This window comes from Microcaecilia unicolor, unplaced genomic scaffold (genome assembly GCF_901765095.1).
Source record: "Microcaecilia unicolor unplaced genomic scaffold, aMicUni1.1, whole genome shotgun sequence".
NCBI classification, from domain to species: domain Eukaryota; kingdom Metazoa; phylum Chordata; class Amphibia; order Gymnophiona; family Siphonopidae; genus Microcaecilia; species Microcaecilia unicolor.
The window spans coordinates 1-65,494 of NW_021963664.1; the positions used below are offsets into that span (position 1 = coordinate 1).

The 65,494-nt window shown below is 42.6% G+C and overlaps 2 protein-coding genes across 2 annotated transcripts; one reads left to right on the forward strand and one right to left on the reverse strand.

Moving 5' to 3' along the window:
* Positions 1 to 17,875: 17,875 nt before the first annotated feature.
* LOC115459547 (vacuolar protein sorting-associated protein 28 homolog) lies at positions 17,876 to 29,907 on the reverse strand. The gene is made up of 5 exons (XM_030189361.1): positions 29,646 to 29,907; positions 26,907 to 27,008; positions 25,507 to 25,560; positions 20,713 to 20,804; positions 17,876 to 18,029 (listed from the first exon to the last, which is right to left on the reverse strand). The coding sequence occupies exons 2-5, from the start codon at positions 26,988 to 26,990 to the stop codon at positions 17,876 to 17,878; spliced, it is 384 nt and encodes a 127-aa protein (XP_030045221.1). The 5' UTR covers positions 26,991 to 27,008; positions 29,646 to 29,907.
* A 1,861-nt stretch (positions 29,908 to 31,768) lies between these two features.
* LOC115459548 (vacuolar protein sorting-associated protein 28 homolog) lies at positions 31,769 to 48,554 on the forward strand. The gene is made up of 8 exons (XM_030189362.1): positions 31,769 to 31,849; positions 32,163 to 32,200; positions 35,664 to 35,753; positions 36,259 to 36,364; positions 38,483 to 38,584; positions 39,934 to 39,987; positions 44,695 to 44,786; positions 47,468 to 48,554. The coding sequence occupies exons 1-8, from the start codon at positions 31,769 to 31,771 to the stop codon at positions 47,583 to 47,585; spliced, it is 681 nt and encodes a 226-aa protein (XP_030045222.1). The 3' UTR covers positions 47,586 to 48,554.
* The last annotated feature ends 16,940 nt before the right edge of the window (positions 48,555 to 65,494 follow it).

Consider the following 65,494-nt stretch of genomic DNA (forward strand, 5'->3'; position numbering starts at 1 on the left):
ATTGAATACGATAATCAATTATTTTGCATCCCTCTCCTAATAATTCTTAGCATCCTGTTTGCTTTTTTGGCCGCTGCCCACAGAAGATTTCAGCGTATTGTCTACAATGACACCTAGGTCTTTTTCTTGATTGCTGACTCCTAAAGTGGATCCTAGCATTAGATAACTATGATTCAGATTATTCTTCCCAATGTTCATCACTTTGCATTTGTCTACATTAAATTTCATCTGCCATTTGGATGCCCAGTCTTCCAGTTTCCTAAGGTTTTCCTCCAATTCTTCACAATCTGCATGCGTTTTGGCAGCTTTGAATAGTTTTGTGTCGTCTGCAGATTTGTTGTCATTTGCAGATTTAATCACCTCACTTGTTCCGATTTCCATGTCATTTATAAATATGTTAAATAGCACCAGTCCCAGTACAGATGCCTGAGGCAATACTTTTCACCCTCCTCCACTGAGAAAATGGCCATTTAATCCTACCTTCTGTTTTCTGTTCAATAACCAATTCCTAATCCACAACAGAACATTGCCCCTATGCCATGACTCTTTAATTTCTTAGGAGTCTTTCATGAGGAACTTTGTCAAAAGCTTTTGAAAATCTAAATATGCTACATCAACTGGCTCACCTTTGTCCATGTTTATTCACGCCTTCAAAGAAATGAAGCAGATTGAGGCAAGACCTCCAATAGCAGGATCCATGTTGACTCTGTCCCATTAAACCATGTTTTTCTATGTGTTCTATAATTTTATTCTTCATAATAATTTCCACTATTTTGCCTGGCACTGAAGTCAGGCTTACTGGTCTGTAATTACTCGGATCACCACTGGAACCCTTTTAAAAAAAATTGGCGTCACATTGGCCACCCTCCAGTCCTCATACAAATAGTATATTCAAAATTCCACCCCCACCGCCATCCCCCCATCTCTCCTCCCCAGTCACACAACATATTCCAGTTCCAGGCCAATAAAGACCAAGGAACAACAGAATGCAGTGGAGGTCCTGACTCCCCATGCTGAAAACACCCCCCCCTCCTCATGCATACATTGCTGATGAAAACGAATAAAATATCCCTCTCCACTCAGATCACTAAATCTCAATCTCTTCTTTAAAGAGTAATAAAAAAACCTCAACAGCAACAGAGCAAACAGAAGTCAAACTGTCAGAGTCCTGGTACTCAGTTCAAGCCACCACATCCTGCTGGCTACTATGGAACTGCCGTTTATGTCCTCCGGGGACCTGCTGCCAACGTTGTAGTTTCACTTTAGTTGCAGGTACCACAGTACTTGGGGGCTGCAGTGTAGATGTCAAACCGGCCACATGCAATATGTTCCAGGTATCAACAAGAGTATGGGTATGATGTATTTTATCTGCAATCGCTAAATACAGTGAAAATGGGAATGCCCAATGGTAATTCATTTTAATCAGCAACTCCCGTGCCAGTTTCACTGTGCTGTTGCATCAGCATGTAACTGGATAAATCTTGGTACACTGCAATCTGGGCTGCTTATATTGTGTGCCTTAGTCAAGATGAGCTCTTTATCTGCAAACTTCACAGAATGAGCAGTGATATCCCTGGGCCTATTCTCTTGAGGCCTCCCAAGTGAATGATGTGCTCTTGCCAAACCTCTGGGACCACTCAGAAGCATAGATTCTTTCTGCAGCCTCTATTTTCAAGATCAAGTTTTATACAAGAGTTCTTCATAATGGATATCCAGTTGAGATGGTCGCATCTGAGAGGTGGCAAGATCATCTGCGTGTTCCTCCATCTTTGTCTCCAAATCTTCCACGCGGCCACCCAGCTCCCCGAGATTTGCACTAACATTGTCAATATGCTCAAATATCTATTCTCTGGAGCTCATCCCGGATATCCTGAAGACCTGTTTGAGATTGCAGGGAAGCCCCCTTTTACTTGCCAGCAAGAGAGAGAGTCTGAATCAGACACTGAGTCCTATGCAGAGGAGATGTGGCAATGCACGTTCTTAGTCACATGGTGGTTTGACTGCTGTTCTGCCTCCTTATGTGTAGAATTTAAAGATTTATTCATAGGGTGGGATACCGGTGTCGGAAATGGTATTTCAAGCGGATGAGTCGGAGAAACTTACCGACTTCACAGTAAACCTGGAGGACATAATGGGGCAGTTCAGCAAACTGAAGAGTATCAAATCTCCTGGACCGGATGGTATTCATCCTAGAGTACTGATAGAACTGAAAAATGAGCTTGCGGAGCTACTGTTAGTGATATGCAATTTATCCTTAAAATCCAGCGTGGTACCGGAAGATTGGAGGGTGGCCAATGTAACGCCGATTTTTAAAAAAAGGTTCCTGGGAGATCCGGGAAATTATAGACCGGTGAGTCTGATGTCGGTGCCGGGGAAAATGGTAGAGGCTATTAAAAACAAAATTACAGAGCACATCCAAGGACATGGATTACTGAGACCAAGGCCCAGATGCACTAAACCTTAACGACCCTCTAACAACCCTTTTAACGAAGAAATTCCTAACTGTTGCATGCATTAAAGGCCTTTTTCCGACGAAGCAAGCAGCTAACGAAAACGGAATACAAACGAGTAACTACCATTGTAATGTGGACAATTTGGGATGCACTAACAATACCGACAATTACACTGAGTCATTTACCGCAACAAATTTAATGTATGGTCAGAGCAGTCGTAAAGGCCAGAGCTGTCATCTCCCCGCTTCCCCCGCTCCATAAAAACGCAAGCTGGCATGTTTAAAAACAAAAGTGAGATAAAAAAAACAAACACACTTTCCCCTGCATAAAATCTAAACAAAATCAAAAAGGATCGGGAGGGGGCAAGGCACTCATCAGGAGCGTCCTGTATGGACGGCCTTGCCCCCCCCCCCCCCCCCCGAGGTCGCCGCTGTTCCCCGCTTCTCCCTGTATGAAAATAAAAATCAAACTTTTGCAGTGACGGGCCCCCCTCCCTTCCTGTCTCTCTCTTCTCCTCCCCCACTGCTTCGCCACCGCTCCCCCCCTCCACTGGACTCCCCCTCCGCCTTAATGGCCGGCGCAGCACCTCTCACCTGTGTGTGAAGGCGCTGCACGGGATGGAACAGCTGATCGGCGATCGCTTCTGCCTTCACCGACGTCTCTTTCCTTCTTCCTGTGCCCACCCTCCTCTGGAAGAGAGTGAGGGAATTGCAAGCTGTTTACTGGCTTGTATCTTATTCCGTTATGTTAATGCACTCTTCAATATCTGTTTTAGTCTCCTGTAATATTCTTTACTTTTCTCTCAGTGATTATGCTCGATTGTTATGCCTTCCTCTAATACATCATTCTGTTCAAGTTCCTTTATCTCACAATCATCAGTCAGTGATGTCTTCAGTTTTGTTCAATTTTCCTCAAAGGAAAGTTGCCTTAGCACGTTGTTCAGACCAAAGTCAGTGTAATCTAAAGTTTTTAAATACACTGAATTATTTTGCTAATCGTTGATCACTGGAACTATAGAGCTTCAGGTCCATCAACACACGGTAAGCAACTGCTCAAATTCATTGACCAAACTCATGCTGTACATTCCAATCAAATTGGCTTTTGGCCACATCTCACCACCTGCATTATCTGTCACCTAAGTCAAGCTAAATCTGTTAACCTCTTTTCTATTGACCGCTGTTTTCAACATGATTGACCATTCCCTTCTACTACACCATCTTCAGAGGGATGACACCTACATCCTTTTCCTGGGCGGCGACGCCTAATGTGAAACCTTTCATCACGTAACTATAGTTTGGGTTCCTTTTTCCCATTACATTAAGTCATTTGCCATTTGGATGCCCAGTCTCCAAGTCTTTTAAGGTCCTCTTGCAATTTTTCTCAATCCTCTTGTGATTTAACAACTTTGAATAACTTTGTGTCATCAGTAAATTTAATTATCTCACTAGTTATTCCCATCTGTAGATCATTTATAAATGTTAAAAAGCAGCGGTCCCAGCACAAACCCCTGGGGAACCCCACTATCTACCCTTTCCCAATGAGAATATGGACCATTTAATCCTACTCTGTTTTCTCTCTTTTAACCAGTTTTTAATCCACAATACCTCCCCATCCCATGATTTTCTAATTTCCTCAAAAATCTTTCATGAGGTACTTTGTCAAATGCCTTTTTAAAATCCAAATACACAATATTGACCGGCTCACCTTTATCCACATGCTTATTCACTTTAAAGAAATGTAGTAAATTGGTGAGGCAAGATTCCCCCTGACTAACTCTGTTAGCTTTGTCTCATTAATCCATGCTTATGTATATGCTCTGTAATTTTGTTCTTTATAATAGTTTCTAACATTTTCCCGACTCCGTCAGGCTCACTTGGGTTACCTCTGGAACCCTTTTTAAAAATTGGTATTACACTGGTCATCCTCTAGTCTTCCAGTACCATGCTTGATTTTGAAGATGAATTGCATCTTGCTAAGAATAGCTCTGCAAGTTCATTTTTCTATTCTATCAGTACTCTAGTATGTGTACCATCTGGTCCAGGCAATTTGCTACTCTTCAATTTGTGAAATTGCTCCATTACATCTTCCATGTTTACAGAGATTTGTTTCAGTTTCTCTGACTCATCAGCATTGAATACCATTTCTGGCACCAGTATCTGTCCCACATCTTCCTCGGTGAAGACTGAAGCAAAGAATTCATTAAATCTCTCCACTATGGCCTTGTCTTCCCTGATTGCCCCTTTTATCCTTCGGTCATCTAGTGGTCCAACTGATTCTTTTGCTGGTTTCATGCTTCTAATATACCTAAAAAAAATTATGTTTCTGTGTTTTTGGGCACCCTGACATAGTAGCCCTGACAAAACAGCCTTGTAACAAAACAGCCCTTGTCTAAACAGCCCCTAACAAAATAGCCCTAGACAAAATTGCCCCCTAAAAAAAAATAACACACCACAAAAAAAGATGATAAACTACAAGTGAAATCTTCACTGATAAAGGCTCCTACCAGCATTGCATTGTATAAAGCGCATATAAATAAACAAAATTCTATATTTACCAACTGGTATTCATGATCTGTTCTGTGTTTAAGGAAACTATTCTTCCATCAACATGCTAATTAAAGAAAACAACAAAACAATATTGTCATCATTTTCGTAGTCTTGCCAACCTTAACCAGTTTAGCAAGGTAAGATTATTAGGAAAAAAAATGCAGTGTTCCACAAGGTAAGTTCTCCCCCTGTCTGGTACTGTTCGGGTTACTTTGTCAGAGGCCATATTCTGGGCAGTCTGATCAGGCTGTTTTGTCGGGGGGGGGGGGGTAATTTGTCAGGGGCTATATTGTGGGCAGGCTGTTTTGACAGTGGCTGTTGGGAGCTTTTTTTGTCAGGGCTATTTTGACTGGGTACCAAATGCAGTCTTCTGAGAGGCGTACCGCTCTTGGCTGTTTCACTTCTTACCTCTCAGATCGTTCCTACACTGTTCATCTCCCTGATTCTGCCTCCATGCCGTTCTCTCTGGTTGCTGGTGTACCTCAAGGGTCAATTCTCTCTCCTGCTCTTTTTGATATCTTCTTGTCACCATTACTGACACTTCTTCAGTCCTTAGACTGTGTTTGTTTATACTGATGATATACAGGTTCTCAGTATTGTTGACCCTATTGATCATCCCTTGCAGATGAGTTCTCTTACTCAAAAACTTACTAAAGTTATATCTTGGCTCCAGATTCCCAAATCCCGATAAATCATGGGCAGTTCTGTTCACTACCTGTGCTAACAAAGTACTAGCTGCACCTGTTGTCTTAGGCTCCGTGCCTGTTCCACTAGTCAGTAACATCAGAATCCTGGGTGTCCTTATTTATAACTGTTTCATTTGCCTCCCTCCTCTCCTTGATATCCTCAGTGATACAGCGCTCATTTTACAAGCCTAGACTGATTCGTTCTATTCGCCCTTTTCTTTATTCTTCTGCATTGAACATTTTAGTTCACTCTTTAGTCATTTCCCAGCTTGACTACTGTAGTGCTCTGTACATGAGAATCAAAATGAAAGAGCTTAGACTTCTACAACTTATTCTAAACATAGTCATCAAGTTGTTTACTTGACATAAGAAATACGTTCATATTGCTCCTCTTCTGAAAGATGTCCACTGGCTGCCACTTTCTCATCGGCTCACTTATAAACTCCTAGTCTAGGTATACAAAGTCTGCTTTGCTGGTGAGTCCTCTCCTGCCTTCTGACTCCTTTTTGTTCCTCTAGGACCCTGCGTTCCTTGCATTACAATCGATTCGTTGCCCCCTCTTTTTGCGAGATCCATTATCCTTCCTCTTTGTAGATGCCTATGGCTGATCGCTGAGATGTCGTTAGTGCACCGCATACTGCGCTACCTATTGTGTTTTCCCTTCCCTACTTTTCTTGCTGATATTATAGATCCTCCTTTTCCATATTGTTGCGAGCCTGGTATATTCTTTTCCTACTTCCTATTCTCTCTTTCTAGATTGTAAGCCACTCAGATGCCTGTTTGATAGGCAGAATAGAATGCCCCTATATTAAACTTGAAACTTGTTGTAACGTGTGGATCATTACTATCTTTTTTTGTTTTGGTTTTTTTTTTGAGGAGCACATTGTCTAAAACAAGCTTGGAGACAAATTATCTGGAGACAGGGCCATATAACTGTCTCTCGTCATTTTCAGCCCTTAGTTCAGGGAAAGAAGGTCTCTATTCTATTGGGTACTGCTGTAGCTTATACAAACAGAGGCACTAGGATACCTCATCTGATGTAGGAGGCAGCTGTTCTCTTGGCTTGGGAAGATTGTATTGGGCATAGATTATGTCCAGGTAGAGTTCTTGAGCGGAAGTGCCCTAGACTGGGAAGAATGGAAGGTTTTTTAGATGAAGCATTTGCCAGGATAATGTGTAAATACGGCAAGTCCCAGGTGGATTTCACTGCCACCTTACTAAATTCCAAGATGTAGACCTCCAGCAAGAAGAAAGGAATTAGGAGCCAAGGGTATAGATATGTTAGTCAAGCCTTGGCCAGTTGACATCCTTCTTTGTATCTTTCCTCTATGGTGCCAGTGGGGGCAGAGTGTTAGCTGTGGATAAGTTGTGCCTGGTTCTTCTAATTTGCCCCGGCTGACTTGAAAAGCCTTGGTAAGTGGGAGATTCTCTCTCTGTCTCTCAGAGCAGAGGCCTTCTTCACTAGGTTCTAGTTCTCCTAGAGTAACTGGTTTTTGTTCTGTTGCAGTCCTGCTATTGAAAGGGTTAGACTGAAGAAGAGAGGATACTCTGCATTGATGATGGTATCCCATTTGAATGCCCAGAAACCATCTGTCTCATTTGTGCAAATTCTAACATACATTACCTTGAAAGCTTGATGTCTGCAGGAGTCTGTCCTCTGAAGACTCCTATGCCCTCTATCCTGCCCTTTCTTCAGGGATTTTGGACAGGGGATTAATCTATACTTGAATACAGCTAATTGTACTGATTTTTTTACAGGGGAGAAGTTCAAGGAAATGCTCTGGCATCTCACAGAGATGATACTGTTACTCAGAGGGGTCAAATATGCTGTCCCCTCATTTTCTACCAATAATCCTGCCATGGGATCTCAAGCTAGTTATTGGAGTTTTTCTCTCTTCCTCTTTTCAAGTACTCCAGTCAACCTCTGCTGAGGATTTGCTACTCAAAACCGTGTTCTTGACAGCTGTCTGCTCAACTTGGCAAATTTCTGAGGAGAAAGTAACCATCTGACCTACAGTAGTTTCTCATCTGAACCAGACCATTCTTTTTAGCCTTTGGAGGAAAATAATATGTGGTGGAACAACGAAGCCCTTGACTCTCATGTGCATAGCATACTTAAGGTCACTATCCCTTTCAAAAACGTAATGGATTTTGTTGCTGTTTACTAGCAAAGAAAAGGGGGGAAAGCAGCATCCACAGTCAGAATTCTAGATGGAAAGAAGTATTGCTTCAGCGTAGATTGAGGGCGTGGTGGCTCATTCATTTAGGGTTGAGGCCTTCTCTGGGGTGGGGTGTATTCATTTTCCGCAGGGGGCAGTGGTGTGATCTTCTCCTGCTTCTCCAAGCACCATAGATTGGATGCTCATGCCAGGGAAGACTGCCTTGGTATATGTGTTCTAGAGTCACCTTGACTTCCTGCCACTCAGTTCTGCTTCTGCTAGGTTGCTCTGGTAATGGCAGTGAGGAAGGAGAATTTTTAAACTTTAACTGTTATTTCCTTTCCTTGATTTACCAATTAGCCTAGAAACCCACCCAGGAAGGTCATGATTCTGTGCTCAGATCCTTCCAGTGAAAGGAAAACGCTTTGCTGTTTGTTTTTATTTGTACTTCTCTCAAGGTGTATTCAGTATTCGTGTCTCTGAAAGACCTAATGTGGTGATAGTCTGGGTTTGGACTTTGATATGAGTATACTGACGGAATTTCTAGCAGCTTCAGCTTTACAGGAGAATAATCAGCTTGAATTTTGTTCTGTTCCCCTCTGCTGGCAGAGGAACATAACATGCTACTACTACTACTACTATTAGGCATTTCTATAGTGCTACAAGGCATACGCAGCGCTGTACAAACATAGAAGAAAGACAGTCCCTGCTCAAAGAGCTTACAATCTAATAGACAAAAAATAAATAAGTAATCAAATCAATTATGTGAACGGGAAGGAAGAGAGGAGGGTAGGTGGAGGCGAGTGGTTACAAGTGTTCGAGTCAAAAGCAATGTTAAAGAGGTGGGTTTTCAGTCTAGATTTAAAGGTGGCCAAGGATGGGGCAAGACGTAGGGGCTCAGGAAGTTTATTCCAGGCGTAGGGTGCAGCGAGACAGAAGGCGCGAAGTCTGGAGTTGGCAGTAGTGGAGAAGGGAACAGATAAGAAGGATTTATCCATGGAGCGGAGTGCACGGGAAGGGGTGTAGGGAAGGACGAGTGTGGAGAGATACTGGGGAGCAGCAGAGTGAATACATTTATAGGTTAGTAGAAAGAGTTTGAACAGGATGCGAAAACGGATAGGGAGCCAGTGAAGGGTCTTGAGGAGAGGGTTAGTATGAGTAAAGCGACCCTGGCGGAAGATGAGACGGGCAGCAGAGTTTTGAACATGCTCATCTGGACTGATGTGGTAAGATCCAAGGGAAGGAAAACTAACACTTTTGGTTGTTGTAATGCTTGCAGGGTAGATGTTGCTCTCTTGCCCGCCATCTTAGAATTGTCTAGTGAAAAAAGAGTGGGACAGTCTGATCATTTAGTTCAGTTTAATTAAAAAAAAAGTTGACCTGGAAATGTCTTCCTTGTCCCCCACATCCTCCCCATACTCCATATTACCCTTCTTTGGCTCACTTGAATTTTTCCTCTGCAGGCCTTATCACAGAGAGACCCACCTCACAACCTCTTCTTCTTTGATGGAATTAAGGCAACGGGATTGTGGACTGCATGGGTCCCAAATGAGGGCAGTATTCCCGGTTCTGGTCAGAAGCCTGAAGACGGGAACCACAGGCCTGTGTAATTTTGCCCTCTCAGTGTACGAAGGAGTGGCTGCTCTGCTCATCAACACGCAGCTTAAAATTGCTACTAGTTTAATTTCAACTGTTTTTCTGTCTTCCAAATGTCACTGTAGAGTAGCAATGAAATGGAACACTGACGCTGAGTAGTAGAAATAGTGTAATGATTTTAAATGGAGCAGATGGGAGCTGAGTTGGAATTGCTGCAGGGCATTGCTCAGAAGCCTCTTGTATGAGAATAAGGTTTAGGTTTATTCACTATTAGTTGATGGCATGTTTAGCAGTGGTAAGATCCTGTGAAACCTGCTGGATCTCCTGCCTCTCATCTGTGCTTAAAAGGAAAATAGAATGTAGTGGTAATCTTGCCCGTGTCACAGCTTATGGCCTGTGGTTCCGGGTACCTGTCTGACAGGAAGCAGCTATCTAGTTGTGGGGATTATTATTTAACTGCAAACGGGGCATTACAATGGGTGGCTGTAATAAAACATTTTAGTGTAAGTTATGTATCACCAGCTCTATTGTGTTAAATGGGGTTGCAATTTATAATGTATAAGTGTGCTGACACAGTGGTGAGTTTTATTACATTGGCCATTAATGCAGCTCTTTACAGTTTACTGCTGAAGTTATAAACCTGCCTACTCCATGATCTCTCCTCTTTCCTCTGTCAGTCTTATTCTTGCTTCCCTCTTTTTTTGCCCAGACATTTTTGTATTTTTCAATTTTTTAAACAAGTGTAAAAAAAAGCTAAGTTTTTGGATTAAAAATGTTAAAAGTGGTGTATGTTGTATGTGTATCTGAGCAGTGTTGACCTCTGGAGTATTAATGGGGTGGCTGGTTCATGATTCACTGCTGTAGACATTTCACCGGGGAAGGAGTAAAAAGCAAGGATGATGCCTACAGCTTGATTTTTTTTTTTAGTAGTAAGCAGAATTTGACTGCTATAATTACACAAAAAGCATAAGGGAATACCTGCGTTAGCCACAGAAATGTTTTTTTTAATGAAATTGTTCCTGCACACCTGCTATGCAGGTAGATATTTGCTTATTTGAAGAGTTGTTCCCAGGGCTGGGGTATGGTTTATTGTAAGCATTTATATTTTATCCCTTCACTACAGTAACTTTCAGAGTGGATTTCAGTCAATGAAGTACACAGCAAGGAAAACACTAATTAAATATATATTGGTATTTCTTTTTTAATTGAAGTCTCAAAATTATATGCATGTTGTAAGCTAGAGAGAGCAAGACCTTCCCAGCCAGGTTTGTTTTCAGGGTATCCACAATAATAGGCATGAAAGATTGTGAATATACTGAAAACCTGAGTGGCTTGAAATACAGCTTGTTCTACTCCTTCCAGCCCCCCCCCCCCCCCCAACCTCCAAAAATAAAATGATCTATATATTGAAAAGCACCCTTCCAAAACTGACTCGGTCCATATTTTTCCCCTTTCAGTTTTGAGCTATACAGTTAACTCATGGACTGAGTGAGGTTTGGCACATCTGGGGACAAATGGCCTGGCCAACAATAGTAAGCTCAGAGCACAGTTCCAGAAGCTTGGGGAGAGACTAAGTCTTTGGTTCAAACTGCAGCTTTCTCTGAAGTAATTCCTACATGTGAGAAGGGAGAGGGAAAACTACATAAAACAGAGGAAGGTTTTAGTTACATAGGAGGATGGGGTAGTATGTGGCAAAATAACAGGCTGTACTTTGATAGGCTACATCTTTCTGTGACAGGAAAAGATCCTTGGGGACAAATTCAGACAGTGTGTTTCTAGACATTTAAACTAGAGGGCGGGAGTGACAAAAGGAGACAAGGAAACTCAAAGTCGTCCCCAGAAAAAAAACATGATGGCAGAGGCAAAGGTCATGTAAATATAGAAAACCCTCCAAACTCACATCGCACATGGAAGGCAATGAGCACACAGATGCTCCAATAGTCTAAGTAAAAAGCTTCAAGATTTGCCAGCGCTGCATGTTTGAGGAAGAACTTGGATATTGTTGCTATTACAGAGACTGGTTCCCATGATTCCCCATGACATGGGATGCAACCATACCATGCCTATAATCTTTTTAGGGAGGGCTGAAGAGGTGGGGGAATGTTGCTGTATGTGAAAAACAATATGAGAGCTGCTGAAATGTGTGGAGCCTAGGGAAAGGAAGCGGCTGTATGGATCATCCTGGAAAGAGAAGATGGAACCTGTATCCACACAGGTGTTATCTACAGACCTCTGGCACAAATGGAGAAGCTGGACAAGGATCTGATAGAAAATATTCATAAACTGGTATGAAGGGGGAGGAGGCACTATTGTTGGGAGATTTTAACTTGCCTGATGTGGATTGGAATGTCCCGTCAGCAGAATCAGAAAGAAGTAGAGAGATCATGGATGCCTATCAAGCACCTTACTCAGACAAATGGTGACGGAACCCATGAGGGAAGGATTGATCTAGTGCTCACAAATGGAGGAAGTGTTTCCAATGTCTGTGTCGGTGCCCACCTAGGTAATAGTGATCATCTCACAACATGGTTTGATATAGGAGCAAAAGTGGAGTGCAGATGCACAAAACTCAAAGTACTGGATTTCATACGTACTGATTTTGGTAAAATGGGGGAGTACCTGAAGAAAGAGCTGATGGCAGGGGTAGGCATTGCAGAAGTGGAAGTGTAATGGTACAAGCTGAAAACTGCTATAAATATGGCAGCTGATTTTTACACAAGGAAAGTACAAAAAAAAAAAAAAAGAGAAACAGGAAGCTTGTATGGATCTCCACATGGCTGAAAAAATAAGAGCAGAAGAAGCTTCGTTCAAGAAATACAGGAGAATGCAATGGGAATTCTGGCCCTTTGGTGGCTGACTCCAGCAGACCTGCGCAATGAAGGTGTTGGGTCCAGTTCTTGATTTCCATGGGGGTGAGGTGTGACCCGGATTACCTCAGATCAGTGGGTGCTCGAGGTAGTCTGTGACTGCTGTGCACTGGAATCGCCCGTCCTTTGGTGGATGCCTTCATGGCGTCCTTGCCAGGCTCCTTGGAAAGTGCTGGCAGTTTGGCAGTCTGTTCATTGTCTGGTGGCTTTAAGGGCAGTGGTTCCCGTCCCCAAGTTGGAATGTGGCACAGGTCGTAATTCCATCTATTTTATGGTTCCCCAAAAAAGAGAGTTCCTACCAGCTTATTCTGGATCGCAGATAGGTAAATCACACTCCTCAACTCTTTCCTTTCTCAGTGAAACCTTGCGCTCCATTATTCTGGCTGTGCAGCCTGGAGAGTTCCTGTCGTCGTTGGACCTGACTGGTCATACCTCCATATCCCTATTCACCTGACTCATCAGCATTTTCCTTCGCATCGCTGTTTTGGGAAGGCATCAATTTTGCACGCGCCCCTTTGGTTTGGCCACAACTCCCATACGTTTTCCAAGGTGATGATGGTGGTGGCAGCAATGGGCAAGGAGGGCATTTTGGTGGCCAATGTGACACAGATTTTAAAAAGGGTTCCAGGGGTGATCTGGGAAATTACAGACCAGTAGGCCTGTGTCGGTACCGGGAAAAATAGTGGAAACTATTATAAGTAATAAAATTACAAAACACATAGATAAACATTTAATGGGACAGAGCATGGATTCAGCCAAGGGAAATCTTGCTTCACCAATTTGCTTAATTTCTTTGAAGGTGTGGATAAAGGTGAGCCCGTTGATGTAGTGTAGCTAGATTTTCAGAAAGCTTTTGGTAAAGTTCTCATGAGAGACTCCTGACAAAATTAGTCATGGATAGGAGACAAGGTTCTAGTGTGGATTAGGAAATGATTATTGGACAGAAAACAGCAGGGGTAGGGGTAAATGGTCATTCCTCTCAATGGACGAAGGTGGACCGTGGAGTGCCGCAGGGATATGTACTGGAACCAGTGCTGTTTAACATATTTACAAACAATATGGAAAATCAGAGCAAGTGAGGTAATTAACTTTGCAGATGACACAAAAATATTCAAGGTTGTTAAAACACGTGCGAACTGTTAAATATTGCAGGAAGACCTTAGGACATTGAAAGACGGCACCCAAATGTCAGATGAAATTTAATGTGGACAGATGTGAGGAGCTGCAGGAGCTTATTTCCCAGGTGTTTTCAATGCTGCGCTTCAAGGAGTTTGTTCCGAAAGCCCCTAAGATGGCAGATCTGCTTCTTAAGGAAGTTTGGAGATCCTCCTGCTCTTTCCCCATGCACCAGGATATTCAGGTGTAGTGTGCTTCATCCGATGCACATTGGAAAGAGTAATCGCATCATAGTTACCTGATGCTAGGGCCTACCTTGGGGTCAGCACTGTAGTGTCATTGTAGGCAATACGCTGAAGTCTTCTGCTGTGTGCGGCAGTGGCCAAAAAAGCAAACAGTATGCTAGGAGTTATTATGAAAGGGATGGTGAATAAGACCACAAATACTATAATGCCTCTGTATCACTCCATGTTGTGACTGCATCTTGAGTATTTCATTCAGTTCTGGTCGTAGTATCTCAAAAAGGATATAGCGAAATAGAAAAGGTTCAAAGAAGAGCGACTAAAATGATTAAAGGTGACAAAACTCCTCTCGTACAAGGAAAGGCTAAAGAGGTTAGGGCTCTTAAGCTTGGAAGCTTGCCAGGTGTCGTTGGGAAGCTTGCAAGGTGCCCTTGGCCTGGATTGGCCGCTGTCGTGGACAGGATGCTGGGCTCGATGGACCCTTGGTCTTTTCCCAGTGTGGCATTACTTATGTACTTATGGAAAAGAGAGGAATGAGGAGAGATGATAATTGAGATCTACAAAACCCGGAAGTGGTGTAGAATTAGTAGAAGTAATGCCCTGGGGGGAGAAGTTATCTTTAAACTGTGACAAATTTACCATCTGCATGAAATTGTAGCTGAAAATCTAGTAAATAGCATACAGAGTTTCTAGAGGCCAACTGAGTTTGTTTTGGTTACAGTGTCGAGAGATGTGCTAGCAGTGTTAGTACACTTTTAAAGGTGATCAGTGGAAATAAAAAGAAAAGAAAATATACCTTTTTTTTATTGAACTTAATACATTTTTTGATTAGTTTTTGAATGTAACTGTTCTTCATCAGATCAGAAATAAGCAAATGTTGATAAATAACAGTAGATGTAATGAAACGTCAAAGCATTCCAGTGGCAGTCTCACAGGGTGGGGTGGGTTAGGTGTGAGGGAGAGAGCAGGTGGCTGAGGAATAGGGAGCTATGGATGATAAGAGGGTGACAAAGATTGGGTTTTCTAGCTCATTATAAACCATAAATTCTACTGGTTTGTCCTGTCTGAAATATTTAATCATTCTGACTCCCAAGGTCTTACGTTCCTGGATAGTCTTGGAAGTTTCCTTTTAGTATTCTCACCATAAAATGATTGATACAGTGTTCTGGTTTTGTAAAGTGTTGCCCCACAGAGGTGACATCCTGGTTGGCACTGGCATTTTTCATATGATGTCTATGTAAATTGTCTCTTTTTAGCATGTGGCTTGTTTCTCCAAATTTCACCCTTTGTCACACTTTTTGCATTGAATTATATATACCATACTGGAAGATGTCACGCATGTTGCATATTTTTCCTTTGTGAATGACTGGGAAACCTGTGAAATTTTTTGGCATAGTTTGCAGCTGGATGTATTGCAAGGATGTGGCCACTCTCTTTTGAGTTTCTTTCGGGAGCTTGCTTCTCACTAGTTTTTGTTCTAACTTGGGTGGCTGTTGGAAGGTCAGCACTGGTTGGGATGGGAATATCTTTCAGTAGTTCATCCTCCTGGAGGTAGTGGCTGTAGATCTTTTATGATTTTTCTAGCTCTGGGTTGTATGTCATTGTCTCAGGCTTTCTTTTCCTTGTACTGTAGCAGATTTTTCCTGGGTGTTTAAGGGAGGACAACATTTTTGAAGATTATTGTGAGGTTGTAGCCTTTGTGTTTTAAGGATTCAGTCAGGATTTTGAGGTGTTTCTCTCTGTCCCCTGGGTCAGAGCCGTTATGGTGGTATCTTGTGCCGTGGCTGTGAATAATAGATTTCTTTGTATGTGAAGGGTGAACCTGGAGTTGTGGAGGGTAACTGCATTGTCTGTAGGTTCAGGGCACAGCTGGGGGAACTTCCACGGTCTATGTCCCAGAAACACCAAAGGAAGACCATGACCCTTATTTTATCATCCTCACTTTAATATTCCCTTATCTCTTGTTTGTCTGTCCTAATTAGATTGTAAGCTCTGTCGAGCAGGGACTGTCTCTTAAGTGTACAGTGCTGCGTACATCTAGTAGCACAACAGAAATGATTAGTAGTAGTAGTAATATAGCCATTGCTGATTGAAACTGTGGTGTCCAAAAATGGACTTTTTCTGGGGAGTAGTCCATTTTGAATTTGATTTTAGGATGGTATGTATTGAAGAATTGTAAAAATTGAGTTTTCTGCCCCCTCAGTCCAAATTATAAAATGTCATTGATATAGCAGTAGTATTTTAGGGGTTTAGTCTGATATGTATTCAAAATGTCTCTTCCAGTTCAGCATAAAGAGGTTAGCATATTGGGTTGAACTGGAAGAGACATTTTTGAATACATATCAGAGCTATTCCAGTGCTTCCTTTCAACTGGAGGCCTAACTCCTGAATACTTATAATACCCATATAGAACTAACTTTGTAACATTACCTGTCCCACATTTCTTTTAAAGCAGGGGTTCTCAATGCAGTTCATGGGATACACCTAGGCTTTTAAGATATCCACAATGAATATACATGAGAAGTTTGCATACACTGGTGATAGGGCATTAAATATCTCTCATGCACCTGAGTGGCTAGGTGTGTCTTGAGCCTGGTTTGAGAACCCATGTTCTAAAGTATACATAGTATATTTAAATCTGTCCCCATATGCTGTATGATGAAGACCACTGACCAGTTAGTATTTATTCTTTGGACCAACTCTATCCATTTATATATTTTTTAAAGGGAAAGATGATGGGATTTGATATACCATCTTTGGTTATTATAGTCAAAATGGTTTACATATAGGTACTTATTCTGTGCCTGGGACAATGGATGTTTACTTGACTTGCCCAGAGTCACAAGGAGCTGTAAGTGGGAATCAAACCTGGTTCTCAGGCCACTGTAGGCTGCTCCTCCACTGTATGCAAACAGATCTCATACATATTCATTGGGGAAATCCTGAAAACCCAGTTGAGTTGCAGCCCTTGAGGACTGAGGTTTCCCATCCCTGCTTTAAGGGTTTATTTGTAAGTTGGGGGGAACTGTGTCAAAGGCTTTGTTGACATCAAGGGGGGGGGGGGGGGGGGAGTAGTAAAAGGACTTTTTTCACTTTGCTGTAGGGCTGCTGCTCTAGGCAACACCTAGTCTGTCTTGGATTTCCAGTCTAACAAGGTCCACGGCCGAGGAGAGAGCAGCCTGTGAAACATTCCCTAACTCTACTTATAGATCATAATAGAGATGCAGGGTGGTCCTATCCCCTCTATTTCTAACCCCATGACCCTGATGTTTCAAAACTGCTGTATAATAACATAAGTGCTTTTTATTACTGATGTAAAAGGAGTACAAGTTATAATTAAGAATAAAACAGCAAATGTTACAGAAGACACATTTCATTCCTCACGGGTATAGCAGATCTGTTTGTGCCAAATCCTGCCTAGTCCTCACCTCATTCTCATTTGATAAATAACAAATAATACAAGCTTGAGCATTAGAACCAAACTTTGTATTCTGGCTGCAAAAATCAGAGACTAAGGTTGTCAGTGAAATGTGGCACTTCGTCACGCTTATCCATCAAGATTCACATACATGGTGCTGTCTAGCCATAACTCACACTTCCCCCCCCCCCCCCCAATTCTCACTGATTGCTACCACCTCATTCATACTCTCCCACACAAACTACTTGCCCTGCAACTCACATACCTCAATACTCTGCATTCTCCTCCCTTCCCCTTGTTCTTTACACCTCAGGTAAATGGTTTCCGACTGACACCTGCCATGACTAAACAAAAGGCCAGGACCTGCTTTTAATAGGGTTGCTTCCCCTTTAGATACTGGTCTGCCATCCTCAAATTAGGTCCAGCAGAGGTTTACAAATGTTACACTAATAAAAGAGAAAATTTAGTGGGGCTTTTATTGATCTCCATTGTAAGCCAAACACCCAGGATGATACCCCACATCCGCACTCATGGATTGGCTGAGCGATGCAGCTTGCTTCTAGACCCACAATCAGTCATAACCCTGGGGGCCAATTCCTAGCATCCTATCCAATTGCTTGAGGACACAAGGCGCCACAGTTTCCACTGCCATTACCTTCATCACCATGTCTGTAATGCTAAGTTGGCCACAGTACTAGTGGATTAAAATGGAAGGCAGGAAGGTGCTCTTTATAAAGATGGATGTGGCTGATTTCTACATGGATGGCATTTTCCAGTGAGTGTCAACAAGTTTCATGGAGGGAAGCATAGGCCAGGCTGGTCAGTATTCAGGAGTGGAAGAAAACGGTTGAAGGCATTGTATGCAGACTCCAGATCAAAAAGCATCTGTCGGACCTGTGAATCATCCAGCTCATCTGAGGCAGACATGTTGCTGAGCTTCTGTAACCTGCAATAACAAATCGGAGAGAGAGAGCAGAGTGAATACAGAATTCAGTTACTGCAACATTTGAGAATCTACACTTATATTTGAATATGATTAATAAGTAGCTGAGGGGAATCATTTGAAGCTCAACATGTTAAAAACTCAGATTTTGTTATCTGACTATGCTTGGATGATATAAAAACAGATTGCTCCATAAACTGTGTAATTTAGAGGTGGCCATGGGGGAAGCCACCGCTTGTCCTAGAATTTGTAGCATGGAATGCTAATTGGGTTTCTGGCAGGTACCTGTGCCCTGGATTGGTCAGTGTTGGAAACCACTGGTCTGACCCAGTATGGCTACTCTTATGTTCTTGATACTGGACTAAGTATGAAATATCAAGTCAACCAAATTAACTAGTTTGATTTTTTTCTAAGTAAAAAAAAAAATCTCAGTTGTCTTACAAGCTTTAAGACCTTTTAATTTTAGGATGGTGGTACAAAGTCTGATTTTTCCTTATTTTGATTATTTCTACAGTTTGTTGCTGGGTCTTACAAATAATTGCCCTTAAAGCTTTGCAATAGGCACAAAATGTGACCGCCGGAGTTCTGGCTGGTGTGCCTAAGTACACTCATTACACCTATTTTAAAAAGTTTCCATTGGTTACTAATTGAGCAAACAGTAATGTTTAGTTTTTAAGGCGCTTCATAAATGATTTCACCCTACTCTTGCGTCTTTATCAGCCTAGCAGAGTTCTTTGGTGGTGTAACCGGGAGATATGATAGAAGTGTATAAAATAATGAGTGGAATGGATCGGGTGGATTGTGAAGCGACTGTTCACGCTATCCAAAAATACTAGGACTAGAGGGCATGAGTTGAAGCTACAGTGTGGTAAATTTAAAACGAATCGGAGAAAATTTTTTCTTCACCCAACGTGTAATTAGACTCTGGAATTCGTTGCCGGAGAACGTGGTACGGGCGGTTAGCTTGACGGAGTTTAAAAAGGGGTTAGATAGATTCCTAAAGGACAAGTCCATAGACCGCTATTAAATGGACTTGGAAAAATTCCGCATTTTTAGGTATAACTTGTCTGGAATGTTTTTACGTTGGGGAGCGTGCCAGGTGCCCTTGACCTGGATTGGCCACTGTCGGTGACAGGATGCTGGGCTAGATGGACTTTTGGTCTTTCCCAGTATGGCACTACTTATGTACTTATGTACTTATGTACCAGAGGTACCTCTTTTCATCTAATTAGAATGGCTGTGCATAGGAGATCTATGTTTAGAGTGATGGGTCCCAAGCTTTGGCATGAGCTACCAGCTTTTGTCATAAGGTTACTCCTTTCTCTCAAGGAGTTCAAGACAGTACTATTGGAAGAAGCTTATAGTAGTGTAGTCTAATGTGTATGAAATCAGTCTGGCCTATTAGCTTAGAATAAATCTGATCTAGCCCTGGTTATTATAGTTAATATTTTTTATATGTAAGTAGGAAATTGGAATGGTTTGTTTTGGAATTTTTGTATTGTTTAATTATTGTGCATGTTTTTTGTAACCCACCCAGATAGTGTGAGATATAATTTTTAACAAGACATTATACTAAGGTTCTGTAACTTGCAGTCACAAATCATAGGGGGACAAAAGACAGACATGCCAGGGTCGTTATGCTCATATTAGCCCTCTCCTCAAGTCACTTCACTGGCTTCCTATCCGTTTCCGCATACAGTTCAAACTCCTCTTATTGACCTATAAGTGCATTCACTCTGCAGCTCCTCAGTACCTCTCCACTCTCATCTCTCCCTACATTCCTCTCCGGGAACTCCGTTCACTGGGTAAATCTCTCTTATCTGCACCCTTCTCCTCCACTGCTAACTCCAGACTCCGTTCCTTTTATCTTGCTACACCATATGCCTGGAATAGACTCCCTGAGCCGGTACGTCAAGCTCCATCTCTGACCGTCTTCAAATCTAAGCTAAAAGCCCACCTTTTTGATGCTGCTTTTAACTCCTAACCCTTGTTCACTGGTTCAGAACCCTTATTTTATCATCCTCACTTTAATATTCCCTTATCTCTTGTTTGTCCTAATTAGATTGTAAGCTCTGTCGAGCAGGGACTGTCTCTTCACGTTCAAGTGTACAGCACTGGGTATGTCTAGTAGGCTATAGAAATGATAAGTAGTAGTAGTAGTGGACTTCTGCTATACACCAGCCCAAGAGTATGAGACAGAAATACACACTACTATACAACAGCCCTACAGTGTAAGCGACAGACAGACATGTTGCTGAACTTCTGCTCTACACTAGCTCCTGAGTGTGAGAAAGTTTACTCAGACAGACAGACACACACACAAGCTGGATATTAATGGTTTACAAAGCAATACTTATTTCTACATTTGTTTACTGTCTGTTTTTAAATATATTTTATGTTTTTATAGTACTTCACAATGTTTTTTTAGAGAAGCAATTTACACATTTTATGAAGAGACTTGCTAGAGGTGTGTAGGGAAATAATTTCTTTCAATTACTATCTCATTTTGTTTTTTATGTATATCATACATTTCATTATTCAGTAATAACTTGCATTATTTGGTGGACTCTGGTACAAAACAAAAAAGCCCCAGAGAATGAGACAGATGCAGTGTGGAACTTGTTTCCTTACACCTTTCCTCTCCTTTCTGTACAACAAAGTGATCGCCAGCAGTGACACCACTCACCACAAGTTGACCTTCTCTCTACCCTCAAAGTCTGGAGGCAGATGGCTCATCCGGTTCATGGTCTCCATCAGCTCTCGCAGATCTGGTTGGATCTGTGAACGAAGACCCAACAAACCACAATGGCAGCAGCGAATGCCCGTTCATCACATGAATGTATATAGACCACAGTGGCATTGTATAGCAATTCAGATCCAGTCCCCTGACACTTGGAGACTAAAGAGTTGACTGGGACAGAAATCTAACCTGTCCCTACCACAAGTAATCGCCATCCCTACCCCTGGCCCACCTAGCCCCGCCTACCACCGCACAGTCAGCTTGTTCCCCTCCCCCCCTACACAATTCCAAAGAAAGCCAGATTCTGAAAGCAATGAAAATGTACTTTTTAAAAATTTGTATTTAACAGAGTACAAAATTTAAAAAGATGTACATTTTCAAAAAAGCAAACATTCATGAGCAGCATATCGCCTTAACCTCTTCCCCATATGCTCTATTTCCCCCTTTCCCCCTCGCCAATCTTTTTCCAGCCCCCCTCCTGCACCCACATTCCATCCACCCCCCTCCCTCCCATGAGTCCATCCATTCATCCACCTCCCCTCCCCTCCAGCACTGAGTCTGGGTGCCCTCTCCAACCATACCTCAATGCACCCTGGTGGATCTAATGGCCTCTTAGGGGTAGAAAAGATCCCCATTCTTTCCTGCTGGAGCTGATCCAATTGTTACCGCGCCGCTTCTTTAAAATGGCTGCCAAGACTTCAAGCAGTGACCTTGCAAGACTTCCGTGGAAGTCTCAGCGGCCATTTTGATGAAGCGATGGTAGCAGGCAGGAAAGAGGGGGGATCTTTCTTGCCCCGAAGAGGCCACTAGACCAGCAGGGTACATTGAGATATGTTCAGGGAGGGCAGGCCTACACTTCCGCTGGAACCCCACACACCCCGGTCCATCTCTGTGGAATCCCCGCTAACCCCATTCCCGGGCAGCTCGCTATTGGAGACCACCATACAGCAGGTTTGTGAATCTTTGCATTGCTCTGTTAAATAGAGAATATATAGCACTAGGGGGAGCAAGTGCTCCTCACAGATACTACTAAAGGGAAAACACATTTCCTTTTCTCACATTCTCAGACTCTGCTTTTATCTGAACCCTTCTAATTTTCTTTGGCCTAATGCGCAGCTCCTGCCTCTGCTTTTCACTGCCAGGGTAAGGGCTTTAACTCAAGCCTTTTCAGTGCTAGTTCAAGGCAAGTTATATACAGGAACAGTAGGTATTTTCCTGCCCCCAGAGGGCTTATAATCTAATTTTCTACCAGAGGGTTAAGTGATTTGCCCAAGATCACAAGGAACCACCATGGCATTTCAACCCTGGATTCCCTGATTCTCAGCCCACTGCTCTAACCACCAGGCTCTTACTTCCGTCTCTAGGATGAAGTAGCTTAACTTATACCACAGAAATAAAGGTATTCTGTATTACAAAACTGTTAGTTAAATTAATGAGTCCAGTAGTTAGGTTAAATGGTGCTGTGCTACCATGTACACAAGTATGGATTATGGGACAATTCTCCAACTGGGCTCCTCTATTTAGGCACCCTGAGAATGAGGTAGGAGGGTATTTTATAGGGAACCTGGGTGTCCAGATTCCATGATAAAACACTGATGTAACCCAACATTTAGGTGCCCACAGCTGAGTGCCACGTCCAACTGTAAGTTACATGTGTAACTGGGAGCCCCTTGCAGAAATTCTCACTGTAAGTGAATCGGGTATTTGCAGAATAGAACTCATGCGAGTAAGTGTACATGGACATGTGTAAATGCTAGTATTTTACACAATTATGCATGTAAAGGCGGATGCCCAGATTCTAGAATTACCTTTCATATCTTCAACAGGATAAGCAGATTTTGGCAACCAGATAGACTTATTTCTGCTTGTGTTTACGGATGTACATTTACCTGTTCCTTGATAAAAGTGCTGCTTATGGTGGTCCATTCGATGAAAACATCAAAACAGAATGGATTTAAGGGCTTTGTACTTTAGGGCTCTGGGTATGGCTCTTAAGAGTGCATGGGTTCTGGCATCAGGTAGTTTGAAAGGTATTCCACAGACCATGCAGAGCCTGGCAATCCTGGTGGATAATCTCTTCAACTTCCCTCTCTGTGAGAGTTGACAATGCAGCTGTCGTGTGAAAGATCCTCCCTTTGGAGCTGAGAACACTGCAGTGTTGCAGCGGAATTGTGCAGCATATCTCAAACTATGTCACTAGCATTGGTGGACACTTTTCACAAAGGTAAAGCTTTTACTACAGGCGACACAGCAAGAGGAAAAGCTGCAGGTCAAGGATGAGGAGCTACTGAAAGTTAGTTATTCCTATGATCTGCTGAACAGCTTCCAGGAAACTAAAGTCTTTGGTGTTGGGGGGTAGAATAATGCAAAGGCTGAGGTTGTTCCAGCTTCTATTACTCACTTAGGAACTCACTGAAGCACAGTTTGACCAGAAGTACCTAACATTTCCACACAATGGAAGAAATCTTTGTTACTTTTATAATCCCATGCCTCTTTTCTACCTTGTATTTTATTTATATGTATAACCCACATATCCTTAAAACTACTCCATAAAAGATGCAGCCACTTGTTATTATGGCCACAGCTCCTGTTTTTGTACATCTCATCTTGTAGTATCTTCACTGTTTTGACATCAATTAGCACAACAGCTCTTTGATTACCAAACTCAAGATGTGGGGACATTAGTTCTAAGACCTAGGGGCACTAGCCAAAATTGTTTTTAAGAGCCAGGGAAAACCTTCCCACCCTGGCTCCACTTTACCTTGTATAACTTTTCTCTTTTGCATTTATTCTATTTTAGTACTTTTCCCCTATATTTAGTATTATTTTACCGATTCTTATAATCAGGGTGTAGAGTCAGAGTTGATAAAAATGTACCAACTCAAACTTCAGCTTCAAATAAAAACTTACTATATGTAATATATATATGCATTTATATATAATATATACATTATATTTACCAATACTTTAGATTGAGAACAAAAATGTAAAGCTTAATATCGGTAGGAGTCAGAGTTGGACAATAGAAAAATAGAGTTGGAGTAAAAGGTTTGGTGTAGCAACTCCACAGCCCTGTTTATAATGTCATTTGACTTCAATATATTTTCTTTTTAACTTTTGCCTTCTCTCTCTCCCCCCTGGCAGTGGTGACAGCAGTAGTCTTCACGTGCAGCCCAGACCAATGATAGTGTCTCTCAGTAACAGAAGCAAATTTTCATTCAGGTCTGCCATTCTAGATAACAGCACATGCACCTCCTCCTGGGCTAGTCACACTGCAGTACAAGCAGCTCTTCACTGGAGCCCACCACAGTGGAAGCGGTTCTTCTGGCCAGGACTTGAAAAGCAGAGGATCCAATTCCTTTTCTGTGCAAATGCAGTGGCAGACTTCCTTTTTAAGGCATGGGCCTGAGTACAGCAGATGCAGATCCTCCTTAGCCTGGGCCAGTGCGTATGCAAAATTGTACATGTTTAATAATAATGGGAGTGATAGTAAAAAGAAATCTGTCTTGCCATATACGTGACACAGACTGTAGAAGTCTGCCAAGCACTGGACTTAGTTCCTCACAGCCAGAGTCGCTCTCTAAGCCCATTCAACACATCAATATGCATGCAGTCATTTACGATTTTTTAATTTTATATACCATCCTCTTTCTAATTAGAGGATCCTCTGTGTTCATCCCATTCCTTTTTCAATTCCATCACTGTTTTTATCTCCACTACCTCCCTCAGGAGGGCATTCCCGGCATCCACCACCCGCTCTGTGAAAAAGTACTTCCTGACGTTACTCCCAAGTCTACCACCTCACAACCTTAATTCATGTCCTCTAGTTTTACCATTTCCCCGTCTCTAGAAAAGATCTGTTTGTATATTAACACCTTTCAAGTATTTAAGCATCTGCATCATAACTCCCAAGTCCTTCCTTCCTCTAGGGTATACACAGTCAGGTCTTCCAGTCTGTTCTCCTAGGTCTTTTGGCACAACCCCCCATACCATTTTCATCACTTTCGTCTGAACTGCTTCAAGTCTTTTAATGTCCTTAGCAAGACACGGCCTCCAAAAAACACAATACTCCAGGTGGGACCTCACCAACAACTTGTACAGGGGCATCAACACCTCCTTTCTTCTGCTGGTTTATACCTCTCTCTATGCAGTCTAGCATTCTTCTGACTATGACCACCGCCTTGTCACACTATTTTGTCACCTTCAGTCACTATCACCCCAAGATCCCTGTCTGTACATATCAGCCTCTCACCTCCTAGGACACACAGCTCCTTAGAATTTCTACTCCCCATGTGCATCATCACTCTACCCTTCTTTGCTTTAAACTTTAACTGCCAAATATTAGACTATTATTCTAATTTTTGCAGATCACTTCATTTCACAAAATCATGGCATTTGCTCAGACAGCATGCTACGCTCCAGGCTTGGCTTCTGGTAACATGAGATACTGTCCTCAAAAACCGACAGCCATGAATCAGGACAACCATCCAATCAATCCTCAAGGTTTAACTCATGATGCAATTTATAGATTTTTCCCATCTACTGGATTAATCCGTTCATTAAGCAAATAAAAAAGGAGAAGATTCCAAAATACCTTTGTTCAATTATTTAGCACCAGGAGAGAATACAGCAACAATTGAAACTGAAACAAGATCTTTCTCTTAACTAGAACCATGTTTTGGTAGCACTACATGAAATATGGTTAGACACGTAAAGGAATGTCTTAGGAGTCTTTCTGACCTCATCCATGGCACGAATCTCCAGACGTAGCTTGTCCATCACTGTGATAAAGAGCTGAAAGAAAGCAAATGAGTCAACACAGATGCCTCACTACACCATGCAGCCCGCAGTACAAAAAAACTTTACAGAAAGGCATTTTACAGTGTTTGGACCTGGCACGCACACTGATACTTATAGCGCTCCTAGACTTACACAGCGCAGTACATGTTATATGCAGTACTTTCTCTGTCCCTGGTAGGCTCACAATCTAAGGTGTGTTTTGGGTTTTTTTTTGGTACCTGGAGTAATGGAGGGTTAAGTGACTTGTCTAGGGTCACAAGGAGCTGAAGTGGGAATCAAACCCAGTTCCCCAGGATGTCAGCTCACTGCACTAACCATTAAACTACTCCTCCACTCCATGTCAATAAGGGCTAAATCCTCAGCAGCCAATCACACAGCAGGTAATAAGAGTAATTTTCAAAAGCTATTTGCTGGTCTAAATGTTCTTTGAATCTACCCACCCTATATGCAAGGACAAGTCCATATGCTGGACCGTAATGCATGCACTTGGACCTTCATCTTAATGGAGGCATTCCTGGAGACAGGTTCAGGACAATGGCTGCTACAACATATGTTTTGCATTTTCAAAACCATGCACTTTCTTTTAGCTGTAAAAAGTACCCTCAGAAAACAGGTGCAATCTCTGCAGAACGTTTTGATGTGGGGTGTTTTAAAAGATTTTAAATAACTAAAATAAAGGGAAAGCATATACATACTTTCCCTTTGTACCTGCAGACTTCATATCTGCCCATACAGTTTTGAAAGTTACCCTCAATATGCATGCATTGTGTCCTTTCATTCACTTGTATGCCAGGGGCGTTGCCAGATCTTGATTTTTGGGGAGGCCAAACATTTCCTCCCAGTTCTACCCCCCTCCACCAATGCTGCCCCACCAAATCATACCTTTGTTGGCAGGGATGCTCAAGCCCTACCAGCTGAAGGGATTCTTAACGGAGCCTCCGTTCGTGCTGTTTGAGCAACATGAAAGTCAGCAGGGTGCTCTGCCCTCTGACACTGGCACTTCCATGCATATTCAGTTTAATGCTTGAAATGAGCATGCACAGAAATGCCAGCATCAGTGGCTGGAGCACCCCATCGACTTCCTGCTGCTCAGGCACCAGACAGGAGCTTGGGCAGAGAATCTCTTTGGCTGGTGGGGCTTGAGCATCCTCGCCAGCCAGGCATCTGGTGTCACAATTCTGGAAGAGGCCTGAGCCAAAAAAAAAAGGGGGGGGGCAGACCCCCCTCTCCCCCGGTGGCTATACCCCTGCTGTGTGTGAGCCATATTACTTATCCCAAGGATGACTTCCAGGTAAACACGTCACTGACAGCCAAGGATGCTCATGTTAATGGCCACTTACAGAGACAATGTCTGCGATGCAGCGGTTGAGGTTCCCCTTGTCGTCCTTGATGGTGATGGGCCGATCCTCCTTAATCCTCTCCATGGCTAATGGGCAGTCCAGCTGTAGGGAGACATGAACCACAGGCAAGTTGGAGAGATTTCATGTATGAATGTTACTCCTATCTGAGCTCGGATCATGAGGAGAAAGCAAATCTATGTTTTAAACCCTTGGGGGACAGCAAAATACCTACTAACAGAATGTAGATCACCTTGAACTTAATTTCCCAATATTCAGATTTTAATATTTAATTACTCACCTTTTGAAAAGGTACACAATATTTTCCCACTCCAATATATTAACCAGAAAATGTGGCAGAATAATCCTTTTCATCTATAATGGGAAAAGCTTGTATGCTTTTTAACTTAGGAGATGTGAAATGATACTTGTAGCCAGTGCAGATCTTTCCATAATGGAGACAAGTGTCACCTTTGCTGCAAAAACTATCTACTTCATCTTGTCCTTTAGATAGCTGCACTTCCTATCTTAATCCTCGCTGACAAGTAATTGAGTGGCTTACTTCTTTTATTAATAAGTTGTTAAATATTGAGCAGTACTCTACAGTTTTAGGTAGTATCGGAGGTCTAGATTTAAGTGAACCAGCTAGCTTTCACCCCACTGCAAGTGTACCTCTGTTGGCAAAGCTGTCAGAAGGAATAGTGGATAAACAATGAACAGATTACCTTTGGGACAATAACTGCTTGCATTATACACCACTACTCGCCAGGCTGACTGAACTACCAAAGTTCTGGGATTTATACTTGATTCACAGCTTACTCTGCAAACTCAGATATATTATACTTAAAAAGAAAAAAAAATAAAGTATTTTTCAAACTTCACCAGTTACGGTCAATATGTTGCTTTTTTGAAGGTCCTTTCTCTCTTTTGGTTCAAGCCCTGGTTCTCTCTCTCAGATTGACATTACAAACCTTGCAGAATGTAGCAGCAAAAATGATCTTTCATTGTCATAAATTTGATAATTTTTGCAAGAATGGAATTCACATTGGCTTGCATTATCTATAAGTTTTGGAGGACTTTGGTCCAGAATGTTCAATTCATTTTTGAAACCAATTCTACAATGTCACGTTCGAACTTTGTCCCTACCTTACTTTTCCCTTCTGTGAAAAAGTATGTTTTAAAAAAGTACTTGAAGGTTCTGTTAGTTATCAGGCAGTGGCAATTTGAAACGCCTTACCTAGGAAGTTAAGACTTTTGAAGCCTAATCTAATTTTCTGACACTCCTTAAAGACCTTTTTATTTAGCATATTTTAAAAATCATTTATTTTTAGCCTCTTATAGATTGTTTGTATCCTGCATGTAACCTTTTGGTAATCTGCTGTGGGGACCCTAGATTAGATTTTCAATTTCCATAAACATTTACGTTATCACCTGACCCACCAAGAATAACTCAATAGTCAACAATTTATTAGGGTTATTATTATTTAATTTGGATTTAGGATTAATCCATAGACTCCGAACAGAAGAGGATAATGGAATAGTAACAATGCCCAACATTGCATTTATAAGTGGTCTCTTAATTCTGCACCTTCCAATCCAAGGAATTTTATTCTTTTTCATCTAATGCTTGATCTTTACAAAGCATTTTTAAACAACTGTATAAGCTTCTTCTATCCTATTTAGGATCAGAGATTGCAAAACCCAAGCATCAAGTCACAAATAAACCTAAAATTTGGCACATGAAAGCTGCCTTAGTTTGAAACTGGACTCCAGTCGGAATGGCACTACGCACCGGGAAAAAGGAGAAAGAGAAGAGTAAAGTGCCTACCCCGGAGTTCAAAAACCCGCCAATGCAGTGCGGACCCCCGGCGAAAGACCCCCCCCCCCCCGCGTGAAAGAGCCCCCCCCCGGGTGCATGCCGCTGGGGGGGGTGCCGCAGCGGGCGCCTGCTGCGAGTTTACTAACTTTGCTTGTTTGCTGCAGCTCCCTCTGCCCCGGAACAGGAAGTAACCTGTTCCGTGGCAGAGGGAGCTGCAGCGAACGAGAGAAGTTAGCAAACTCTCGCAGCAGGCGCGCGCCGCGGCACCCCCCAGCGGCGTGCACCCGGGGTGGACCGCCCCCACCGCACCCCTTGGTACGCCACTGTACTTGTGACATGTGGATTGGCCACTGTTTGAAACAAGATACTGTGCCATTGATCTGACCCAGTATGGCTATTTGTATGTTCTTAAACATTTAGGGCTCCTTTTACAAAGCCATGCTAGTGATTCTGGCACAACAAATGTGACGAAGCTTATTCAATTCATATGGGCTTCATCACATTTGTCATGCGGGAATCACTAGCGCGGTTTTGTAAAAGGAACCCTTAATATTACAATACATTTTCTGTTAACAATTAACTTCCAAAATTTCTCCACCTAATACCATTGTTACCTAAGCAGTGATATTCAAAACATTTTAGCCAGATACCTTTGGAGTTAACTATCTAAGACATTAGTAGCTCAGTACTGTAAATGGATAACTTTTAACTGGAATAATTGGAGATATGGCAGGTTTCAACTTAAGTCAGTTAGTGGTAATATTCAACTGCTTTCTAATGACAAAGAAAAAAGTTACCTGCAGGTATTATAACAGACCTAAGATATCCAGATAACGATTTCCAAATATCTTAAACTTGTTATATTCTGTAGCACTGACTTAGGTTAATTTTCTAAATATCCACTTAATCCAAATCATAGTTACCTGATGCTAGGGTCCATCTAGGGGGTCAGCACTCAAGAAAAAGATCTAGGTGTTGTAACCGGACTGATCGGCAAGTAAATCAGGAGGCCGAGACGCTGACTTCCAAAGCAAGGTAACTTTTATTAGCTAGCTGTCACAGTACTAAGTTCAGACTCAGGATACTGCGCCCCGAGCGTCACCTGACACTCATTCTTATACAAATTAGTGACCATGCGCATAACACATATCATACATCACACATACACATGCGCAGTGCATGCACATGCACAATACATTAGTAGTTCTGTAGTTCTCACAGAGAAAGATACGTTAGTTTCATAGAAAATGTTACTTTGCAAGAAATGTAACTGATTGCAGTGTTTCAGCACATTCACATAATACAGCCTCTGTGTATGGATCACGAGACTGCACTGACAGAACCAGCTGTCTCCCTTACAAGCCCTAATTGCTAACTGCTACAATTTGTTATCTAGCTGCTGGTTAACAAATAGATGTTACTAGTAAAAAGTTCAGGCTACACAGTTTTAGGTTAGGCTCATCATAGAAAATCTGAGGTTTTGGTAAAACGCAAATAGTGCAAGTAAATAGTGCAAGTTTTGCCCCCTACAATCCCCCCTTTGATACTTTATCAATTGTCCAAGTGAAAAGTATCACAACAAAGGCTGGAAAGTTCGAAAGAGGTGGTGCAAATGGAGAGAAGGTCAAGAAGTGGTGGCCCTACGACTCCTTTCTTGGCCGTTGAGTTCTTCACCGGGGTTGAGACGAAAGGCCCCTATTGGACGCTCCCCCCTTTGTAGCTTATTACTGTTGAAGATATGAAAGGTAATTCTAGAATCTGGGCATCCGCCTTTACATGCATAATTGTGTAAAATACTAGCATTTACACATGTCCATGTACACTTACTCGCATGAGTTCTATTCTGCAAATACCCGATTCACTTACAGTGAGAATTTCTGCAAGGGGCTCCCAGTTACACATGTAACTTACAGTTGGACGTGGCACTCAGCTGTGGGCGTAGTCTCTGAGTCGGCGACGGACGGGACAGGAAAAGGGTGAGAGAGGATCGTGAGACTATGAGGGCTGGAAGGAGGTGTGCTTGAGGGGGCGCGAGACCAGTGTCACAGGGTAGACTGTGGGTAAATGGCATTTAATGTCAGCAAGTGCAAAGTGATGCATGTGGGAAAGAATAACCCGAACCACTACAGCTACTAGATACAAAGGTTCCACATTACGAAATCACCACCCAGGAAAAGGATCAATGTTGTCCAGTGGCTGCTTGCTAAGAAAGCAAACAGAATGTTAGGTATTATTAGGAAAGAAATGGAAAACAAAAATGAGAATGCTATAATACCTTTGTACTGCTCCATGGTGTGACAGCACCTCGAATACTGTGTACAATTCTGGTCCATCTCATGTCAAAAAAGGTATAGTGGAATTAGAAAAGATACAAAGAAGGGCGATGAAAATGATAAAGGGGATGGGGTGACTTCCCTATGAGGAAAGGCTAAAACGGTTAGGGCTCTTCAGCTTGGAGATGGCTGAGGGGAGATATGATAGAGGTTTATAAAATACTGAGTGGAGTGGAACAGGTAGATGTGAATCACTTGTTTACTCTTTCCAAAAATACTAGGACTAGGGGCACCAATGAAGCTACTAAGTAGTAAATGTAAAACAAATCTGAGAAAACTAATTCACTCAAGCTTATCTGATTTTCTTTTCTATGTTTTATTTCTATTTATTACCATTAAAGTGGATTACTGTGCTACCACTTCACTTAAGGTAACATAGTATAAGGTGCAATTACATTCTGGAATTCATTGCCAGAGAGTGTCGTAAATGCAGTTAGCTTAGCAGGGTTTAAAAAGGTGTAGTTAAGTTCTTAAAAGGAAAGTCCATAAGCCACTATTATGATGGACTTGGAAAAATCCACTGCTTATTCCTGAGACAAGCAGCATAAAATCTATCCTACTCTCTTCGGATCTTACCAGATACTTGGACCTGTATTGGCCACTGTTGGAAACAGGATGCTGGGCTTGATGGACCTTTGGTCTATCCCAGTATGGCACTGCTTATGCTCTTATGTTCTTAGATACAGGCAAGGGGGCACAAAGGGTATAGGGGCATGTTAGGGTTCCTGAGACTGAAGGCTGAAGGTGATTGCAAGGCCCGGGATAGAGAAATGCAAGGGAGTGTGGGACTAGGGGTATGGGAAGATGTGAGGGTGCGCAAGGGTGGAGCTGTGCATGAGGAGACACAAGGCCTGGGATAGAGGTGTATGTGAATGAGTGGTGGGATGTGATAGTAGGAGTGAGGATTGGGTTCTTTGTGTGATGAGCCAGAGCCCCCCCCCCCCCCCCCCCCCCCCCCCCCCCGTTATCCCTGCATCTTCAGCTGGACTGTGACACTCAGCAGGGGTTTCTTTTCTAGTGAAATGCAGACTGAATTTGCATCTCCTGCAAGCAGCAAGCCCACAGAGAGGTGCAGCCAGCTTAAAGTCCTGCTGAAAAACTGGGAAGCAGCTTTCCTGCTGCAGCACAAGAGGAAACCCAACAAGGTAAGGTGGCAGATGGCACTTAAGTGGAAAAGAGAGAGAAGAGCTGTCTTCTGTCTCCCTTCCACGAATCACGAGAAACCAGAAATCCTGTGGTCTGGCCGTCAGCCTGCACCTCCCATGGACCTCATCTCTTCTATCCCTGCCCCCTTAGACCTGATAAACACCAAGAGGCTGATTAGTACAAATTGCCTCCCAAGCCATAGTGAAGGTGCTGTGACCAGTTCTGAGTATAGTGAATAAGCTGGGAGTCAGCATGCATTTTCCACTTAATCTGTGCTTCCATGTTTTTCTTTCTTCCTCTACTAGTATCTCTTGCCCAGTATTTACCTACCTCCTGGAACTTGGTAGTTCTGGTGACTTGGTGGGAGAGGGTGAATACTTTTAGGCCATCTCTGGTATTAGGGATCGGTGGGAGGCAGGGATCTGCGATACAGTGACCAGCAATAATAACAGCAGACCACCAAGCAAACTCAAAAGCAGCAGTAGAAGTATAAAAGCTTTAATGCACAAATAAAACTGCCCGATGTGGCCATGTTTCACCTACAAGGCTGTGTCAGGGCAACTGCAGACCAGACACAAAACAGTTAGTATCAAAGTGAGGTGATTAAATTTGCAGATTACACAAAACTATCGAAGGTTGTTGAAACACATGGACTGTGAAAAATTGCAGGAAGACTGGACATCCAAATGGCAGATGAAGTTTAATGTGGACAAATCGAAAGTGATGCACATTAAGCTCTGGAACTCTTTGCTGGAAGATGTAGTAACTACAGTTAGCGTATCTGGGTTTAAAAAAGGTTTGGACAAATTCATGGAGGAAAGTTCATAATCTACTATTGAGACAGACATTGGGAAGCTACTGTCCAAACCTTTAGTAGCATGGAATGTTGCTACTATTTGGGTTTCTGCCAGGTACTTGTGACCTGGATTGGCCACTGCTGGAAGCAGGACACTAGGCTACATGGACCACTGGTCTGACCCAGTATGGCTATTTTTATGTTCTTTTGTAAAGTAATAAGCTATCAATAATAAACAATAGAACAATCCGATATAATAATTCTCACCACCAACGTTCTGAGTGACTACCTGTGTCTGTGGCTCCTGGAGTTGCTGAGCTAGACTCCGTAGCCAGGCTGACGTCACTCACACCTGATTCCCAGGCAGGGGGAAGAGTAGGGAAACCGTGTTTCCCTACTCCTCCCCCTGCCTGGGAATCACTCACACCTGATTCCCAGGCAGGGGGAAGAGTAGGGAAATCAGCTGTGAGTGCGCCGCTCCCTGCCACTTGCTCCGAGCAAGTGACAGGGAGCGGTGCATGAAAAATCGAGACGTGCGGCACCGTAAACAGCCATCAGACAACTCCCCCCTTGGTGCATCACCCAAGCCCCCCCCCCCCCCGGCACATCAAACACCCCCCTCCTCCCCCCCCCCCCCCGGCGCATCAAACCCCCTCGCCACCCACAGCTGCCACTGGTAACGCTGTCTGGCCGCTGCTGCTTCTGTTGAGCAGCAGCGGCCGCTACAAAAAGAAAAAAAAGCAATACATGTTTTTAAACATCAAGTGCGGCACCGCAGACAGCCATCAGGCATTGGCTGTCGGCTCTGCAGCCGCTCCTCCTCTCGCCTCCACGCCACTGCCCCTGGAGTAAGACCCCGGAGGAGCGCAGCGACGTGAGAGGCGAGAGGAGGAGCGGCTGCAGAGCCGACAGCCAATGCCGGATGGCTGTCTGCAGTGCCGCGCTTGATGTTTAAAAACATTTATGGCTTTTTTTTCTTTTTGTAGCGGCCGCTGCTGCTCAACAGGAGAAGCAGCAGCAGCCAGACAGCGTTACCAGTGGCAGCTGCGGGTGGCGAGGGGGGTTTGATGCGCAGGGGAGGGGAGGGTTGCTGGACATGGGTGGCTGGAGGGGGCATGGGGAGAGGAGGGTCGCTGGACATGGATGGCTGGGGGGGCAGGGGAGAGGGGGGTGGGGAGGGGGTCCTGAGGCCAGAGGGGTGGGGAGGGGAGGGGAGGGGGGCCCTGCGAGAGGGGGGGTGGGGGACCTGCAAGAGGGGGGGAACACACACACTGTCTCACATACACTCTCTCTGACACACTCTCTGTCTATCACACTCTAGAGAGGCATATTTTCAAAGCACTTAGCCTTCCAAAGTTCCATAGAAACCTATGGAACTTTGGAAGGCTAAGTGCTTTGAAAATATGCCTCTCCGTCTCTCTCACACACACACACACTCTGTCTCTCATTCTCTCTCTGACACACACACTCCATCTCTCACACACACTCTCTCAAACATACACACTCCAAGGAAAACCTTGCTAGCGCCCATTTCATTTCTGTCAGAAACGGGCCTTTTTTACTAGTAAATAATAATGATGAAAATCATAAAGATACAATTCAAATGAAAACATAAATAGAAGCCATGCAGATTAAGTTATAAAAGTAATAAACAGAGTGCTACAAAACAAACAGAATGCGTGAGCAGCTTAGGTTGAAGTCACTAGTTGTGTCCGCATTCCACCTGCAATTGTGAATTCAGTGGCAACTACATTCAGTGTGCCTTATTCAATGTACATCAAGGAAGAGTGACTTATATCAGAGGAATATTACAGTAAATGATGGGACATACCTAGGGAGCGATAAAGCAAAACTTGCATCCCTCTTGAATCACAAAAGATCAAATCTAAAAAGCCATAGAACTAAATCACAAAAAGGCAAATCTTTAAACAAAGTCTTAAAAGTACTTTAAGTACAAAACTAATAACTTGGATCCAAGATGGCATCTAGAGAAGCTTGTGTGTTCTGAGCTCCTGAGAAAATCTGAAGCAGCCAAACGCTAAGGAGATTTCCCCATATGATATGATGGGGAAACAAAAAGGGAAAGCTAGGGGTCTTACCTCCTCAACCCCGGCAACGATCCCTCCTACGCGCCAAGCAACTTTAGAAAACTTTGGGGTGAGAGCACTTGGGGAACAAAGGCTTGCCTCGATGGGTTCCACATCATCAGACGCGGATCATAGCATAGAGGGAGTGTCACTGAGCCCTCCCTCTTGCACAGCTCCCCCGCGACCCGGGAGAGATTTGGCGCCGATGGAGTTACAGCGAGTGGAGTTGATTGATGAGCCAGTGCTTGCTGTGAGAGGAGGACCTCGCAACGCCCCAACCCCGACCGGATTGACAGCGGAGGGGATACCGGGAGTGCTGTTCTCCTCTTCTTCTGCTCGGGGTTTACCTTCCAGTGGGAACAGAGGTTTGTTGAGACCAGCTGTGGTGACGATGGAGTCATTGTGGGACACTATACAAGGATTGAACTCCACTCTCACATCTATTTCAAACTATTGACCTTGCCTGCTGTATGTTTATGTAGATTGTTGTAAGCCACATTGGGCCTACCCTTGGGTGGGAAATTGTGGGATATAAGTGCTGTAAATAAATAAGTTAATTAATTCTGTTCCTCTTTGTAGATTTGATAATATGGCTGAACTTTTTGCTGTGGTGAAGACCTTGCAGGCTTTGGAAAAAGCTTATATCAAAGACTGTGTTTCTCCAAGCGAGTAAGTGATGTATGTCCTTACAGAGCTATTGTAAGATATTTAGGGGGTATAGTTATCAACATGGGCCAGTGTTAAGATGTGCTATTTTAGCACAGGTCCCATTGTATGCAGTGAGACCTAGTTACTAATAACTGGAGTTAACAGTAAAACAACAGATTGATAACTGCGTCACTTAGAAGGCAGTAGGTGCCAAATTTCCAGGACAAGAACCATATCCAGTTCCCAAGGGGAGGGATTGTCCTGGTCAGGAACAGTATTCAGCCCCTCTCTCCCCCAGAAAAGCGATTCCATGAAATAAGAGGGTGATTCCCAAGGCCAGGAATAGATTTGTCCTGAGGATGAAGGCTTAAAACGTATTCTTGCCAATGATATAAGTGCAGTGCATTGGTATCCTGGAGAGAGTACAGCAAAGGGATGCTGACATTCTGAAGAAATCATTTTTTGCTGTAATCACAGGGATGAGGCTATGTGTGTTTTACTTTGTAATTCTGTTCTGGTACTGCAGGTACACAGCCGCCTGCTCCCGATTACTGGTGCAATATAAAGCTGCCTTCAAACAGGTGCAGGGTGCGGAGGTGGGATCTATTGATGACTTCTGCAGGAAATACAGGGTGAGTCTTGCTGTTGGAACAGGAGAAACTCCAGTGAGTAGGTCTGCATGGACATTTCTGGTAGCCATCCGAGTTGGAGTCACTCCTGTCAGAGTTCCTGGAACTCAGTAAAATATGTGCCTGATTTGGGGCAAATCCTGTGCTACTGCATGGAGCTTCAATTTACATGGCTTTTCCTTCTGAACTACTCTTTGCTAGAGCAAGTAACTTCTCCTCCCAAGAGGGGACAGTAGAAGACTTGCTCAGCTTCCATTCCATTTTGTTTTGTACCTTCATCTTTTTGTTTCGACTCTTGCTTTTCCCCTCCGCTCTTAACCTTTCTCCAACAGCCTGTCTTCCTTGGAGGCCAACTGTACTAGCAGCTCTTGTTTCCCAGCCTGGAACTAGCTGCCACTCCTGCCTCTACTCCTCCCCACCCTTGGCCTGATGGTGGCTCATACCCAGCCCAAACCAGAGTCCGGTTTCAAACTAAGGCAGCTTTCATGTGCCAAATTTTAGGTTTATTTGTGACTTGATGCTTGGGTTTTGCAATCTCTGATCCTAAATAGGATAGAAGAAGCTTATACAGTTGTTTAAAAATGCTTTGTAAAGATCAAGCATTAGATGAAAAAGAATAAAATTCCTTGGATTGGAAGGTGCAGAATTAAGAGACCACTTATAAATGCAATGTTGGGCATTGTTACTATTCCATTATCCTCTTCTGTTCGGAGTCTATGGATTAATCCTAAATCCAAATTAAATAATAATAACCCTAATAAATTGTTGACTATTGAGTTATTCTTGGTGGGTCAGGTGATAACGTAAATGTTTATGGAAATTGAAAATCTAATCTAGGGTCCCCACAGCAGATTACCAAAAGGTTACATGCAGGATACAAACAATCTATAAGAGGCTAAAAATAAATGATTTTTAAAATATGCTAAATAAAAAGGTCTTTAAGGAGTGTCAGAAAATTAGATTAGGCTTCAAAAGTCTTAACTTCCTAGGTAAGGCGTTTCAAATTGCCACTGCCTGATAACTAACAGAACCTTCAAGTACTTTTTTAAAACATACTTTTTCACAGAAGGGAAAAGTAAGGTAGGGACAAAGTTCGAACGTGACATTGTAGAATTGGTTTCAAAAATGAATTGAACATTCTGGACCAAAGTCCTCCAAAACTTATAGATAATGCAAGCCAATGTGAATTCCATTCTTGCAAAAATTATCAAATTTATGACAATGAAAGATCATTTTTGCTGCTACATTCTGCAAGGTTTGTAATGTCAATCTGAGAGAGAGAACCAGGGCTTGAACCAAAAGAGAGAAAGGACCTTCAAAAAAGCAACATATTGACCGTAACTGGTGAAGTTTGAAAAATACTTTATTTTTTTTTCTTTTTAAGTATAATATATCTGAGTTTGCAGAGTAAGCTGTGAATCAAGTATAAATCCCAGAACTTTGGTAGTTCAGTCAGCCTGGCGAGTAGTGGTGTATAATGCAAGCAGTTATTGTCCCAAAGGTAATCTGTTCATTGTTTATCCACTATTCCTTCTGACAGCTTTGCCAACAGAGGTACACTTGCAGTGGGGTGAAAGCTAGCTGGTTCACTTAAATCTAGACCTCCGATACTACCTAAAACTGTAGAGTACTGCTCAATATTTAACAACTTATTAATAAAAGAAGTAAGCCACTCAATTACTTGTCAGCGAGGATTAAGATAGGAAGTGCAGCTATCTAAAGGACAAGATGAAGTAGATAGTTTTTGCAGCAAAGGTGACACTTGTCTCCATTATGGAAAGATCTGCACTGGCTACAAGTATCATTTCACATCTCCTAAGTTAAAAAGCATACAAGCTTTTCCCATTATAGATGAAAAGGATTATTCTGCCACATTTTCTGGTTAATATATTGGAGTGGGAAAATATTGTGTACCTTTTCAAAAGGTGAGTAATTAAATATTAAAATCTGAATATTGGGAAATTAAGTTCAAGGTGATCTACATTCTGTTAGTAGGTATTTTGCTGTCCCCCAAGGGTTTAAAACATAGATTTGCTTTCTCCTCATGATCCGAGCTCAGATAGGAGTAACATTCATACATGAAATCTCTCCAACTTGCCTGTGGTTCATGTCTCCCTACAGCTGGACTGCCCATTAGCCATGGAGAGGATTAAGGAGGATCGGCCCATCACCATCAAGGATGACAAGGGGAACCTCAACCGCTGCATCGCAGACATTGTCTCTGTAAGTGGCCATTAACATGAGCATCCTTGGCTGTCAGTGACGTGTTTACCTGGAAGTCATCCTTGGGATAAGTAATATGGCTCACACACAGCAGGGGTATAGCCACCGGGGGAGAGGGGGGTCTGCCCCCCCCTTTTTTTTTTGGCTCAGGCCTCTTCCAGAATTGTGACACCAGATGCCTGGCTGGCGAGGATGCTCAAGCCCCACCAGCCAAAGAGATTCTCTGCCCAAGCTCCTGTCTGGTGCCTGAGCAGCAGGAAGTCGATGGGGTGCTCCAGCCACTGATGCTGGCATTTCTGTGCATGCTCATTTCAAGCATTAAACTGAATATGCATGGAAGTGCCAGTGTCAGAGGGCAGAGCACCCTGCTGACTTTCATGTTGCTCAAACAGCACGAACGGAGGCTCCGTTAAGAATCCCTTCAGCTGGTAGGGCTTGAGCATCCCTGCCAACAAAGGTATGATTTGGTGGGGCAGCATTGGTGGAGGGGGGTAGAACTGGGAGGAAATGTTTGGCCTCCCCAAAAATCAAGATCTGGCAACGCCCCTGGCATACAGGTGAATGAAAGGACACAATGCATGCATATTGAGGGTAACTTTCAAAACTGTATGGGCAGATATGAAGTCTGCAGGTACAAAGGGAAAGTATGTATATGCTTTCCCTTTATTTTATTTTAGTTATTTAAAATCTTTTAAAACACCCCACATCAAAACGTTCTGCAGAGATTGCACCTGTTTTCTGAGGGTACTTTTTACAGCTAAAAGAAAGTGCATGGTTTTGAAAATGCAAAACATATGTTGTAGCAGCCATTGTCCTGAACCTGTCTCCAGGAATGCCTCCATTAAGATGAAGGTCCAAGTGCATGCATTACGGTCCAGCATATGGACTTGTCCTTGCATATAGGGTGGGTAGATTCAAAGAACATTTAGACCAGCAAATAGCTTTTGAAAATTACTCTTATTACCTGCTGTGTGATTGGCTGCTGAGGATTTAGCCCTTATTGACATGGAGTGGAGGAGTAGTTTAATGGTTAGTGCAGTGAGCTGACATCCTGGGGAACTGGGTTTGATTCCCACTTCAGCTCCTTGTGACCCTAGACAAGTCACTTAACCCTCCATTACTCCAGGTACCAAAAAAAACCCAAAACACACCTTAGATTGTGAGCCTACCAGGGACAGAGAAAGTACTGCATATAACATGTACTGCGCTGTGTAAGTCTAGGAGCGCTATAAGTATCAGTGTGCGTGCCAGGTCCAAACACTGTAAAATGCCTTTCTGTAAAGTTTTTTTGTACTGCGGGCTGCATGGTGTAGTGAGGCATCTGTGTTGACTCATTTGCTTTCTTTCAGCTCTTTATCACAGTGATGGACAAGCTACGTCTGGAGATTCGTGCCATGGATGAGGTCAGAAAGACTCCTAAGACATTCCTTTACGTGTCTAACCATATTTCATGTAGTGCTACCAAAACATGGTTCTAGTTAAGAGAAAGATCTTGTTTCAGTTTCAATTGTTGCTGTATTCTCTCCTGGTGCTAAATAATTGAACAAAGGTATTTTGGAATCTTCTCCTTTTTTATTTGCTTAATGAACGGATTAATCCAGTAGATGGGAAAAATCTATAAATTGCATCATGAGTTAAACTTGAGGATTGATTGGATGGTTGTCCTGATTCATGGCTGTCGGTTTTTGAGGACAGTATCTCATGTTACCAGAAGCCAAGCCTGGAGCGTAGCATGCTGTCTGAGCAAATGCCATGATTTTGTGAAATGAAGTGATCTGCAAAAATTAGAATAATAGTCTAATATTTGGCAGTTAAAGTTTAAAGCAAAGAAGGGTAGAGTGATGATGCACATGGGGAGTAGAAATTCTAAGGAGCTGTGTGTCCTAGGAGGTGAGAGGCTGATATGTACAGACAGGGATCTTGGGGTGATAGTGACTGAAGGTGACAAAATAGTGTGACAAGGCGGTGGTCATAGTCAGAAGAATGCTAGACTGCATAGAGAGAGGTATAAACCAGCAGAAGAAAGGAGGTGTTGATGCCCCTGTACAAGTTGTTGGTGAGGTCCCACCTGGAGTATTGTGTTTTTTGGAGGCCGTGTCTTGCTAAGGACATTAAAAGACTTGAAGCAGTTCAGACGAAAGTGATGAAAATGGTATGGGGGGTTGTGCCAAAAGACCTAGGAGAACAGACTGGAAGACCTGACTGTGTATACCCTAGAGGAAGGAAGGACTTGGGAGTTATGATGCAGATGCTTAAATACTTGAAAGGTGTTAATATACAAACAGATCTTTTCTAGAGACGGGGAAATGGTAAAACTAGAGGACATGAATTAAGGTTGTGAGGTGGTAGACTTGGGAGTAACGTCAGGAAGTACTTTTTCACAGAGCGGGTGGTGGATGCCGGGAATGCCCTCCTGAGGGAGGTAGTGGAGATAAAAACAGTGATGGAATTGAAAAAGGAATGGGATGAACACAGAGGATCCTCTAATTAGAAAGAGGATGGTATATAAAATTAAAAAATCGTAAATGACTGCATGCATATTGATGTGTTGAATGGGCTTAGAGAGCGACTCTGGCTGTGAGGAACTAAGTCCAGTGCTTGGCAGACTTCTACAGTCTGTGTCACGTATATGGCAAGACAGATTTCTTTTTACTATCACTCCCATTATTATTAAACATGTACAATTTTGCATACGCACTGGCCCAGGCTAAGGAGGATCTGCATCTGCTGTACTCAGGCCCATGCCTTAAAAAGGAAGTCTGCCACTGCATTTGCACAGAAAAGGAATTGGATCCTCTGCTTTTCAAGTCCTGGCCAGAAGAACCGCTTCCACTGTGGTGGGCTCCAGTGAAGAGCTGCTTGTACTGCAGTGTGACTAGCCCAGGAGGAGGTGCATGTGCTGTTATCTAGAATGGCAGACCTGAATGAAAATTTGCTTCTGTTACTGAGAGACACTATCATTGGTCTGGGCTGCACGTGAAGACTACTGCTGTCACCACTGCCAGGGGGGAGAGAGAGAAGGCAAAAAGTTAAAAAGAAAATATATTGAAGTCAAATGACATTATAAACAGGGCTGTGGAGTTGCTACACCAAACCTTTTACTCCAACTCTATTTTTCTATTGTCCAACTCTGACTCCTACCGATATTAAGCTTTACATTTTTTGTTCTCAATCTAAAGTATTGGTAAATATAATGTATATATTATATATAAATGCATATATATATTACATATAGTAAGTTTTTATTTTGAAGCTGAAGTTTGAGTTGGTACATTTTTTTCAACTCTGACTCTACAACCCTGATTATAAGAATCGGTAAAATAATACTAAATATAGGGGAAAAGTACTAAAATAGAATAAAATGCAAAAGAGAAAAGTTATACAAGGTAAAGTGGAGCCAGGGTGGGAAGGTTTTCCCTGGCTCTTAAAAACAATTTTGGCTAGTGCCCTAGGTCTTAGAACTAATGTCCCCACATCTTGAGTTTGGTAATCAAAGAGCTGTTGTGCTAATTGATGTCAAAACAGTGAAGATACTACAAGATGAGATGTACAAAAACAGGAGCTGTGGCCATAATAACAAGTGGCTGCATCTTTTATGGAGTAGTTTTAAGGATATGTGGGTTATACATATAAATAAAATACAAGGTAGAAAAGAGGCATGGGATTATAAAAGTAACAAAGATTTCTTCCATTGTGTGGAAATGTTTAGGTACTTCTGGTCAAACTGTGCTTCAGTGAGTTCCTAAGTGAGTAATAGAAGCTGGAACAACCTCAGCCTTTGCATTATTCTACCCCCCAACACCAAAGACTTTAGTTTCCTGGAAGCTGTTCAGCAGATCATAGGAATAACTAACTTTCAGTAGCTCCTCATCCTTGACCTGCAGCTTTTCCTCTTGCTGTGTCGCCTGTAGTAAAAGCTTTACCTTTGTGAAAAGTGTCCACCAATGCTAGTGACATAGTTTGAGATATGCTGCACAATTCCGCTGCAACACTGCAGTGTTCTCAGCTCCAAAGGGAGGATCTTTCACACGACAGCTGCATTGTCAACTCTCACAGAGAGGGAAGTTGAAGAGATTATCCACCAGGATTGCCAGGCTCTGCATGGTCTGTGGAATACCTTTCAAACTACCTGATGCCAGAACCCATGCACTCTTAAGAGCCATACCCAGAGCCCTAAAGTACAAAGCCCTTAAATCCATTCTGTTTTGATGTTTTCATCGAATGGACCACCATAAGCAGCACTTTTATCAAGGAACAGGTAAATGTACATCCGTAAACACAAGCAGAAATAAGTCTATCTGGTTGCCAAAATCTGCTTATCCTGTTGAAGATATGAAAGGTAATTCTAGAATCTGGGCATCCGCCTTTACATGCATAATTGTGTAAAATACTAGCATTTACACATGTCCATGTACACTTACTCGCATGAGTTCTATTCTGCAAATACCCGATTCACTTACAGTGAGAATTTCTGCAAGGGGCTCCCAGTTACACATGTAACTTACAGTTGGACGTGGCACTCAGCTGTGGGCACCTAAATGTTGGGTTACATCAGTGTTTTATCATGGAATCTGGACACCCAGGTTCCCTTATAAAATACCCTCCTACCTCATTCTCAGGGTGCCTAAATAGAGGAGCCCAGTTGGAGAATTGTCCCATAATCCATACTTGTGTACATGGTAGCACAGCACCATTTAACCTAACTACTGGACTCATTAATTTAACTAACAGTTTTGTAATACAGAATACCTTTATTTTCTGTGGTATAAGTTAAGCTACTTCATCCTAGAGACGGAAGTAAGAGCCTGGTGGTTAGAGCAGTGGGCTGAGAATCAGGGAATCCAGGGTTGAAATGCCATGGTGGTTCCTTGTGATCTTGGGCAAATCACTTAACCCTCTGGTAGAAAATTAGATTATAAGCCCTCTGGGGGCAGGAAAATACCTACTGTTCCTGTATATAACTTGCCTTGAACTAGCACTGAAAAGGCTTGAGTTAAAGCCCTTACCCTGGCAGTGAAAAGCAGAGGCAGGAGCTGCGCATTAGGCCAAAGAAAATTAGAAGGGTTCAGATAAAAGCAGAGTCTGAGAATGTGAGAAAAGGAAATGTGTTTTCCCTTTAGTAGTATCTGTGAGGAGCACTTGCTCCCCCTAGTGCTATATATTCTCTATTTAACAGAGCAATGCAAAGATTCACAAACCTGCTGTATGGTGGTCTCCAATAGCGAGCTGCCCGGGAATGGGGTTAGCGGGGATTCCACAGAGATGGACCGGGGTGTGTGGGGTTCCAGCGGAAGTGTAGGCCTGCCCTCCCTGAACATATCTCAATGTACCCTGCTGGTCTAGTGGCCTCTTCGGGGCAAGAAAGATCCCCCCTCTTTCCTGCCTGCTACCATCGCTTCATCAAAATGGCCGCTGAGACTTCCACGGAAGTCTTGCAAGGTCACTGCTTGAAGTCTTGGCAGCCATTTTAAAGAAGCGGCGGTAACAATTGGATCAGCTCCAGCAGGAAAGAATGGGGATCTTTTCTACCCCTAAGAGGCCATTAGATCCACCAGGGTGCATTGAGGTATGGTTGGAGAGGGCACCCAGACTCAGTGCTGGAGGGGAGGGGAGGTGGATGAATGGATGGACTCATGGGAGGGAGGGGGGTGGATGGAATGTGGGTGCAGGAGGGGGGCTGGAAAAAGATTGGCGAGGGGGAAAGGGGGAAATAGAGCATATGGGGAAGAGGTTAAGGCGATATGCTGCTCATGAATGTTTGCTTTTTTGAAAATGTACATCTTTTTAAATTTTGTACTCTGTTAAATACAAAATTTTTAAAAAGTACATTTTCATTGCTTTCAGAATCTGGCTTTCTTTGGAATTGTGTAGGGGGGGAGGGGAACAAGCTGACTGTGCAGTGGTAGGCGGGGCTAGGTGGGCCAGGGGTAGGGATGGCGATTACTTGTGGTAGGGACAGGTTAGATTTCTGTCCCAGTCAACTCTTTAGTCTCCAAGTGTCAGGGGACTGGATCTGAATTGCTATACAATGCCACTGTGGTCTATATACATTCATGTGATGAACGGGCATTCGCTGCTGCCATTGTGGTTTGTTGGGTCTTCGTTCACAGATCCAACCAGATCTGCGAGAGCTGATGGAGACCATGAACCGGATGAGCCATCTGCCTCCAGACTTTGAGGGTAGAGAGAAGGTCAACTTGTGGTGAGTGGTGTCACTGCTGGCGATCACTTTGTTGTACAGAAAGGAGAGGAAAGGTGTAAGGAAACAAGTTCCACACTGCATCTGTCTCATTCTCTGGGGCTTTTTTGTTTTGTACCAGAGTCCACCAAATAATGCAAGTTATTACTGAATAATGAAATGTATGATATACATAAAAAACAAAATGAGATAGTAATTGAAAGAAATTATTTCCCTACACACCTCTAGCAAGTCTCTTCATAAAATGTGTAAATTGCTTCTCTAAAAAAACATGTGAAGTACTATAAAAACATAAAATATATTTAAAAACAGACAGTAAACAAATGTAGAAATAAGTATTGCTTTGTAAACCATTAATATCCAGCTTGTGTGTGTGTCTGTCTGTCTGAGTAACTTTCTCACACTCAGGAGCTAGTGTAGAGCAGAAGTTCAGCAACATGTCTGTCTGTCGCTTACACTGTAGGGCTGTTGTATAGTAGTGTGTATTTCTGTCTCATACTCTTGGGCTGGTGTATAGCAGAAGTCCACTACTACTACTACTTATCATTTCTATAGCGCTACTAGACATACCCAGTGCTGTACACTTGAACGTGAAGAGACAGTCCCTGCTCGACAGAGCTTACAATCTAATTAGGACAAACAAGAGATAAGGGAATATTAAAGTGAGGATGATAAAATAAGGGTTCTGAACCAGTGAACAAGGGTTAGGAGTTAAAAGCAGCATCAAAAAGGTGGGCTTTTAGCTTAGATTTGAAGACGGTCAGAGATGGAGCTTGACGTACCGGCTCAGGGAGTCTATTCCAGGCATATGGTGTAGCAAGATAAAAGGAACGGAGTCTGGAGTTAGCAGTGGAGGAGAAGGGTGCAGATAAGAGAGATTTACCCAGTGAACGGAGTTCCCGGAGAGGAATGTAGGGAGAGATGAGAGTGGAGAGGTACTGAGGAGCTGCAGAGTGAATGCACTTATAGGTCAATAAGAGGAGTTTGAACTGTATGCGGAAACGGATAGGAAGCCAGTGAAGTGACTTGAGGAGAGGGCTAATATGAGCATAACGACCCTGGCATGTCTGTCTTTTTGTCCCCCTATGATTTGTGACTGCAAGTTACAGAACCTTAGTATAATGTCTTGTTAAAAATTATATATCTCACACTATCTGGGTGGGTTACAAAAAACATGCACAATAATTAAACAATACAAAAATTCCAAAACAAACCATTCCAATTTCCTACTTACATATAAAAATATTAACTATAATAACCAGGGCTAGATCAGATTTATTCTTAAGCTAATAGGCCAGACTGATTTCATACACATTAGACTACACTACGATAAGCTTCTTCCAATAGTACTGTCTTGAACTCCTTGAGAGAAAGGAGTAACCTTATGACAAAAGCTGGTAGCTCATGCCAAAGCTTGGGACCCATCACTCTAAACATAGATCTCCTATGCACAGCCATTCTAATTAGATGAAAAGAGGGTACCTCTGGTACATAAGTACATAAGTACATAAGTAGTGCCATACTGGGAAAGACCAAAAGTCCATCTAGCCCAGCATCCTGTCACCGACAGTGGCCAATCCAGGTCAAGGGCACCTGGCACGCTCCCCAAACGTAAAAACATTCCAGACAAGTTATACCTAAAAATGCGGAATTTTTCCAAGTCCATTTAATAGCGGTCTATGGACTTGTCCTTTAGGAATCTATCTAACCCCTTTTTAAACTCCGTCAAGCTAACCGCCCGTACCACGTTCTCCGGCAACGAATTCCAGAGTCTAATTACACGTTGGGTGAAGAAAAATTTTCTCCGATTCGTTTTAAATTTACCACACTGTAGCTTCAACTCATGCCCTCTAGTCCTAGTATTTTTGGATAGCGTGAACAGTCGCTTCACATCCACCCGATCCATTCCACTCATTATTTTATACACTTCTATCATATCTCCCGGTTACACCACCAAAGAACTCTGCTAGGCTGATAAAGACGCAAGAGTAGGTGAAATCAATTTATGAAGCGCCTTAAAAACTAAACATTACTGTTTGCTCAATTAGTAACCAATGGAAACTTTTTAAAATAGGTGTAATGAGTGTACTTAGGCACACCAGCCAGAACTCCGGCGGTCACATTTTGTGCCTATTGCAAAGCTTTAAGGCAATTATTTGTAAGACCCAGCAACAAACTGTAGAAATAATCAAAATAAGGAAAAATCAGACTTTGTACCACCATCCTAAAATTAAAAGGTCTTAAAGCTTGTAAGACAACTGAGATTTTTTTTTTTACTTAGAAAAAAATCAAACTAGTTAATTTGGTGACTTGATATTTCATACTTAGTCCAGTATCAAGAACATAAGAGTAGCCATACTGGGTCAGACCAGTGGTTTCCAACACTGACCAATCCAGGGCACAGGTACCTGCCAGAAACCCAATTAGCATTCCATGCTACAAATTCTAGGACAAGCGGTGGCTTCCCCCATGGCCACCTCTAAATTACACAGTTTATGAGCAATCTGTTTTTATATCATCCAAGCATAGTCAGATAACAAAATCTGAGTTTTTAACATGTTGAGCTTCAAATGATTTCCCCTCAGCTACTTATTAATCATATTCAAATATAAGTGTAGATTCTCAAATGTTGCAGTAACTGAATTCTGTATTCACTCTGCTCTCTCTCCGATTTGTTATTGCAGGTTACAGAAGCTCAGCAACATGTCTGCCTCAGATGAGCTGGATGATTCACAGGTCCGACAGATGCTTTTTGATCTGGAGTCTGCATACAATGCCTTCAACCGTTTTCTTCACTCCTGAATACTGACCAGCCTGGCCTATGCTTCCCTCCATGAACTTGTTGACACTCACTGGAAAATGCCATCCATGTAGAAATCAGCCACATCCATCTTTATAAAGAGCACCTTCCTGCCTTCCATTTTAATCCACTAGTACTGTGGCCAACTTAGCATTACAGACATGGTGATGAAGGTAATGGCAGTGGAAACTGTGGCGCCTGTGTTCCTCAAGCAATTGGATAGGATGCTAGGAATTGGCCCCCAGGGTTATGACTGATTGTGGGTCTAGAAGCAAGCTGCATCGCTCAGCCAATCCATGAGTGCGGATGTGGGGTATCATCCTGGGTGTTTGGCTTTACAATGGAGATCAATAAAAGCCCCACTAAATTTTCTCTTTTATTAGTGTAACATTTGTAAACCTCTGCTGGGACCTAAATTTGAGGATGGCAGACCAGTTATCTAAAGGGGAAGCAACCCTATTAAAAGCAGTCCTGGCCTTTTGTTTAGTCATGGCAGGTGTCAGTCGGAAACCATTTACCTGATGTGTAAAGAACAAGGGGAAGGGAGGAGAATGCAGAGTATGAGGTATGTGAGTTGCAGGGCAAGTATGTTTGTGTGGGAGAGTATGAATGAGGTGGTAGCATCAGTGAGAATTGGGGGGGGGGGGGGGGGGAAGTGTTGAGTTATGGCTAGACAGCACCATGTATGTGAATCTTGATGGATAAGCAGTGACAGAAGTGCCACATTTCACTGACACCTTAGTCTCTGATTTTTGCAGCCAGAATACAAAGTTTGGTTCTAATGCTCAAGCTTTGTATTATTTGTTATTTATCAAAATGAGAATGAGGTGAGGACTAGGCAGGATTTGGCACAAACAGATCTGCTATACCAGTGATGAATGAAATGTGTCTTCTGTAACATTTGCTGTTTTATTTAATTATAACTTGTACTCCTTTTACATCAGTAATAAAAAGCACTTATGTTATTATAACAGCAGTTTTGAAACATCAGGGTCATGGGGTTAGAAATAGAGGGATAGGACCACCCTGCATCTCTATTATGATCTATAAGTAGAGTTAGGGAATGTTCACAGGGCTGCTCTCTCCTCGGCCGTGGACCTTGTTAGACTGGAAATCCAAGACAGACTAGGTGTTTGCCTAGAGCAGCAGCCCTACAGCAAAGTGAAAAAAGTCCTTTTACTCCCCCCCCCCCCCCCCCCCCTTGATGTCAACAAAGCCTTTGACACAGTTCCCCCCAACTTACAAATAAACCCCTTAAAGCAGGGATGGGAAACCTCAGTCCTCAAGGGCTGCAACTCAACTGGGTTTTCAGGATTTCCCCAATGAATATGTATGAGATCTGTTTGCATACAGTGGAGGAGCAGCCTACAGTGGCCTGAGAACCAGGTTTGATTCCCACTTACAGCTCCTTGTGACTCTGGGCAAGTCAAGTAAACATCCATTGTCCCAGGCACAGAATAAGTACCTATATGTAAACCATTTTGACTATAATAACCAAAAGATGGTATATCAAATCCCATCATCTTTCCCTTTAAAAAATATATAAATGGATAGAGTTGGTCCAAAGAATAAATACTAAACTGGTCAGTGGTCTTCATCATACAGCATATGGGGACAGATTTAAATATACTATGTATACTTTAGAACATGGGTTCTCAAACCAGGCTTCAAGACACACCTAGCCACTCAGGTGCATGAGAGATATTTTAATGCCCTATCACCAGTGTATGCAAACTTCTCATGTATATTCATTGTGGATATCTTAAAAGCCTAGGTGTATCCCATGAACTGCATTGAGAACCCCTGCTTTAAAAGAAATGTGGGACAGGTAATGTTACAAAGTTAGTTCTATATGGGTATTATAAGTATTCAGGAGTTAGGCCTCCAGTTGAAAGGAAGCACTGGAATAGCTCTGATATGTATTCAAAAATGTCTCTTCCAGTTCAACCCAATATGCTAACCTCTTTATGGCTGAACTGGAAGAGACATTTTTGAATACATATCAGACTAAACCCCTAAAATACTACTGCTATATCAATGACATTTTTATAATTTGGACTGAGGGGGCAGAAACTCAATTTTTACAATTCTTTCAATACATACCATCCTAAAATCAAATTCAAAATGGACTACTCCCCAGAAAAAGTCCATTTTTGGACACCACAGTTTCAATCAGCAATGGCTATATTACTACTACTACTAATCATTTCTGTTGTGCTACTAGATGTACGCAGCACTGTACACTTAAGAGACAGTCCCTGCTCGACAGAGCTTACAATCTAATTAGGACAGACAAACAAGAGATAAGGGAATATTAAAGTGAGGATGATAAAATAAGGGTCATGGTCTTCCTTTGGTGTTTCTGGGACATAGACCGTGGAAGTTCCCCCAGCTGTGCCCTGAAACCTACAGACAAATGCAGTTACCTCCACAACTCCAGGTTTCACCCTTCACATACAAAGAAATCTATTATTCACAGCCACGGCACAAGATACCACCATAACGGCTCTGACCCAGGGGACAGAGAGAAACACCTCAAAATCCTGACTGAATCCTTAAAACACAAAGGCTACAACCTCACAATAATCTTCAAAAATGTTGTCCTCCCTTAAACACCCAGGAAAAATCTGCTACAGTACAAGGAAAAGAAAGCCTGAGACAATGACATACAACCCAGAGCTAGAAAAATCATAAAAGATCTACAGCCACTACTCCAGGAGGATGAACTACTGAAAGATATTCCCATCCCAACCAGTGCTGACCTTCCAACAGCCACCCAAGTTAGAACAAAAACTAGTGAGAAGCAAGCTCCCGAAAGAAACTCAAAAAGAGAGTGGCACACATCCTTGCAATACATCCAGCTGCAAACTATGCCAAAAAATTTCACAGGTTCCCAGTCATTCACAAAGGAAAAATATGCAACATGCGTGACATCTTCCAGTATGGTATATATAATTCAATGCAAAAAGTGTGACAAAGGGTGAAATTTGGAGAAACAAGCCACATGCTAAAAAGAGACAATTTACATAGACATCATATGAAAAATGCCAGTGCCAACCAGGATGTCACCTCTGTGGGGCAACACTTTACAAAACCAGAACACTGTATCAATCATTTTATGGTGAGAATACTAAAAGGAAACTTCCAAGACTATCCAGGAACGTAAGACCTTTGGAGTCAGAATGATTAAATATTTCAGACAGGACAAACCAGTAGAATTTATGGTTTATAATGAGCTAGAAAACCCAGATCTTTGTCACCCTCTTATCATCCATAGCTCCCTATTCCTCAGCCACCTGGCTCTCTCCCTCACACCTAACCCACCCCACCCTGTGAGACTGCCACTGGAATGCTTTGACGTTTCATTACATCTACTGTTATTTATCAACATTTGCTTATTTCTGATCTGATGAAGAACAGTTACATTCAAAAACTAATCAAAAAATGTATTAAGTTCAATAAAAAAAAGGTATATTTTCTTTTCTTTTTATTTCCACTGATCACCTTTAAAAGTGTACTAACACTGCTAGCACATCTCTCGACACTGTAACCAAAACAAACTCAGTTGGCCTCTAGAAACTCTGTATGCTATTTACTAGATTTTCAGCTACAATTTCATGCAGATGGTAAATTTGTCACAGTTTAAAGATAACTTCTCCCCCCAGGGCATTACTTCTACTAATTCTACACCACTCCGGGTTTTGTAGATCTCAATTATCATCTCTCCTCATTCCTCTCTTTTCCATAAGTACATAAGTAATGCCACACTGGGAAAAGACCAAGGGTCCATCGAGCCCAGCATCCTGTCCACGACAGCGGCCAATCCAGGCCAAGGGCACCTTGCAAGCTTCCCAAACGACACCTGGCAAGCTTCCAAGCTTAAGAGCCCTAACCTCTTTAGCCTTTCCTTGTACGAGAGGAGTTTTGTCACCTTTATCATTTTAGTCGCTCTTCTTTGAACCTTTTCTAATTTCGCTATATCCTTTTTGAGATACTACGACCAGAACTGAATGAAATACTCAAGATGCAGTCACAACATGGAGTGATACAGAGGCATTATAGTATTTGTGGTCTTATTCACCATCCCTTTCATAATAACTCCTAGCATACTGTTTGCTTTTTTGGCCACTGCCGCACACAGCAGAAAACTTCAGCGTATTGCCTACAATGACACCTACAGTGCTGACCCCCAAGGTAGGCCCTAGCATCAGGTAACTATGATTCGGATTACTCTTTCCAATGTGCATCGGATGAAGCACACTACACCTGAATATCCTGGTGCATGGGGAAAGAGCAGGAGGATCTCCAAACTTCCTTAAGAAGCAGATCTGCCATCTTAGGGGCTTTCGGAACAAACTCCTTGAAGCGCAGCATTGAAAACACCTGGGAAATAAGCTCCTGCAGCTCCTCACATCTGTCCACATTAAATTTCATCTGACATTTGGGTGCCGTCTTTCAATGTCCTAAGGTCTTCCTGCAATATTTAACAGTTCGCACGTGTTTTAACAACCTTGAATATTTTTGTGTCATCTGCAAAGTTAATTACCTCACTTGCTCTGATTTTCCATATTGTTTGTAAATATGTTAAACAGCACTGGTTCCAGTACATATCCCTGCGGCACTCCACTGTCCACCTTCGTCCATTGAGAGGAATGACCATTTACCCCTACCCCTCTGTTTTCTGTCCAATAATCATTTCCTAATCCACACTAGAACCTTGTCTCCTATCCCATGACTAATTTTGTCAGGAGTCTCTCATGAGGAACTTTACCAAAAGCTTTCTGAAAATCTAGCTACACTACATCAACGGGCTCACCTTTATCCACACCTTCAAAGAAATTAAGCAAATTGGTGAAGCAAGATTTCCCTTGGCTGAATCCATGCTCTGTCCCATTAAATGTTTATCTATGTGTTTTGTAATTTTATTACTTATAATAGTTTCCACTATTTTTCCCGGTACCGACACAGGCCTACTGGTCTGTAATTTCCCAGATCATCCCTGGAACCCTTTTTAAAAATCTGTGTCACATTGGCCACCAAAATGCCCTCCTTGCCCATTGCTGCCACCACCATCATCACCTTGGAAAACGTATGGGGAGTTGTGGCCAAACCAAAGGGGCGCGTGCAAAATTGATGCCTTCCCAAAACAGCGATGCGAAGGAAAATGCTGATGAGTCAGGTGAATAGGGATATGGAGGTATGACTCAGTCAGGTCCAACGACGACAGGAACTCTCCAGGCTGCACAGCCAGAATAATGGAGCGCAAGGTTTCACTGAGAAAGGAAAGAGTTGAGGAGTGTGATTTACCTATCTGCGATCCAGAATAAGCTGGTAGGAACTCTCTTTTTTGGGAACCATAAAATAGATGGAATTACGACCTGTGCCACATTCCAACTTGGGGACGGGAACCACTGCCCTTAAAGCCACCAGACAATGAACAGACTGCCAAACTGCCAGCACTTTCCAAGGAGCCTGGCAAGGACGCCATGAAGGCATCCACCAAAGGACGGGCGAATTCCAGTGCACAGCAGTCACAGACTACCTCGAGCACCCACTGATCTGAGGTAATCCGGGTCCACACCTCACCCCCATGGAAATCAAGAACTGGACCCAACACCTTCATTGCGCAGGTCTGCCGGAGTCAGCCACCAAAGGGCCAGAATTCCCATTGCATTCTCCTGTATTTCTTGAACGAAGCTTCTTCTGCTCTTATTTTTTCAGCCATGTGGAGATCCATACAAGCTTCCTGTTTCTCTTTTTTTTTTTTTTTGGTACTTTCCTTGTGTAAAAATCAGCTGCCATATTTATAGCAGTTTTCAGCTTGTACCATTACACTTCCACTTCTGCAATGCCTACCCCTGCCATCAGCTCTTTCTTCAGGTACTCCCCCATTTTACCAAAATCAGTACGTATGAAATCCAGTACTTTGAGTTTTGTGCATCTGCACTCCACTTTTGCTCCTATATCAAACCATGTTGTGAGATGATCACTATTACCTAGGTGGGCACCGACACAGACATTGGAAACACTTCCTCCATTTGTGAGCACTAGATCAATCCTTCCCTCATGGGTTCCGTCACCATTTGTCTGAGTAAGGTGCTTTGATAGGCATCCATGATCTCTCTACTTCTTTCTGATTCTGCTGACGGGACATTCCAATCCACATCAGGCAAGTTAAAATCTCCCAACAATAGTGCCTCCTCCCCCTTCATACCAAGTTTATGAATATTTTCTATCAGATCCTTGTCCAGCTTCTCCATTTGTGCCAGAGGTCTGTAGATAACACCTGTGTGGATACAGGTTCCATCTTCTCTTTCCAGGATGATCCATACAGCCGCTTCCTTTCCCTAGGCTCCACACATTTCAGCAGCTCTCATATTGTTTTTCACATACAGCAACATTCCCCCACCTCTTCAGCCCTCCCTAAAAAGATTATAGCATGGTATGGTTGCATCCCATTCATGGGAATCATTGAACCATGTCTCTGTAATAGCAACAATATCCAAGTCTTCCTCAAACATCAGCGCTTGCAAATCTTGAAGCTTTTTACTTAGACTATGAGCATTTGTGCTCATTGCTTTCCATGTGCTATGTGAGTTTGGAGGGTTTTCTATATTTACATGACCTTTGCCTCTGCCATCATGTTTTTTTTCTGGGGACGACTTTGAGTTTCCTTGTCTCCTTTTGTCACTCCCGCCCTCTAGTTTAAATGTCTAGAAACACACTGTCTGAATTTGTCCCCAAGGATCTTTTCCTGTCACAGAAAGATGTAGCCTATCAAAGTACAGCCTGTTATTTTGCCACATACTACCCCATCCTCCTATGTAACTAAAACCTTCCTCTGTTTTATGTAGTTTTCCCTCTCCCTTCTCACATGTAGGAATTACTTCAGAGAAAGCTGCAGTTTGAACCAAAGACTTAGTCTCTCCCCAAGCTTCTGGAACTGTGCTCTGAGCTTACTATTGTTGGCCAGGCCATTTGTCCCCAGATGTGCCAAACCTCACTCAGTCCATGAGTTAACTGTATAGCTCAAAACTGAAAGGGGAAAAATATGGACCGAGTCAGTTTTGGAAGGGTGCTTTTCAATTATATAGATCATTTTATTTTTGGAGGTTGGGGGGGGGGGGGGGGGCTGGAAGGAGTAGAACAAGCTGTATTTCAAGCCACTCAGGTTTTCAGTATATTCACAATCTTTCATGCCTATTATTGTGGATACCCTGAAAACAAACCTGGCTGGGAAGGTCTTGCTCTCTCTAGCTTACAACATGCATATAATTTTGAGACTTCAATTAAAAAAGAAAATACCAATATATATTTAATTAGTGTTTTCCTTGCTGTGTACTTCATTGACTGAAATCCACTCTGAAAGTTACTGTAGTGAAGGGATAAAATATAAATGCTTACAATAAACCATACCCCAGCCTGGGAACAACTCTTCAAATAAGCAAATATCTACCTGCATAGCAGGTGTGCAGGAACAATTTCATTAAAAAAACATTTCTGTGGCTAACGCAGGTATTCCTTATGCTTTTTGTGTAATTATAGCAGTCAAATTCTGCTTACTACTAAAAAAAAAATCAAGCTGTAGGCATCATCCTTGCTTTTTACTCCTTCCCCGGTGAAATGTCTACAGCAGTGAATCATGAACCAGCCACCCCATTAATACTCCAGAGGTCAACACTGCTCAGATACACATACAACATACACCACTTTTAACATTTTTAATCCAAAAACTTAGCTTTTTTTTACACTTGTTTAAAAAATTGAAAAATACAAAAATGTCTGGGCAAAAAAAGAGGGAAGCAAGAATAAGACTGACAGAGGAAAGAGGAGAGATCATGGAGTAGGCAGGTTTATAACTTCAGCATAAACTGTAAAGAGCTGCATTAATGGCCAATGTAATAAAACTCACCACTGTGTCAGCACACTTATACATTATAAATTGCAACCCCATTTAACACAATAGAGCTGGTGATACATAACTTACACTAAAATGTTTTATTACAGCCACCCATTTGTAATGCCCCGTTTGCAGTTAAATAATAATCCCCACAACTAGATAGCTGCTTCCTGTCAGACAGGTACCCGGAACCACAGGCCATAAAGCTGTTGACACGGGCAAGATTACCACTACATTCTATTTTCCTTTTAAGCACAGATGAGAGGCAGGAGATCCAGCAGGTTTCACAGGATCTTACCACTGCTAAACATGCCATCAACTAATAGTGAATAAACCTAAACCTTATTCTCATACAAGAGGCTTCTGAGCAATGCCCTGCAGCAATTCCAACTCAGCTCCCATCTGCTCCATTTAAAATCATTACACTATTTCTACTACTCAGCGTCAGTGTTCCATTTCATTGCTACTCTACAGTGACATTTGGAAGACAGAAAAACAGTTGAAATTAAACTAGTAGCAATTTTAAGCTGCTTGTTGATGAGCAGAGCAGCCACTCCTTCGTACACTGAGAGGCAAAATTACACGGCCTGTGGTTCCTGTCTTCAGGCTTCTGACCAGAACCGGGAATACTGCCCTCATTTGGGACCCATGCAGTCCACAATCCCGTTGCCTTTAATTCCATCAAAGAAGAAGAGGTTGTTGTGAGGTGGGTCTCTCTGTGATAAGGCCTGCAGAGGAAAAATTCAAGTGAGCCAAAAGAAGGGTAATATGGAGTATGGGGAGGATGTGGGGGACAAGGAAGACATTTCCAGGTCAACTTTTTTTTTAATTAAAACTGAACTAAATGATCAGACTGTCCCACTCTTTTTTCACTAGACAATTCTAAGATGGCGGGCAAGAGAGCAACATCTACCCTGCAAGCATTACAACAACCAAAAGTGTTAGTTTCCTTCCCTTGGATCTTACCACATCAGTCCAGATGAGCATGTTCAAAACTCTGCTGCCCGTCTCATCTTCCGCCAGGGTCGCTTTACTCATACTACCCCTCTCCTCAAGACCCTTCACTGGCTCCCTCTCCGTTTTCGCATCCTGTTCAAACTTCTTTCTACTAACCTATAAATGTATTCACTCTGCTGCTCCCCAGTATCTCTCCACACTCGTCCTTCCCTACACCCCTTCCCGTGCACTCCGCTCCATGGATAAATCCTTCTTATCTGTTCCCTTCTCCACTACTGCCAACTCCAGACTTCGCGCCTTCTGTCTCGCTGCACCCTACGCCTGGAATAAACTTCCTGAGCCCCTACGTCTTGCCCCATCCTTGGCCACCTTTAAATCTAGACTGAAAACCCACCTCTTTAACATTGCTTTTGACTCGTAACCACTCGCCTCCACCTACCCTCCTCTCTTCCTTCCCGTTCACATTAATTGATTTGATTACTTTATTTATTTTTTGTCTATTAGATTGTAAGCTCTTTGAGCAGGGACTGTCTTTCTTCTATGTTTGTACAGCGCTGCGTATGCCTTGTAGCACTATAGAAATGCTAAATAGTAGTAGTAGTAGTAGCATGTTATGTTCCTCTGCCAGCAGAGGGGAACAGAACAAAATTCAAGCTGATTATTCTCCTGTAAAGCTGAAGCTGCTAGAAATTCCGTCAGTATACTCATATCAAAGTCCAAACCCAGACTATCACCAATTAGGTCTTTCAGAGACACGAATACTGAATACACCTTGAGAGAAGTACAAATAAAAACAAACAGCAAAGCGTTCTTCCTTTCACTGGAAGGACTGAGCACAGAATCATGACCTTCCTGGGTGGGTTCTAGGCTAATGTGGTAAATCAAGGAAAGGAAATAACAGTTAAAGTTTAAAAATTCTCCTTCCTCACTGCCATTACCAGAGCAACCTAGCAGAAGCAGACTGAGTGGCAGGAAGTCAAGGTGACTCTAGAACACATATACCAAAGGCAGTCTTCCCTGGCATGAGCATCCAATCTATGGTGCTTGGAGAATGCAGAGAAGATCACACCACTGCCCCCTGCGGAAAATGAATACACCCCACCCCAGAGAAGGCCTCAACCCTAAATGAATGAGCACACACGCCCTCAATCTACGCTGAAGCAATACTTCTTTCCATCTAGAAATTCTGACTGTGGATGCTGCTTCCCCCCTTTCTTTGCTAGTAAACAGCACAAAATCCATTACGTTTTTGAAAGGGATTAGTGACCTTAAGTATGCTATGCACATGAGAGTCAAGGGCTTCGTGTTCCACCACATATTATTTCCTCCAAAAGGCTAAAAGAAATGGTCTGGTTCAGATGAGAAACTACTGTAGGTCAGATGGTTACTTTCTCCTCAGAAATTTGCCAAGTTGAGCAGACAGCTGTCAAGAACACGGTTTTGAGTAGCAAATCCTCAGCAGAGGTTGACTGGAGTACTTGAAAAGAGGAAGAGAGAAAAACTCCAATAACTAGCTTGAGATCCCATGGCAGGATTATTGGTAGAAAATGAGGGGACAGCATATTTGACCCCTCTGAGTAACAGTATCATCTCTGTGAGATGCCAGAGCATTTCCTTGAACTTCTCCCCTGTAAAAAAATCAGTACAATTAGCTGTATTCAAGTATAGATTAATCCCCTGTCCAAAATCCCTGAAGAAAGGGCAGGATAGAGGGCATAGGAGTCTTCAGAGGACAGACTCCTGCAGACATCAAGCTTTCAAAGGTAATGTATGTTAGAATTTGCACAAATGAGACAGATGGTTTCTGGGCATTCAAATGGGATACCATCATCAATGCAGAGTATCCTCTCTTCTTCAGTCTAACCCTTTCAATAGCAGGACTGCAACAGAACAAAAACCAGTTACTCTAGGAGAACTAGAACCTAGTGAAGAAGGCCTCTGCTCTGAGAGACAGAGAGAGAATCTCCCACTTACCAAGGCTTTTCAAGTCAGCCTGGGGCAAATTAGAAGAACCAGGCACAACTTATCCACAGCTAACACTCTGCCCCCACTGGCACCATAGAGGAAAGATACAAAGAAGGATGTCAACTGGCCAAGGCTTGACTAACATATCTATACCCTTGGCTCCTAATTCCTTTCTTCTGCTGGAGGTCTACATCTTGGAATTTAGTAAGGTGGCAGTGAAATCCACCTGGGACTTGCCGTATTTACACATTATCCTGGCAAATGCTTCATCTAAAAACCTTCCATTCTTCCCAGTCTAGGGCACTTCCGCTCAAGAACTCTACCTGGACATAATCTATGCCCAATACAATCTTCCCAAGCCAAAAGAACAGCTGCCTCCTACATCAGATGAGGTATCCTAGTGCCTCTGTTTGTATAAGCTACAGCAGTACCCAATAGAATAGAGACCTTCTTTCCCTGAACTAAGGGCTGAAAATGACGAGAGACAGTTATATGGCCCTGTCTCCAGATAATTTGTCTCCAAGCTTGTTTTAGACAATGTGCTCCTCAAAAAAAAAACCAAAACAAAAAAGATAGTAATGATCCACACGTTACAACAAGTTTCAAGTTAATATAGGGGCATTCTATTCTGCCTATCAAACAGGCATCTGAGTGGCTTACAATCTAGAAAGAGAGAATAGGAAGTAGGAAAAGAATATACCAGGCTCGCAACAATATGGAAAAGGAGGATCTATAATATCAGCAAGAAAAGTAGGGAAGGGAAAACACAATAGGTAGCGCAGTATGCGGTGCACTAACGACATCTCAGCGATCAGCCATAGGCATCTACAAAGAGGAAGGATAATGGATCTCGCAAAAAGAGGGGGCAACGAATAGATTGTAATGCAAGGAACGCAGGGTCCTAGAGGAACAAAAAGGAGTCAGAAGGCAGGAGAGGACTCACCAGCAAAGCAGACTTTGTATACCTAGACTAGGAGTTTATAAGTGAGCCGATGAGAAAGTGGCAGCCAGTGGACATCTTTCAGAAGAGGAGCAATATGAACGTATTTCTTATGTCAAGGTAAACAACTTGATGACTCTGTTTAGAATAAGTTGTAGAAGTCTAAGCTCTTCATTTTGATTCTCATGTACAGAGCACTACAGTAGTCAAGCTGGGAAATGACTAAAGAGTGAACTAAAATGTTCAATGCAGAAGAATAAAGAAAGGGCGAATAGAACGAATCAGTCTAGGCTTGTAAAATGAGCGCTGTATCACTGAGGATATCAAGGAGAGGAGGGAGGCAAATGAAACAGTTATAAATAAGGACACCCAGGATTCTGATGTTACTGACTAGTGGAACAGGCACGGAGCCTAAGACAACAGGTGCAGCTAGTACTTTGTTAGCACAGGTAGTGAACAGAACTGCCCATGATTTATCGGGATTTGGGAATCTGGAGCCAAGATATAACTTTAGTAAGTTTTTGAGTAAGAGAACTCATCTGCAAGGGATGATCAATAGGGTCAACAATACTGAGAACCTGTATATCATCAGTATAAACAAACACAGTCTAAGGACTGAAGAAGTGTCAGTAATGGTGACAAGAAGATATCAAAAAGAGCAGGAGAGAGAATTGACCCTTGAGGTACACCAGCAACCAGAGAGAACGGCATGGAGGCAGAATCAGGGAGATGAACAGTGTAGGAACGATCTGAGAGGTAAGAAGTGAAACAGCCAAGAGCGGTACGCCTCTCAGAAGACTGCATTTGGTACCCAGTCAAAATAGCCCTGACAAAAAAAGCTCCCAACAGCCACTGTCAAAACAGCCTGCCCACAATATAGCCCCTGACAAATTACCCCCCCCCCCCCCGACAAAACAGCCTGATCAGACTGCCCAGAATATGGCCTCTGACAAAGTAACCCGAACAGTACCAGACAGGGGGAGAACTTACCTTGTGGAACACTGCATTTTTTTTCCTATAATCTACCTTGCTAAACTGGTTAAGGTTGGCAAGACTACGAAAATGATGACAATATTGTTTTGTTTTGTTTTTCTTTAATAGCATGTTGATGGAAGAATAGTTTCCTTAAACAGCAGAACAAGATCATGAATACCAGTTGGTAAATATAGAATTTTGTTTATTTATATGCGCTTTATACAATGCAATGCTGGTAGGAGCCTTTATCAGTGAAGATTTCACTTGTAGTTTATCATCTTTTTTTGTGGTGTGTTATTTTTTTTTTAGGGGGCAATTTTGTCTAGGGCTATTTGTTAGGGGCTGTTTAGACAAGGGCTGTTTTGTTACAAGGCTGTTTTGTCAGGGCTACTAGTCAGGGTGCCCAAAAACACAGAAACATAATTTTTTTTAGGTATATTAGAAGCATGAAACCAGCAAAAGAATCAGTTGGACCACTAGATGACCGAAGGATAAAAGGGGCAATCAGGGAAGACAAGGCCATAGTGGAGAGATTTAATGAATTCTTTGCTTCAGTCTTCACCGAGGAAGATGTGGGACAGATACTGTGCCAGAAATGGTATTCAATGCTGATGAGTCAGAGAAACTGAAACAAATCTCTGTAAACATGGAAGATGTAATGGAGCAATTTCACAAAATGCAAGAGTAGCAAATTGCTGGACCAGATTGGTACACATACTAGAGTACTGATAGAATAGAAAAATGAACTTGCAGAGCTATCTTAGCAAGATGCAATTCATCTTCAAAATCAAGCATGGTACTGGAAGACTAGAGGAGACCAGTGTAATACCAATTTTTAAAAAAAGGGTTCCAGAGGTAACCCAAGTGAGCCTGACGGAGGCGGGAAAATGTTAGAAACTATTATAAAGAACAAAATTACAGAGCATATACCTAAGCATGGATTAATGAGACAAAGCTAACAGAGTTAGTCAGGGGGAATCTTGCCTCACCATTTACTACATTTCTTAAAAGTGAAAAGCATGTGGATAAAGGTGAGCCGGTCAATATTGTGTATTTGGATTTAAAAAGGCATTGACAAAGTACCTCATGAAAGATTTTGAGGAAATTAGAAACTCATGGGATGGGGAGGTATTGTGGATAAAACTGGTTAAAAGAGAGAAAACAGAGTAGGATTAAATGGTCCATATTCTCATTGGGAAAGGGTAGATAGTGGGGTTCCCCAGGGGTTTGTGCTGGGACCGCTGCTTTTTAACATTTATAAATGATCTACAGATGGGAATAACTAGTGAGATAATTAAATTTACTGATGACACAAGTTATTCAAAGTTATTAAATCACAAGAGGATTGAGAAAATTGCAAGAGGACCTTAAAAGATTTGGAGACTGGGCATCCAAATGGCAAATGACTTAATGTATGGGAAAAGGAACCCAAACTATAGTTACGTGATGAAAGGTTTCACATTAGGCGTCGCCGCCCAGGAAAAGGATGTAGGTGTCATCCCTGAAGATGGTGTAGTAGAAGGGATGGTCAATCATGTTGAAAACAGCGGTCAATAGAAAAGAGGTTAACAGATTAGCTTGACTTAGGTGACAGATAATGCAGGTGGTGAGATGTGGCCAAAAGCCAATTTGATTGGAATGTACAGCCTGAGTTTGGTCAATGAATTTGAGCAGTTGCTACCGTGTGTTGATGGACCTGAAGCTCTATAGTTCCAGTGATCAACGATTAGCAAAATAATTCAGTGTATTTAAAAACTTTAGATTACACTGACTTTGGTCTGAACAACGTGCTAAGGCACCTTTCCTTTTGAGGAAATTGAACAAAACTGAAGACATCATGACTGATGATTGTGAGATAAAGGAATGAACAGAAGATGTATTAGAGGAAGGCATAACAATGAGCATAATCACTGAGAGAAAAGTAAAGATATTACAGGAGACTAAAACAGATATTGAAGAGTGCATTAACATAACGGAATAAGATACAAGCCAGTAAACAGCTGCAATTCCCTCACTCTCTTCCAGAGGAGGGTGGGCACAGGAAGAAGGAAAGAGACGTCGGTGAAGGCAGAAGCGATCGCCGATCAGCTGTTCCATCCCGTGCAGCGCCTTCACACACAGGTGAGAGGTGCTGCGCCGGCCATTAAGGCGGAGGGGGAGTCCAGTGGAGGGGGGGACGCGGTGGCGAAGCAGTGGTGGGAGGAGAAGCGAGAGACAGGAAGGGAGGGGGGCCCGTCACTGCAAAAGTTTGATTTTTATTTTCATACAGGAGAAGCGGGGGAACAGCGGCGACCTCGGGGGGGGGGGGGGGGGCAAGGCCGTCATACAGGACGCTCCTGATGAGTGCCTTTGCCCCCTCCCGATCCTTTTTGATTTTTGTTTAGATTTATGCAGGGGAAAGTGTGTTTGTTTTTTTATCTCACTTTTGTTTTTAAACATGCCAGCTTGCGTTTTTTATGGAGCGGGGGAAGCGGGAGATGACAGCTCTGGCCTTACGACTGCTCTGAACCATACATTAAATTTGTTGCGGTAAATGACTCAGTGTAATTGTCGGTATTGTTAGTGCATCCCAAATTGTCCACATTACAATGGTAGTTACTCGTTTGTATTCCGTTTTCGTTAGCTGCTTGCTTCGTCGGAAAAAAGGCCTTTAATGCATGCAACAGTTAGGAATTTCTTCGTTAAAAGGGTTGTTTAGAGGGTCGTTAAGGTTCAGTGCATCTGGCCTTGGTCTCAGTAATCCATGTCCTTGGATGTGCTCTGTAATTTTGTTTTTAATAGCCTCTACCATTTTCCCCGGCACCGACATCAGACTCACCGGTCTATAATTTCCCGGATCTCCAAGGAACCTTTTTTTTTAAAAATCGGCGTTACATTGGCCACCCTCCAATCTTCCGGTACCCCGCTGGATTTTAAGGATAAATTGCATATCACTAACAGTAGCCTCCGCAAGCTCATTTTTCAGTTCTATCCAGTACTCTAGGATGAATACCATCCGGTCCAGGAGATTTGATACTCTTCAGTTTGCTGAACTGCCCCATTATGTCCTCCAGGTTTTACTGTGAAGTCGGTAAGTTTCTCCGGACTCATCCGCTTGAAATACCATTTCCGACACCGGTTAATCCCACCCTATGAATAATCTTTAAATTCTACACATAAGGAGGCAGAACAGCAGTCAAGCCACCATGTGACTAAGAACGTGCATTGCCACATCTCCTCTGCATAGGACTCAGTGTCTGATTCAGACTCTCTCTCTTGCTGGCAAGTAAAAGGGGGCTTCCCTGCAATCTCAAACAGGTCTTCAGGATATCGGGATGAGCTCCAGAGAATAGATATTTGAGCATATTGACAATGTTAGTGCAAATCTCGGGGAGCTGGGTGGCCGCGTGGAAGATTTGGAGACAAAGATGGAGGAACACGCAGATGATCTTGCCACCTCTCAGATGCGACCATCTCAACTGGATATCCATTATGAAGAACTCTTGTATAAAACTTGATCTTGAAAATAGAGGCTGCAGAAAGAATCTATGCTTCTGAGTGGTCCCAGAGGTTTGGCAAGAGCACATCATTCACTTGGGAGGCCTCAAGAGAATAGGCCCAGGGATATCACTGCTCATTCTGTGAAGTTTGCAGATAAAGAGCTCATCTTGACTAAGGCACACAATATAAGCAGCCCAGATTGCAGTGTACCAAGATTTATCCAGTTACATGCTGATGCAACAGCACAGTGAAACTGGCACGGGAGTTGCTGATTAAAATGAATTACCATTGGGCATTCCCATTTTCACTGTATTTAGCGATTGCAGATAAAATACATCATACCCATACTCTTGTTGATACCTGGAACATATTGCATGTGGCCGGTTTGACATCTACACTGCAGCCCCCAAGTACTGTGGTACCTGCAACTAAAGTGAAACTACAACGTTGGCAGCAGGTCCCCGGAGGACATAAACGGCAGTTCCATAGTAGCCAGCAGGATGTGGTGGCTTGAACTGAGTACCAGGACTCTGACAGTTTGACTTCTGTTTGCTCTGTTGCTGTTGAGGTTTTTTTATTACTCTTTAAAGAAGAGATTGAGATTTAGTGATCTGAGTGGAGAGGGATATTTTATTCGTTTTCATCAGCAATGTATGCATGAGGAGGGGGGGGTGTTTTCAGCATGGGGAGTCAGGACCTCCACTGCATTCTGTTGTTCCTTGGTCTTTATTGGCCTGGAACTGGAATATGTTGTGTGACTGGGGAGGAGAGATGGGGGGATGGCGGTGGGGGTGGAATTTTGAATATACTATTTGTATGAGGACTGGAGGGTGGCCAATGTGACGCCAATTTTTTTTAAAAGGGTTCCAGTGGTGATCCGAGTAATTACAGACCAGTAAGCCTGACTTCAGTGCCAGGCAAAATAGTGGAAATTATTATGAAGAATAAAATTATAGAACACATAGAAAAACATGGTTTAATGGGACAGAGTCAACATGGATCCTGCTATTGGAGGTCTTGCCTCAATCTGCTTCATTTCTTTGAAGGCGTGAATAAACATGGACAAAGGTGAGCCAGTTGATGTAGCATATTTAGATTTTCAAAAGCTTTTGACAAAGTTCCTCATGAAAGACTCCTAAGAAATTAAAGAGTCATGGCATAGGGGCAATGTTCTGTTGTGGATTAGGAATTGGTTATTGAACAGAAAACAGAAGGTAGGATTAAATGGCCATTTTCTCAGTGGAGGAGGGTGAAAAGTATTGCCTCAGGCATCTGTACTGGGACTGGTGCTATTTAACATATTTATAAATGACATGGAAATCGGAACAAGTGAGGTGATTAAATCTGCAAATGACAACAAATCTGCAGACGACACAAAACTATTCAAAGCTGCCAAAACGCATGCAGATTGTGAAGAATTGGAGGAAAACCTTAGGAAACTGGAAGACTGGGCATCCAAATGGCAGATGAAATTTAATGTAGACAAATGCAAAGTGATGAACATTGGGAAGAATAATCTGAATCATAGTTATCTAATGCTAGGATCCACTTTAGGAGTCAGCAATCAAGAAAAAGACCTAGGTGTCATTGTAGACAATACGCTGAAATCTTCTGTGGGCAGCGGCCAAAAAAGCAAACAGGATGCTAAGAATTATTAGGAGAGGGATGCAAAATAATTGATTATCGTATTCAAT

What these genes read in the sequence shown, in the direction of transcription:
- LOC115459547 (XM_030189361.1), bottom strand. Translation starts at nt 26,990, where the DNA reads ATGGAGAGGATTAAGGAGGATCGGCCCATCACCATCAAGGACGACAAG. An exon ending in AGATTCGTGCCATGGATGAG is followed by an intron (nt 20,805 to 25,506) that starts GTCAGAAAGACT and finishes CTTCGTTCACAG; the next exon opens with ATCCAACCAGATCTGCGAGA. An exon ending in AGAGAGAAGGTCAACTTGTG is followed by an intron (nt 18,030 to 20,712) that starts GTGAGTGGTGTC and finishes TTGTTATTGCAG; the next exon opens with GTTACAGAAGCTCAGCAACA.
- LOC115459548 (XM_030189362.1), top strand. Translation starts at nt 31,769, where the DNA reads ATGTTAGGGTTCCTGAGACTGAAGGCTGAAGGTGATTGCAAGGCCCGG. An exon ending in GCATCGCAGACATTGTCTCT is followed by an intron (nt 38,585 to 39,933) that starts GTAAGTGGCCAT and finishes GCTTTCTTTCAG; the next exon opens with CTCTTTATCACAGTGATGGA. An exon ending in AGATTCGTGCCATGGATGAG is followed by an intron (nt 39,988 to 44,694) that starts GTCAGAAAGACT and finishes CTTCGTTCACAG; the next exon opens with ATCCAACCAGATCTGCGAGA.